General features: G+C 35.8%; 3 protein-coding genes, 2 long non-coding RNA genes and 1 pseudogene across 8 annotated transcripts; 3 read left to right on the top strand and 3 right to left on the bottom strand.

Annotated features, from left to right (window-relative positions):
• Nucleotides 1–1,856: 1,856 nt before the first annotated feature.
• Nucleotides 1,857–2,923, top strand: LOC112776801 (uncharacterized). Its single transcript, XR_003190187.3, has 3 exons — nt 1,857–2,119; nt 2,237–2,330; nt 2,434–2,923. It is a non-coding gene; the product is annotated as an uncharacterized lncRNA (long non-coding RNA).
• Nucleotides 2,924–3,049: 126 nt separating this feature from the next.
• LOC112776802 (uncharacterized) lies at nt 3,050–4,445 on the bottom strand. The gene is made up of 2 exons (XR_011877574.1): nt 4,231–4,445; nt 3,050–4,105 (listed from the first exon to the last, which is right to left on the bottom strand). It is a non-coding gene; the product is annotated as an uncharacterized lncRNA (long non-coding RNA).
• Nucleotides 4,446–4,949: 504 nt separating this feature from the next.
• LOC112776799 (uncharacterized) lies at nt 4,950–9,285 on the top strand. Of its 4 annotated transcripts, none has more exons than XM_025821047.3 (7): nt 4,950–5,357; nt 6,263–6,635; nt 6,754–6,989; nt 7,449–7,664; nt 7,768–7,860; nt 7,982–8,064; nt 8,773–9,285. In XM_025821047.3, the coding sequence occupies exons 2-6, from the start codon at nt 6,263–6,265 to the stop codon at nt 7,997–7,999; spliced, it is 936 nt and encodes a 311-aa protein (XP_025676832.1). In that variant the 5' UTR covers nt 4,950–5,357; the 3' UTR covers nt 8,000–8,064; nt 8,773–9,285. The 4 variants fall into 4 exon arrangements, with proteins under 4 accessions (XP_025676832.1, XP_025676833.1, XP_072083722.1 ...); XM_025821048.3 differs by having other exon boundaries at nt 4,955–5,357; nt 7,982–8,079; XM_072227621.1 differs by having other exon boundaries at nt 4,970–5,357; nt 7,952–8,079.
• Nucleotides 9,286–36,988: 27,703 nt separating this feature from the next.
• On the bottom strand, nt 36,989–37,903 carry LOC112776798 (probable histone H2B.3). The gene has a single exon (XM_025821046.3). The coding sequence runs from the start codon at nt 37,533–37,535 to the stop codon at nt 37,125–37,127; it is 411 nt and encodes a 136-aa protein (XP_025676831.1). The 5' UTR covers nt 37,536–37,903; the 3' UTR covers nt 36,989–37,124.
• Nucleotides 37,904–39,138: 1,235 nt separating this feature from the next.
• Nucleotides 39,139–42,744, top strand: LOC112776797 (uncharacterized). Its single transcript, XM_025821045.3, has 4 exons — nt 39,139–39,671; nt 40,431–41,657; nt 41,738–41,814; nt 42,121–42,744. The coding sequence occupies exons 1-4, from the start codon at nt 39,240–39,242 to the stop codon at nt 42,401–42,403; spliced, it is 2,019 nt and encodes a 672-aa protein (XP_025676830.1). The 5' UTR covers nt 39,139–39,239; the 3' UTR covers nt 42,404–42,744.
• Nucleotides 42,745–43,687: 943 nt separating this feature from the next.
• On the bottom strand, nt 43,688–46,308 carry LOC112776796 (uncharacterized; annotated as a pseudogene).
• Nucleotides 46,309–72,089: the final 25,781 nt, after the last annotated feature.

Below are 72,089 nucleotides of genomic sequence, written 5' to 3'. Positions count from 1 at the left end.
ACGTGCAGAGCCTGAGTTCTAAATTTATCCCGTGAGCCAATTCGGTATAGATAGTACTGAACTTGAAATACCTTTTTGTGTGCACAGTGAGTTCAGAGCCATCACATAGAGAAAATTGCGAAGTAAAACAAGGTCCCAGTCTCACGTAGATAATGTTGTGCACAGAGAATTTTTGAACTGGCTCAGGCATACGGTAATCTTAATATCTCCTGGATCCTACTACCATGTTATGCTTTCTTGCCTCTAATTGTTCAATGCCAGGTCACATTTGGAAGCGCCAATCATTCGAACGAGTTGCAATGGCTTGCTTGCGGTTCGAATGCTCAGGCCAAACGCTATGAGGCGTACAACATCAATGGATTTAAATTTAGGACCATGTCGAGGGAGGAAGGAATGAAAACACAGAACAGCGGGGTTTATGTCACTTCGGATACTAGAAGTTATGCAAGTAAACGGGATGCCAATGTTGCTGTTGGCGGTGTCTCGTATTACGGGAGATTAGTAGACATCATCGAGCTAAATTACAGTGGTCAATTCAATGTAGTCTTGTTCAAGTGTCTTTGGGCGGATACCACGTCGGGGAGAGGTATCCGACAGGATGTTTTCGGCCACACCTGTGTCAATTTTGTGACACCGATTCACACCGGTGATCGAGAAGACGATGAGCCATACATCTTGGCAACTGAGGCGCGTCTTGTATTCTACGTGGAGGATGAGGTGGAGAGCGGATGGAGTGTAGTAGTCCATGTGAAACCAAGGGATTTGTTTGACATGGGCGAGGACTATGAACATTGCGAGGTCGACCTTCATCCACAACCCTGTATGACTAGCTTGCCTGAATTTGATGTCGAAGGCCTGCGGTTGACAAGAGATGGTGATTTAGAGGAATCCATTACCGACGGGGTTGAAGACTGTGATGAGGCAGCCGATTCCTAAGAGATTGGATTGTATTTAATGGATTCTATGTTTGTCATATCGTTGGACAATAGGTCGAATTGATTGAGACTTCTTAGATTTTTTAAAACTTATCCTCTCATGTAAACTTATGCTGTCCTTGGACGGTCTTTCTATCTCTGTTGACTTTCAGGGAAATTGGAGAGCAGAGAAGATGATAGATGCGTCTCCTTTTTCTCTTCGTTGGAGGTTGCAACCTCGTTTGCAAGGCAGCTGTGGTTCAGAGAGTCCCCTATACAATCATGGTTGGATGCCTTCTCTGGACAAAGTCACCTCTTTCGAGCCATTCGTTATGCCCCAGGATCAATGATGAGGGTTTGTTTGCTGCTACCCAATTTTATTTTGTAAATACTTTTCTTATTTGTGAGGGAAACCCATATATACATGTTTATGTGTAAATGCTAGGAATTGCTTCATTGGGACCGACAGTACCGAGCCAAATATGGGTTTGAGTTTATAACAAGTACGGACTCGTGGGAGTCGCAGAAAATACTTGATGAGGTGAAGGTAAAGTAGTGGTGTTCTTCCAGGGCTATTTATCTAACGTATATAATATTTCTCTATCTAGATATCTAAACTATTTTATTTGCTTTCTAAGATTATAATTAAATTCTGTTCATTAAGCCGAATCACTATTGAGGCTAGGGAGTTTAATTGTAATTTGTATAGCAAGTTAAACATGATGAGATATGTGGTCTAGAAGAGCCTTATTAGCATATAATATAGACCCTTTAATTTTGTCGTACTCAAGCATATAATATTGATCCTTTTGTGGTTTCTAATTGCCATGTTTCTAATCTATGCGGGTGTAATAAATTAAAGGAAAATTTGATACCTGCTGAAGGTAATGTCATGATGAAACATTTTATATATATATATAATGGGAAATTCTCAACCCTGTCATGAAGCTGAATTCTGGGATTACGTAGGCTTATTATCCTTATCCTATTTAATAGTAATGTCTCTTATAAAATACAAATGGTTGAGTTTTCTAGAAGGGCTCGAATGCATGCAATTAACCTTTTGCTTCTTTATACAAGTATATACATATATATGTCAATGGAAATTGCTGAAGGTGGGCGTTCTTTTAATTGTTCTTCGTACACTGAACTCTGTGCATGAGGCAAATTTTTTAATTCTAACTTAAGTAGGAGCGACCCCAAAGGTTCCAATTTTTGATGCTGTTATTTGTGTACTCCTTTTTGGATGCCATATCTTTTATGCCTTCTTGAATCTGTTTACAAAAAGTGTTTCTACATTATTTGGGTGGTGTGTTGTGCAGGTACGCTATGAAAATACTCTTGTTGTTGAACTGGATATTGCAGCACGAGAGGAATTCAAACTCATAGAACATGGACTTGAACGACTATGGGAACGTAATATTATCAACTTCTTGAAGTTCTTTGAATTAGAATAATTATGTTCATACACTAAGTCCTAACATTTTGCGCTTATATTTGGCCATGACGTACCTGTCAGGATTATCTCGATCCCAGGTTTAGGAGGCACCCGAAGAAACGGGGGAGGTGGTACCGGATTCAGTGGAGAAAGAGGCTGTTGTCTCCTCCGAAAGCTCTAAAGAGGCTGATTCTGCTGGACAAAAGGCCTCGATGCTATCATATAACCTCAATAAAATGCCGGACGAGAATGAATATCCATATGGTGGAATGTCCCCTGATAAGAAGAATGCGTGGCACCTAGCTATGTGGGCGACACGATACCTGAACCCTTGAAGATATTGCAATAGTTCTAAAAATTTGGGGTTGGATTTATAGGCTGCCCAAGACTTCTGTGTTGAAGTTGTCGTGACTTAATGGAACTCTTTAAATTGCTTATAGGGATTGTTAGTATGCTGCATGTTGAATGCCCTTGGTCTACTGTTTTACCCATTTATGCAGTTCTTTAACTTGACTGTTTCAAGTTGTTGATTAATATAAATTTTTTGGACAATTAGTGACCTATTTTGCTATGATTCATGCCCTGGTCCGCATAGAGTATACAACCCTGTTGAATGCTACAAAAGCTACAAATGCTACAAATCCTTTGCAAAACAATACAATAGTAACCAACTTTTACTGAAAATGCAGCATAACTATTTGACAAAAGTCCTCAATGAGGAATAGATTAAGGGGGATAAAAATGTGATTTTTTAATGTTGTTTTTGGGGGGTGTCAAAACCAATGGTGTTGGAGCATACTAGATTGGGCTAATCTTGATTTTGAAATCTTGAAAAAAAATAAATACTGGCACTTCTCACGGAAGTAGCAGTTTTGGAAGAGGAGATTGTTAGCCTTGAAAAGCAGGTTGTGCATTTTAGGCAAGACTTGTGATTTTTTAGTTTTTAAAAATGATATTTGGTTGTTCACTTCCATCCAGGCAACTCCCATTGCTTCAGTTATAGTCCACCTCTTAACACGCTCCATATCACTAAGACCTCTTCCAGCACCAATCTTTGAAAATCGTTGAAGATCACGAGCTGCTGCTAAAGCAGCAGCTTTTGCTGCAGCTTTGTCCTTGGGTAATGGAGGAGTTTTAGTAGGTGCTTCTAAAGGTTTTTGAAAGCTTAAAAATGTAGTAAGCTTAGCCTATTGTTTCCGTTCCATCAATGAGGTGTCACGCCTAAGTTGGGTATTTCTTACAGGGGCACGACTTTCACCACCTGAAGTACCAGCTGCTGCCATAGCCAATGCCATTGCTGCAGGTGGAGATGCAAAAGCAGCAGCCCAGGCTGGAGACATCATTGCCAGAGCAGCCTGAAAGAAATGTTAGATGCATTGCAGTAAAATCATACAAATGAATTGAAGATCAACCCCATATAGAATCTCATTGTAGCAGATAACTTGGACTATTTTTAAATTTGATCATTTCAATCCTTTAATTCATATTGGTTGAATACTTTTCTCCTCTAATTTATTTTCAATGAGTGCTTGTGCTGGCATAATACACATTAAAGTACCTCGACTGGAAGGACATTAGCAGCTAGTGCAGGATCATCTACGGTAAGAGGATTCAGACCATCAGTAGTTGCGAGTTCATGAGTTCCAGCCAAGATGGGGCGCCACTTCCTCAAGACCGCAACAAATGGAGGTAAAATAGCCTCAAGGTACTGTTTACGGAGAGGCTTTTGGTCTATGCTAACAGCATGGTACACCTGATCAGATGTTGTACTATGGTAACTACATGGTTGTGCACAAAATACAAAAAACGACACATACTTTGATAACAGCCTAACATATTAAGCAAGAAAGAAAATGTTAAAGGCTGAAAAATACTAACCTCAGAATAAAGTAAACAGCATGCTACCAACACTCTTTGTCTTTTAAAAATGATATTTGGTAGAAGTGAAAACTTTTTTACATTTTCTTTAATCCAAATCACTTTACTTCAAAACCAGTTAACAGAATTAATTCTACAAAGGAAGAACCAAGCTAATTTGCTTAGGTTTGTGCACATATTTGTTGAATCTCACTTCGTACCGAAAAAGAGTTTAGTCCCTTATTTGCTTGCGAATATTGTGTTGACTTTGGCATATGATAGAGGATAGAAAAGAAAAAGAGAATCAGTCATGTACCAATTCTTCCAAAAGGATAGAAAAGGAAAAGTTTAGTCCCTTTTTATCTTTTATGTATTTCTTTTATTTATTATTATATAAAAATACTTTAGATTATGTAATTTATTTATTATATTTATTAATTTATTTTAAACACATATATCAGAAGTATTATATAAACAAATTTATATTATTTACGATATATGACTTATATCTTTTATAATTTGGAGAAAAATTAGAATTTTATGGAAAAAACTTTGATATAAATGATTTTCTTAAAATTAATTTTAGGTTAAAATAATATTAAAAAAACCTATATTTTTTTTAACTTTACATTTTAATATGATAATTTTAATGTTATGTTTTCGATCCCCTCTTTATAAGATTTCTGGATCTGCCACTTATTATTGTTGTTGTTGTTGTTGTTGTTGTTGTTGTTGTTTTTTTTTTTTTTTTTTTTTTTTTTTTTTTTTTCAAAGCTAATGAATTAGTAATAAACTTAGTTTTTAGTCAATTTTTAATATTTCAGTTTCCTCCCAATATAATCATTCCCGCGTCTCAATATCTTTTTAGTTCGCCAATAGTTACTCAGAGAAACAAAATTTGGATCTGATTCAACCTAATTTCAAAATCTCCAGCTGCTGCGACCCACCTCTTCTCCCCACTCCTTAAACACTATATAACACACACAGCCCTAGCACACTAATCTGGCCTCTCTTCGTTGTCGCCGGGGGAAACTGCTCGTCTGTATCCTTGATCTTCAGCTTCCAGAACCTGCCGGTCACGTCGCTCTCATTATCAATTTGGTAGTCGTGGTTTTGGTCTTGTTGTTAGGCCCGCCCTCTCTGTTCTGGTAACAACATCTATTTCTTCCAATAACATTTGCCATGTTCTAATGTGCATGCAGTAGGTTTTCTGGTCGACATTGATGAATTCGGTTCTCATAAGTGTATTTTAAATCTGAACCCCCTTTATTTTACTGATGCTTTCATGAGTAGTGCTAGTGTTTATGAGTTTTTCTTTTGCATTTTTCCATCTGTGTGTTGATATTGAGATGGCTTTTCCTTAGTCTGTCATATTCTCTTAGTATATGCTTGGGGGTTCGATGTAATTGGAAAGAAAGAATGAAGGGTAGGGATTTGGGGGGCTTAAGAACACACAGATACGGTTCGGGATTTTGTTATTAACCAACTATTGTATACAGAAAATGATAATCGAATTCTAACATTTTTTTAGATAAATTAAAGAACTAATTATTAAACTAGCCAAACTTAATCACCTATAATAATGAAATTATCATGACTTCATAATGAAAAATGCTGAAACAAGGTTCCTTATTATTACATAAAGAGAAAGAGCACTCACTAAGCACTAACGGCTGTGATCCTTCCACGTGCAGTTGCTATATTCATATCATGGTAACCTCATAGTTATTTAGTTAGCACAGTAGGCGTGTTATGATTTGTAACCTTCCCCTTGTGAACACATTACTTGATTTGGTTATTCTTGTTCATTTGGTGTTATAACTTTTGTTGGCCTTAAAGATTCATGGTTTACTTTTGTAATGATGAATCTAATTTATAAAGAACAGGTAGAGTATTCTAGCTTATAACCATGTCTTGTGCTGAGTAACTCCTGGCATTGCTTACAAGTTAATATTTTGGCTTCTAGTATACATAAACAAAATTTACCCGCATTATATGTTGCTGGAGTTAATGTCATGATTTTTTGCTTGCATCATGTCACTATGAATTTAAGATGGCTAGGAAAGGCTGGTTTACCAAAAAGGCTAAATCAGGACCAGCATGCCAGCAGTCTCAAAAGGCACCGGCTTCGGCTCCGTCTCCGACTTCGGCTCTGCACCAAGATGAATCTGAAATTCCCCAAGCAAGCTATGGTGGTGTCCATACAACTGTACGCCTGTTCCGTCCACCACGCAGTGAACCAAGGCCTGCTCCACAGACGCGCACTTATAGCAGTCAAAACTCGGAGCTGGGATCCGACCAATTGGATACCAATGCTCATGAAGTGGATTCTATTGACCAAGAAGTTGACGACCGCTCTGTTGCTTCTAGAGCTCAGAGTCGCAAAGGACGGAAGACCACAGAGTATTGGACGGTTAAGACCATCGGTAACTTTCTATTAGATTTACCGTCTTCAATTTACTCTTTAGTATGTGTTACTTTAGATTTCTTCGTGCAAACGGTCTACAACGGAGACATATATAAAGGTTTATAATTGGCTTGTAGATTCCGATGGCACAATCAAGGCGGCTAACATTAGTGTGAGGGAGGCTATAGAACGGCCCAATGGTAGAAGGATCGTGCTTAGGTTCAACAATGAAAAGCAGCCAGTTGGAGATGAAGCTGGCCTGTTGAGTGGCGTTCTTGGCATGCTTGGATCTGACTACGGTAAATTCCCTATCTGCGAGGAAAGTTGGCGTCACGTTACCACTAAAGAAAAAGTTTATTTCGAATGTGTCAAGGTAAGAGTTTATATCCGATCTAAGTTACATCTGCTTATTCATGATTAGAATTGATTATTTTAGGAATAGTAATTTATTCTTAAATTAAAAGTAACTTAAATACAACACAAAGTGTTTGTATATAAAGTGTTCATAAATGCACCGATTTTATTCACAAACTTCTGTGTACTCTTAATATATGAGTTTACATTTTTTCTTTTTAATTTGTTGGCCTTTGGATTTCTGTTAGTAGCAGTATACAATTTTCAATCCCTTTGTGCATTTTTTTTAATCAATATTATATTTGAGTCAATAGACATCTTTTACTCCATTTTTTGGGTTCTGGTCGGTTGGTGCAGCTTCTTCGATTTATTCTTTATTGCTAAAAGATGTTTTTGTAATAGATGGCTACCTTTTACCTGCTCCTTGACTAGCGAGTATTACAGCAAATAATTTTAACGAATCGGGTTACTTATGCAGCAAATCTTTGAGTTTGATGAAGATAGTGACGGAGTTATAAAAAAATATATTTTGAAAAGTATGGGGAAGTCCTGGAAAGATACAAGGCTAAGGTTGTATGATGATTACTACGAGCCAACACTGTCGACTGAAGAAAATATCGAGAACCGTCCGCCAGGAATTGATCGAGATCACTGGCGATGGTACCTTGATTATCGCGCCAAACCTGAGACGAAGGTAAAAATAGTATTTATATTGGAGTAATATAGTACAATCCCCTTTGCATTGTGTCTTTTTTAAAACAGCTTCTAACAACCGTTTATCTCTTATGGACCAATAGGAGAAGTGCAGGAAAAATGCATTAAATCGATCAAAACAGCTGTATACACACACTGGCGGTTCAAAAAGCCTGGCTCGGTGGAGGGAAAAAGAGGTAGTGTACTTTTTTATTCACTCTTTAGTATTGTACTGCTCTGCATAATCCCCATTTAATTTTTTATTCTCCCTGATTGCGTGGTCTTCAGTGATGGATTAAACTTTCTTATTTCAATCAGAACAAGAAGGAAGGATAGTCAGTAGAGGAGAGCTGTGGATCAAGGTTCACAAAAAAAGGGATGGCTCTTATATTAATGATGAGGTGAGAGAAATTGGTGTAAGTACAACTTAGTATGATTAGTCATTACATTTATGATATATAATGCATCCATAGTTCATTGCTGCTTCTTAGTTGCCTATTCCTTGTGTGCTGCGCTGAAAATAGGTTGTGGGTTTCTTTTCATTCAATGTTTACAAATAAGTTTTTGGGTCCAACGCTTATACCATGAAGTAAACTTGGTTTAGGAGAATTTATATATGTAACAGCTCTAATTCTTTGTTTCAAAATATATATGTAACACATGATTGGGAGAATTTATCAAAATTACATGCTGTAACTAGTATTGAATTATTTCTCTGCCCATTTTATTTATTTATGTATTAATACATTTATTTAAATGAGCGATATTCTGAGAGCGTGTAATATGCATAAGTTTAGTAATAGAGAGAGAACAGTAGAAGGTTGGAATCTAAGTTTAGTAATAGAGGAAGAACAGTATAAGTCTTGGAATCCAGGGAGATCTGAATAGTGAAATCTATAGCGTACTTGGGTGTCTTGTGGTTCCTCAAATTGATTTTGTAACAGAACTGGAATCCAATCCATTCAAAAATATTCCCTGCTCTCACTTCAGATGTATATCCCTATACATGCTTATGCTTATCGTGTGCCTCAAATATATTGTCTCAGTTTAAGTTTTAATTAAGTTGAATGTACTTGAATCGGATCTATATTGTTGTTTTATGTCTGTAGGAAAGACTTCTGGAGATTGAGCAAGAAGATGAGTCTTCTAGAGTCTTGTCTCAAAATGATTCCCTTGCTCAGGTTTTTGGAAGAGAGAAACCGGGTAGAGTGCGTGGAGTGGATCTTGAACCGACTCCTAGTCAACTCTTTGGTACAAATTTGCGGCCATCAGTAAACCGAGTCCTAGAAGAGGAGACGCAAAAGAAGCTGAATGAACTACAGACAGAACTGGAAGCCGAGAAGTTGAAAAGGAAGGCGATGGAAGATGAAGCAGCAGCAGACAAGAAAAGGATAAAGGTAATAGAGAGTGCTTTGATTTATCTTTTTCAACGGCAGGGTGAGGAGCTGCCACCAGAGATTGCTGCAGGGATGTGTTAAGTGGTTTTGATGCAGTAGAAAATAGTAGTTTAGGATTGAAATTGTTTTGGATGGATGCATACTTTTTTTGAAGTAGACTATGCAACTCTTAGCAAGAGATTTATTTTGTTGATATTTTGATAAATACATTTTGGTTTTTGGATATTTTTCTGGTTTTGTCACATGTTTAGATTCTATCTGTCAATACAGTCACTCCTAAAATAATTAGAAATCCAGGGAACCAAATTTATTATAATATTTAAGTAAATTTTACGTGATTTCATAAATAAAAACCCAAATTCTGCGTTTTTTTTTAAATTTTTTTCTTAACTTGGCGGCGGTTTTTAAAACGCCAGAAAGACTAAAAAAATATGGCACTTGTATGGTGGATTGCGGCGGTTCGCAACCGCCTATAAACATGGAGACAAACCGGACCTATACTGCGGCGGTTGTACGATAGCCGCAAAATACATTCAAATCAGAGGAAACTGAATTGATTCGCGGCGGTTTTTAAACCGCTGATAAACAGAGTAGAGAATCGAATTACGTTAATTTTGCGGCGGTTATTTTAACAGATGCCACGAAATACGAATTTAGCGGCGGTTATACCAGCGGTTGCTGGAAACCGCCGCTGAACTCAGTCCCCGCGCTCATAACCAGGGCGGTCACCATAGCCGCCGGAAAACTATTTTGCGGCGGTTTAAAACCGCCGCTAAAAGGAGAAAAAAGCGCCGCTAACCTCCGCCTGTGCTGTAGTGAGTGGGTAAAATAAAACAATAATAAAATAATATTATAAAATCACTTTTTTAAAAAACTTAAACATCAAATAAAAAAAGATAACATGAATATTTATTTTTGTAATACTCTCTCTTAAATAAGAATTTTTTTTGGGATTATTTAATTTTTGCATAAATTTTTATTTGTTTTATATTATTTTTTATTTTTGAGATTCACCAAAAATTAAATTCTATTTTTTAGACATAAACTTTTAATATTATATTATAAAATTATTCTTTTTAAAAGTTTAAACTAATAAAAAAAATAATATAAATAATTATATTTCTGACAGAAAAATAAATCACAAAACTCAAAAGGCTAAAATAATATAATAAATAAAAAAAAGGTTTTAATAATGAAGACAATGCTGCGTTGATGAAGAGAATAAAAGAATCACTACTTTGTAGCAATATATATATAGTAACTTTAAAATATCAAAAAGTTAAAGTGATCTACTATGGGAAGGTGTATGTGAAAAACTACCCTTTCTTCTAAGTGAAGGACCAGCTTGAATATGAATATTGAATATATATATTGGGAAGTGCATGGTATGAGGGAAATCAGGACCTTGTCTTACTCTAATTGATGTTATTTTGGGGATTGGATTATCATCATTCATTTATGTGGACTCATCATTCATTGTGGTTTTCAGGAGAGTTGGGTTTTACTCTAAAAAATAAAAAAGAATGAAATTGGAAATATTTGGATAAAACTGAAAATAAATAGTAACGACCTAGCAAAGATAGATTATTATTTTAATCTAAAAAATATAATATCAATAATATGACAATCTACTTTTTTAGTTAAGCACTTTAAATTTAGATCCTAGTGTAATTAAGATTCCTCCTGAACATGTATGTGAGAGAGAAATTAAAGCTGAAATCAGTAAATGAATTTGATAAGAAATTAAAGGTGAAAACTTTAAAGCCTAGTAGTTAAATACTTAATTACTTACAACTTTTGGTACTACTATGTAGAGAGTAGTATTCCATAAAAACTATATATAAAGTTCGTGAGGGAAAGATAAAAAAAATAAAATATTTGTTTATAACTTTATATACAGTACGTATAAATTACCTCGCAAGTAAGCAAATTATAGCAACTAGCTAGCTTAGCTATTAGAGTAGCTAAAAAATAGATTTAATTATTTAGTTGATCTTTATCGTTTTATTAAATTTATAATTAATTTTTTATATATATTTTTAATTAAATTTTTATATTATTATTAATTTTATTAGTACAAAAAATTTAAAATTAATAGAATATAATTTAATATTTAATTAATTTTTTAGTCACTAAAAATATCTAATTAATTCTTTGATTAAATATTTTTTGAGAATAATATTTTATTAATTTTAACGTTTTTTATATGAAAATTACCTAATTAGTAATTACAAAATTAAAAGTAGTATAAAGATCCAATTGAAAAAAACATAAAAAATTTTATACCTAAAAAATACTACCACTATAAAAAATATGTTCTCTCACCAACTTTTTTTTCTAACCACGCTTAAAAAATGTGACCTAAAAGAGTCATCTATCACACTTTTGTGAGAATGGCATTTATTCTAAGTTTTGGCCACATTTTTGTTGTAAAATATAGCGATAGAGCACAATTGGTACACTTTTAAAATGTAACTAATATTTTATGTTTAGGCAACTCTTAAAAAATATGACCTATTTTTTTTACTATTTAGTCTTCCAATATAAATGCCGCCATAAAAAAATTTCTACTAAAATTAAAAAATTAAAAAATACTTATGCTAGTACCTTTGAACCCTTGTAATTTTTTTGCCATTATTTTTTAATTATTAATACAGTTTTTTTAATTTAGTAATTTAATAATATATTTTAACCTATATTTTTAAATATTAATAACCAATTAATGACAAAAAATAATAAATTTTGAAAGCTTTCTAACATTCTTCAAAACTAAAACAACAAGTACTTTGAAAAAAAAAAAAAACAAATACTCTCACGTCGTCTCAATAGCTCCTCTTACGCCCTCATTCTGAATCTGACACCTTCACCCATCCTCCAGCTTTGAGTCGTTGCGCCTCAGTCAGCCTTACGTTGTTGCTTTGCGTCTCCTTTGCCTCATCTCTGTCACATCTTCTTGCTTCATATATGGTGTCTATCATTGCTTTACGTCATTAATTGTCTAACTTTCTGCTTTTCTGCTACTTGCCATCCATCCTTCGCATTGTGTCTTGCTACTGCTGCTCGCTCTACGACTTTATATATTGAATCCCTATGGATTTTTTTTTTAATTTTTGGATTGGTGAATTTTATGGTTTTTATAATGAGAGCCACTTAGATAAAGACGTTTAAAACGTATTTTTTTAAAGATATTTTCTAGTAATTAAAATTTAACACATATAATAAATTAAATCATGTTATTTTTGTTAAAATTAGACCAGACAAATTAATATGAATATTTTAGTCATTTTCTATAATAAGGGTATTGTAGTCATTTTCTATAAAAATAGTAAATCAAATCTTGAACTGGTTTAAGATTTGATTCACTATTTTTTCGGTCAAATTAATTTGTCTGGCCTAATTTTGACAAAAATAACACGATTTAATCGATTATATGTGTTAAATTTTAATTAATAAAAAATATTTTAAAAAAAGACGTTTTAGACGTCTTTATCTGAGTGGCTCCCTTTTATAATTTGGTGTCTAATTTTTGTCTGATTTATGTTTTATGATAAATTTTAAATATTTAAAAATTATTTATTTTTATACTTTAAAATTAAATATTAATTTTTAAACTTTATTAATAAGTTAGACAACACTTTTAAGCACATCATAGCAATCACCTTCTTGATTTCTAATTTTTCAGGTTTAGGATTTATAATTTTTTTTAGCTTCACTGACTTGCTGCTCTCATCGCTCATTGCTATCACTGCTCGTCGCCGCTGCAACCCATATATTCCTTTTCTTTGGTTTATAACTTAGTTTATGCAAGCCACCGTCTTCCTATTCCTCCCTTTTTTCTCTATTTTTTTCTATTGTTTTAAGTTTCTTTCACTACAACAAAAACACCTATTCAGCTATATTTTTTAAGCTACATTTGAAAAGCATAGCCTATTCATACCGTGTTACCATTTTATAGAATAATAGGAAACACAATTATTGCATCACTTGAAATTGTTTCCTTAGATATTATAAAGATCAATTATAAAGTGTAGCCTTATCTTAATATCTATGGATACACTTTTCTCACAAAAATGGACGCTTTTCAAGAGCACTCTAATGGTTAGGTTTTGGGTACGCTTTATAAGCATTTCCTAATATATGCGGCTATAACACTTGGGAAATTTTTTCCCTTTTCACACCTGCGCCCTCCTTCTCTTTTTGCAGAAAGCTAAAAGAGAGTTCTTTTCTCTCTTCCTCAACCTCCTCCATACCTTCATCTTCTCCTTACACCACATCCTCACACAGCTTTGTTACGCCACACCACCACCGCGGCTCTGTTACGATGACCGCCTTTGTAGCTCTGCTATTTTGCAACGACGCCGCAGCTCTCCTACGTCGCACCACCGCCTCACCGTGCTCTTCTGCTTCTTTGTTCGCCGCTGCTTTCTTGTGGTCCGTGTCTCCTTTAATTTGCTACTCGTGCCACCTATGCTCCATCCATCCCTGCTCGATTCGCTTTCCTTCATCACAATAGGTAGGCTTTTAGTTTTTTTTTCCTGATTTAGACAATTAGGGTTCCTAATCCCCACTCCCTGATCAGTAGTGTGTGTTAAATTTAATTAGGCTTCTATATCATAATTTCATATTTAGTTAGGGTTTTTCTACGTTTGGTTCAATTTCTGTCGTGTTGTCTGTGTTAGAAGCTTTCTCGTGCAGAATCGCATATGAGCATTACTTGTTATTATTAGTGTTGAATTCTGATTTTGTTCTTTGTTCAATTTGTGATGAATTGACTTTGTGGTTTTGTGAGAAGGTGTCCTACGGTTTAGGATTTTGATTTTATAGTTTTTAAGTTAGAGGTTTTAGCTTCTGAATGTGTATTATTTCTAATTTTTAGGGTTATAAATTCTGTTTTGGATTTTGATTCGCCAAAAATAGATTAAGCCAGGGGATTCCATGGATCGCAGCAAGGTCTTTGTCAACTCCTTGCAGGTTCTCTCTCATTCTCCTTCTCACTGTTTCATTCTCGGCTCAGATTTGCGTTTATTTTTCATTGTGTTGACCTTTTGACTTTCGGTTACTCTCTGGTTTGATAGCAAAAATAAATTCTATTTTGCAGATAAAATGCGGTGAGAAAATTGCATCGTTTCTTAAGCTATTCACTTGCACTGCTAATTACAGTTATTGACTTAAATTTGACATCTCAATTATATATGTTTTTGAAGAGTTTTGTTATTGTAAATTGTCATTACGTATGTGAAAAATATGACGGGTAGAAGTTGCATTAAAATCTGGGATGGAAGTAAGAAACAATGGTGTTGAGTTCGAAAGGGGAATCTCATCATGTTTCTGGAAATTTGAGATATCTTAATTGATTATAATTGAGGTTAATTTTGACTTATAGTAGATCCAAATTATACTAATTTGTGGCATTAAGTAAGTTGAAACTCCGGATGATATAATTTTTTTGTCGATTTTTACAGTATTATTGTACCTATATATGACTCTTTCGCTTTTTATTCTTTTTGGTTTGTTGATTTTAAGGTTCGGTTCCTTATCTACCTGCTAAAATTTTGGCATTTGCAGTGGCAAGCTAGATACAGAAGGGGGAAGCATTTGTCAATTATTAGTTTATTACATGGTTACTTAATTATTACATTAGATGCCATTAATTGTTGAACATTTCTTAGAAATTAGAACCCAATAAATGTTGCTTCGACGACAGCCAATATTTGTTGGTCTTAACTGATCATTGAATACCATATTAGCAAGATATAACGGGTATTTTACCTCCTTTATGAATTTGACTTCTGAAAGTTCCTGGACTTGCTCTTCTCTAACCTCTGCCCTTTCGGGGATAAGTTTTCGTTGTTTTTGCTGGATAGGTCGTGATCCTGGGTAAACAGCAAACTTGTGGCTCATGAGGTCAGGACGGATTTCGGGGTATGTTAGAGGCTTTCGAGGCAAAGAGGTCGGATTTATTCCGTAGGAGCTTAATGAGTTCTTCTTTTAACTGCTTCTCTAGATTAGCCCTTATGTTTGTTGTCTTCCCGACCTCATCCCCAATCTGGACCTCCTCAATCTTTCCTTCATGTTGGGGTCTTAGTTCCTCCCGAACTTGGATACCTCCGAGTTCTATGGTGTTGACCTCTTTTTCTTTCGTATACCTTCGTAGGTTCAGGATTTCATTATAGCACCTTCTTTTCGGTTTCTGGCCTCCCTTCATAGTGGCTATTCCCTCAGAAGTAGAAAATTTCATGTAAAGGTAAGGGATAAAGACTACTACAGTAAGTCGGTTTAGTGTTGTCCGACCTAGCAGGGCATTGTAAGTTGATGCTACGTCAACCACTATGTAGTCTATACTCAAAGTCCTTGATTTTGTACCCTTCCCGAAGGTGGTATAGAGAGAAAAAAACCCTAGAGGTTGGATAGGAGTATCTCCCAAACCGAAGAGGGTATTTGGGTATGCTTTCAACTCCTTTTTCTCTAAGCCCAACTTATCAAAAACTGTTTTGAACAAGATGTCATCTGAGCTTCCTTGGTCTACCAAGGTTCTATGGAGGTTTACATTGGCAAGTATCATTATGATCACGACAGGGTCGTCATGTCCAGCTGCTACCCTTTGGGTATCTTCTTTTATGAAGGTGATGGCAGGCAGATTGAGCATTTTAGCCTTCTCGCTAACCTGGTAAACTTTTTTCAAATGTCTCTTGCGGGAGATTTTGTTACTCCTCCTCCTGTAAATCCTCCAGCAATCATGTGGATGTGTCTCTTAGGGGTTCGTGGTGGCCGATCTCATCGAACCCTATCTTCTTCATCTCTTTTTCTCTTGCCCTGATCATCTGATCTTTTTGCTAAATACCTATCCAATTGACCTTCCCTAGCCAATTTTTCGATCACATTTTTGAAGTCATAGCAATCATTGATGAAATGGCCATAGATTTTATGGTATTCGTAGTATTCTGACCGACTTTTATCTTTTTTGTTTTTGATCGGTCTGGGAGGTGAAATCTTTTCTGTGTGGCAAATCTATCTGTAGACGTCAACAAGGAAAAATCACAATGGGTATAGTTGTCATATCTTCGATTTTTGTCCGAGTTGTATTCTTATTTTTTCTTTGATTCTTTCTCTTTGTCTCAAGCTTGATATTGATTGTGTTGTATTGGGGTAGGTTCTCTTAACCGAGCAGTTTCTTCCATGTTAATGTACTTTTCGACTCGCTCTTGCACCTCATATAAAGAGGTCGGGTGCCTATTTGGTATGGATTGGGAGAAGGGACATTCTCTGAGGCTATTAACTAGTCCCATGATGACTGCTTTGACAGGTGGGTTTTAAATCTTCAAGCACGTCTTGTTGAATTTTTCCATACAAGCCTGTAGAGATTTCCTGACTTCTTGCTTTACTCCCAAGAGGCTTGGCTCATGCTTGATCTTATCCTTTTAGATGGAAAATTGGGTAAGAAAACTTCTCGTCAAATTGTCGAAGCAAGTGACTGATTTAGGTGGTAAACTGTCAAACCATTTTATTGCCGACTTTATTAACGTAGTCAGAAAAGCTTTACAGCGAGTTGCTTCTGATGCGTCTGCCAAATACATGCGACTTTAGAAATTGCTCAGATGATGTCTCAGATCGGTCGTTCCATCATAAAGGTCTATGTATGGGGTTTTAAATTTTTTAGAAACTCTAGCCCGCATGATTTCTTCTATGAATAGATCTTTTTCCGCCAGAGGCGTTTCTTCTCAATCAGCTTGGGCTCTCCTACCCTTGAAGTCAGATTCTAATTTCAAGAGTTTTTCTTGTAATTCAGTTCACTGTCATACCTCCCTTCTCAAGACTCTTTCGAATTCTCGTTGTCGCTCTAACTCCTGCTCGAGTTGCTCCAACCGACCTTGGTGTCCGTGGATGAGCCCCATAATTTCCGTAGGATCTCTTGGCTCGGATCTTTCGGATCGATGAATTTTTGAGCTTATCTTGTGTCCTTCCAGGTTTGATTGGTGTGTGTCTCTTGCAGCACCTTTACCTTTATCAGCTTGGGGAGTTATAACTAACGCTCGCTCATTATTGTATTATTCTTCTTCTCAGGCTTCAAAATCGGAAGCCATGTGTCCATCTTCTGGAATGTCATCCGCAATCGTACGGTCTTGATTACCAGGTCCCTGGCAATGGCACCAATGTTCTAAGGCTTACCTAGAACCAGGGTGGTTTGGACCTGAATGTGAGGTCCAGACGCCTTTGGGTGAAAGATCCAACATCTACTCCTGCAGAGAGGTGGGAGGTGGTACCTGCAAGGGACTCCGATGCTTAAGTTAGCAAGAGTTTTAGGCACGTTTTTAGTTGATTGGAGTTCGAAGAATACCTGGGAGTGTCAGGGCATTTATAAATATAAGTGTAAAGTGAATAACCGTCTTTTAAGTAGTCCCACTTTTTATGGCGGATTGGTTACTCCCTTTTGGTAGGGAGATTGTTGAGATCTCCTTTCTAGATGAAAAGGAGAGATAGTAAGAGTCGGTTACTTATTTAGATAAGTAGGGCTGAACTCAGGTCGTTGTATCCGACCTCTATAAAGTCAGGTAGGAGTCGGTCTGGTTAATCCCTGTTGATTGGGCTTTATTCATTTTGTGCCTGACTAAGTAGTGGGCCAATGTATGAATAGTACCATTTAATCAAATTGATTGATACTATCAAGAACAACAAATCACAACAAAAATAATTTATCAAATTAACAAGTTAAAATGTCAAGAATAGCACAACAACCTAACAATCACAAAGTCAAGAACAATACCACCACAATAATTTATCAAATTAACAAGTTAATAAGATCAAGAACATATCAAAACCAATTAATAATCAAAACAAGAACATAACATAACACATTAATTATCAAAACAAGTTAATACAGTAAACCAAAAACAAAACAAAGCAAAAATTGGAAGTTTGGAACAACAACCTAATAATTAAAACAACAACAAACTAAAATAATAACTGAAAATTAACAGAAGAGGGAGAGCAAGCTAGAGCTTTATAACTTGACGGAGATGGCTGAACGAAAGGCTGAGCAGCGACTGGAAGTCAATGGCTGGAGCGCGGTAGAAGCACGGAAAAATTGCAGCAAAAGCACGGCGAAACAGAGGGGAAGATCGACAAAACAGACGTGAAAGTGTGGCAAACAGAGGTGTTGGGATGACGATGGAGAAGCGCGGCCGGCGATGGTGGCGGGACTAGTTGAAGAACAACGACAAGATGGAAGAACAAGGAGGGTGTGCACGGCGGAGATGGAGCAGAGAAGGGTCGGAGGGCGGCAGAACAAAGCTGGCGTGACAGAATAGCAGCTACGCGATGAATGAAGGACACGAGACGATTTGTAGACAGCGGCTTTGAGCAATAGCAGAGACGACCAAAGCAGGGAAGTGGCTTCATGCAGTTGCGACGACGATAGTGACACGATGGTGGCTAGACGGAGCAAGTGAGGGAGGAGCTCAAAGGAAGAGATGTTGCTGTCTGGTACTCTAGTAGTAAATGAGTGAGTGAGTGAGTGAGGAGATTACGGTCACTGAATTACTGTTTTCTACTTTTTTTTTAATTAATGAACGAAACGTTGCTTTTTTGTTCAAAATGAGAAAACCGGCCAGATTTCAATTTGATTTGATCGAATAATTTCTGACTAGTTCGGCAGTTCAATCACAACTTTTGAAATAGATGATTATATCTTTTGTCTAAACTGCTTTTTTTGTCGATTTATAATTTGATCGATTTGATTGACCGATTTTCAGAAGCTTGGTAATTACACATCTAATTCATAGTCTTGTTTTTTTAAGCTTGACAAAAGCTAGATATTCTTGCAGTATATATTTGTTTAGAATTTTAGTGAAACAAAAATGTTTGATTAGTGGGCCAATTAATTGATGGATTAAAACTTTGTTTTGAGGACTCATAATTTATAGGCATTAAAATCAATCATTGCAAGCTATAGTAGGAGACAAATTAAATCATGCAGATTAGTACTAATCTTAATATATATTATATATGGTTAAGCTAGTAACTCCTAACTTCAGGATATTTGTAGGAGTAAGAAAACCTTTTTTTTTTTGGATAGAGATGGTAGAAGTATTAAGAATTTTTTTTTTTTTAAATAGTATTCTGTTCTATTTTTTCTGTGTTCTTAATGTTGTTTTGATTAATGATCAGGGATTTGAACTACATGCATGTATCATTCATAACCCTTTTTTTTCCTTCTTTTTTTCTTTTTTTATTATTTGTCTCTGGCTTTAGGATCCTAATAATCGGAAAATATTTAAATTTTTGGTTATAAATTTTTTAGAATTATTTATTTATATATTAGTCTTACTATTTTGATTTTTTTTTCTTTGCCTCAAGCCCTAATACTTCATGCACGTAAAAATAAAAATGAGCACATCTTGATTAACAAATTAAAGGAAATCATAAAAATTCTAAACGAAATTAGCAAAATATTGAGAATATATATCCCTTTTTATTTAACAATAATTTTGAGAGCATCCAATATTGTTATTGTTGTTGTTGCGTTGTTATTATTATTTGTTGAACGAAAGTTCCATTGTTATTATTCTTACAAGAAAAGTATAATAACAAGGATTATATTATTCGTGAAATGGATTTTTCCCAATTAAGAATAAGGGAAATTCGACATCATAATATTGATTGATTAATTATTTCTCAAATCATGCATATCTATCAAACGTGTTATTGTGTGCTTAAGCTAGCTAGCTAACAATTGATAGCGAACATTTCCTCCTTCTAATATAAAATCAAGGTGAACATAATTTTTTATTTTTTATTACTACCATATATATAATTGAATAATAATAAGTACGCTATGTATACAGTCCATATACAAGAAATTAAATTAATTTTCATTCAAAAAGAACATATCTCTTTGATAATAGTGTTCTTCGTGTGGAAATGCAATAAATATATAGGTTCAATAGTTCAAAAGTTTACCTAAAATTCAACTTAGATTGAAGTGAATATAATATATTTATATATAAAATGTATATTTTTTAAAAAATACTTTGTGATTTATTATTTTAAATTGATTAACTAATTAAAAAATCGTATTAGTTAACCTCTTTTTTTATATATTTTTAACTAGTTCACAGGTAAACGATTTTTACCTTGAATTGAACTGATCTAATGACTTATTCTCAGTTAATCAAATTTAACTGGTCGAATTAGTTTGATGTTTAGAACCATATGCTGACAGTGTTAATTATTTAGACGATCTTCCAATAAATTAGATTCATAGATTTTGATGATTTTTAAATAGTTAATTTAAAAATTAATTATTTTTATTGACATAATAATAAATAATTAAATGTCTATATAAAACTCTTCTATACATGAAATTAGCTTCATTTGTTATGTTAACAAAAAAAATTGTTAATTATTATTTACTTCTTTGAAACTTACTTTTATCTTCAGTAATCCGATTCTAATTTTTGTGGAAAGGATTCAACGAACGAAGGCTTTTATTAAAACATGCTGACATGAAACAAGTAAACAAGCAAAACATATTTTCTTAATATATATTAAAGCATATAACTATATGTACTTAGAATATATAAGTGCAAGCCACCACCACTTCAATAATAACTTGCATTATTTAAACGGAAAATGATAACCACATTTGGTCTTAAATCTCTATTGGTCATGCAATGCAAAAAAGATATACATAACATCTAATCACCAATTCACCAAATTTTACATAAAAAGGAAAAAAGAGGAACACATGGCAACAACTAATTAAAATATGATAATATAATAATAAGTTAAACACAAGCTTACATTTAGTAAATTCTAGAGAATAGCTAGCTAGCTAGGGTTGCCACATGGAATCCATTAGTGAGCAAGATATGGGGATTAGGTATACATGAAGAAGTGGGAATTATTGGGAAAACTTTTTTAAGTAGTACATGTTTCCATTATTAGTTTATGTGTTCCAATTGCATGTAGACAAGGCCATATTTTGGGATGTGAAAATTGAATGCATGTATGGGTTTATGTTACTGTTAGGTAATCCATCATGCACAAATTTTTATCTTCTTCCAACTTGTCCCCTTTGCTATTATATTTTGTATCCGCAAAACTCCATCCCCAAGAAGCCATATAACACATCATTTCATGTTCCCTACTTTGATTTCGATTTTTGGACTCACCCCAATCAAGATTATCATCATTATTGCACAAAATTATATCAACTACGTTAAGATTGGGTTCATCAAGAGTTGTATTCCATGTGTGGCGCTGAATTGATGTGTCCAATTTTGTAGATGCATGCATGTTCTTTGTTTCAAATTTCTAGGGTTTTACGTTGGATTGGGGAGGGGTCCTATTTGGTGGCACTTATAATGATTAATATGTATTATACCACTCTTCCACCTTAATCCATGACAATAATAAAGACGTCTCACGGTCCACAAATTCAGCCCAACAGAATACACTAAATTCAATTATATTTTTAGTCTTTATCTTATCTTATAGTTATCTTTATCTTTATCTCTATCTTATCTTTATTTACTTTTATCTTTCATATGCCAATGCTCTATATATACTTAGTTTTACCTTTATAGTTTACAATTCAATTCAATCAATAAACAATCAATAAAATTTCTTCATCTTTTTCTTTCATAATTATATTATCTTTGCGTACTCTTTTCTTTTTATTAATGTGTAGAGAAATTCTTGGGCCAATTTTTATTATTTTTTTATTATTTGACTAATATAAATACTAAATTATATTTAACGAATAAATTTTATTAATTTATATGTATAAATTTTAAAAAATATAGTTATAAACTGCATTAATTTATGTGTGTAAAATTTTGGTAAAATATAAGTACAAATTATATATGTTTTTTATGTGTAAAATGTATGTAAATATGGGTACTAATTATTACTGATCAAGTGCTAGTAAAAAATAATAATATTTATTGGTCATATAATATTACTCATATATGTATATTCTCTATCAATTTTTATTTGTAGAATATGGTATAAATCACATTAAAAATGTTATATCCACACTAAACTTCAGTTACTAAATTATTTATTATGTATTTATGTATAAATATATGTATAATTTAATTTATTTTTAATATATTTTATATTTTATTGTATACTATTTTATATTAGTGATTAATTTTACTGTACATCTTTAAAATTATATTGATGATTTATATCCATGTATGTGTGAAACTTTATAAAATGTCAAAAATTTGATATCTTGATGATCAGCTGCCAAAAATTGTTAGATCTTTAACTAAATTTTTTGCTATAATTTTACAATTGTTATGTGTTTATTAAGATAACGTTAGGACTAAATTACACCCTCTATATTGTTAAGTACACAACTTGTTTTAATTAAAAATAAAATAAATCATTGTATTTAAAGATCAAGAGGAATAAACAAAGTAAAAATTTCAATCTCAAATGCAATGTATAAAAAATAATTATGGTAAGTGTACGTTAAAATTAACTAAAATTAATTATTAGTGTATAATATATATTAAAATATAAAATATATATTAAAAATAAATTAAATTATATATATTATATACAAATAAATAATAATTAATTTGATAGTTAATGTTTTATGTATAAATAATATATGAGAAAATATTCAGTTTGGTTTTTAAAGTTAGTTACACTCGAGTTTCAATTTAGTCTTTAAAATTTTAATTGTCTTAATTTAGTCTCTAAACTTTTAAAATTTTAATCATGTTAGTCTCTATGGTAGTTTTCGTTACAGAAACAATTAAAAAATTTAAAAACTAAATTAAGATAATTAAAATTTCAAAGACTAAATTGAAGTTCGAGTGTAACCTCAGAAGTTAAACTGAATATTTTCTCTATTTTTATATAAAAAAATTGTTACACCCAATTCTTAGATTAAGCTTAAAAACCACCACAAGTTAAAAAATACGTTGCAGAAACCAATCTGAATTCTCGTTGTTGGATTTCTATATTTACAATAAATGCAAGACATGAAATATGTTAAATCTAATCCGTAAGGTGTCACCTCATAATTAAATAAATAAAACATACAGTTTACCATAATCTTCTTCTGTGAGCATGTAATAATTTCTCCAACAATATGATCTTGTGAACAAGCAATAACAATGTTAAGAAGAAACCAATCGTGTTATATATGTTTGGGTCCATATATACATATAGTTAGTCACTTGGATTATGCCATCATTTTTTCATTTTTGGATTTTTTTCCAACCCTACCAAGCCAACATATTAATTGACTAAAATCCATTGAAATAAGACAAACAAAAAAGTCAAACCCAATTATTTTTGCATCACATATATATATATATATATATAAATAAAGGGGCTTTAATTTTGCTGTTTCACTTTTCAACACTACAATTTTCTTTTCTTAAGAAAAAAGAAAATACTATTTTTTATGATATTGGGAATACGATAAAAATGAGAAATATCAATAACTTAAAAAGTTGAGGTGCAAATATATATATATAAATGGAATATATGTTGTGGTAAAATAGGTGGTTTTTTTTTATCTATTTTACTTTCTTTGTCTATTTCAAACAATTATGTGTCACAAAATAATAGTTTAATATGGCACACATATATAAATATGATTTTATGGAAATTGTTCTATGTGTATTTTATTGACAAGAGAAAGAAGTAGGATCAATTACGTTTTTTATTTTTAATATGAAGATTAGATAAGTGTAATACATCGAAATAAGAGTTTGAGCGTATAATGTATATATATGAGATTGATAACGGTATATACATAAATCGTTATACACGATTTAAATCAAATTGTGAATCACGATAAGAGTGAAGAGAGAGAAGAAAAAAAGAGAAATCAAGAATCATCATATCATTGATCAATGGTTGGGAATTGACGAGTTGTTGAAGAAAATGAGAATACCTATTTTTTCGTATCAGTGATTCCAAAACAATCGTTATTTCCATTTTTATTGAGTAAAAAATTTTATCCTCTGTCGAATCATTACTCACGTGTTAAGTGTATTTTTTGTTATTAACTCAAATTATTAGTGACGATTTTATTTGACATTAATCTGTTCCACATCAGTGCATTACACTAAATTTGTATAATATCATCGTTTTACACCTTTCATTTTATAATATCTAAAAAAAATATCCTCAAATAATGGGCCAATAAATTTATTTTTCCTTCTTTTTATTCTAGAAGTACCCAAATATTGTCCCAAAGAGAGAGGAAAAAAATTGAGTAAATGGTTAAATTTGTCTTTGAAGGATCACTTATTTTAAAATTTGGTCTTCGAAAGGTTTTTTAATCAAATTCATTCTTCAAAGATTTTAAGTTAATCACATTAGTCCATTCGTCACTAATAACGTCAAAATTTGCTAATGTGGGACGTTTAGTAACATCGCATTAGCCATAATACACACTTGGCAGTCCTAATTGGCTGCTAACATGATAAATTTATGCATTTAGATCAAATCAATCTAAAATTAAGGGAGACCTTGAGGCATTGAAATTTCTCTATTTGAAGTTGATTTGATTTAATTTCATAAACTTATCATATTAGTAACCAATTAGGACTGTTATGTGTGTAATATGGTGATACTTAACGTATGATATTAGCAAACTTTGACGCTATGAGCAACGAAAGTGAAAAAATAACTAATGTAACCAACTTAAAATTTTTAAAGGACGAATTTGATTAATAAATCTTTCGATGGTCAATTTAAAAAACAGGTGACCTTATTGTTAGAGACGAATTTGACTATTTACTAAAAAATAACTTATAATTTATTAGAATATAAAGGAGAAAGGATTCATATGACAATTTCAAATTGAATACCAACCACAGTATTAGGTATCGATTTTCTCTATTTAAATTTTTTAATATTTTAGATATGTTAATATGATATATTAAATTTAACTTATGAGTATATTTATATTGATAATTATATTAAAACAGAGGTAGTATGAAAAAAACTCATGAAAGTAAATACTACTAGAGATTATTCGCAATGAGAAGGTATATAGGAACACGTCCTCACGAATAAATGAGGATGGGGATGGGGGTAGAGATACCCGCTCCCATAAAAATCCTGTCCTGCTAAATTTCTGTAAAAATACCCTCACATATTAAAGTGAATTATGTTATTTATATGCTGAAAAATATTTTTATTTTTTTTAATGTGTAGGTTAGATTGTATTAAATTGTGCTTGAATTGTGTTACATTATATTAGTTTTTAACTTTTTATCAAATTATATTAGATTATATTATAGTTTTGTATTAATATTTTTTAAAGATAATATCCACAGATATTCGCTGGCATTTGTCTTTTCTGCAGAGATAATTAAATAGAAATTTGCCGCGACAAAAATAGAGCAGGTACGAAAGGTATTTTCTTAGATGGGATGGAGGGGAGATTTCATCCACGAGTAGCTATTATTATTCTTAGGTAATAGAAAATGAACCGAATTGTTAGAAATGAATCACTTCAAAATACTTAGATTCAAGACAGTACACCAAAAAAATTGATAAAATGATTGTACAGATATGTATTATTAATTAAAACTTGTTATAAGATATAAAAATCTTTGTTCATCTTAATAATTATACTTTGTTGGACCAAACTTATTTTTCAATAAGACAATATTTATGATTTTGGATTAAAGAAAATGTAGTTAGTTATGATATTTCTCTTACCTCCTTCTTCTATATCTGCCATGGTGATTTTTTCACTCTTTTTAGAAAAAACAACTATTTGTACCCATGAATTTTAGGAATGTTGACAAAAGTACCAATTAAATAAGAAAGCTAATGTTATATCCATGAAAGATGAATTTCGTATGACAAAAGTATCCAAACTCTAATTTTTTGTTTTTTTAATAAAATTCTCAAATTATCCCACCTTTTATCTTCCACCTCAACTCCATCACCATCTCTTCCTTTCCAAATTCCAAATTTTCAAAACCCTCACTACCACCACTACCTCCTCTGACTACCACTGCCTGCCCTCCCCTCTCCATTGCCACCGCTCACCATTCATCTTCTTGTTCATCATCATCATCATCATGCCTTTTACAATGAAAATTCAACTAATTGATTCTAATGTTTGTGAAGAGACGAGGAGGCTGGAGTTGGTGAAGCCGATGGCCAAGTGGCGGTTGAAGCACCTCTTCGAGCACCAATTCCCCTGTGTTCTAAGGAGTTCAATGGCGGTGCCGGTGGAGAAGATTGTCGGCGATGTTGTGCATTTCGACAAGGACGTATCTGGGGCTGATTTAGAATCGAACTGTGTGTGTCTGGCAAGAATGGTGCAGAATTTCATGGAAGATAATCACGATAATAAGCACCCAGTTTTCGTTAAGTGTTTTTGTAACCGCTTCAACAACAATTGTGAAGACAACTCCGACATTAGATCAGATGTTGCTTTCGGAGAAACTAACCAGCCTTCCTCCAGAGAAACTAACACCGTTTTTTCATATTGTGCAATGAGTATTATGATGACGGCGAGTGGTGGCAATGGAGAGGGAGATGGGAGGCAGTTGAAGATGATGATGGAATTGAGGTTGAAGATAAATGGTGTGATAATTTAGGAATTTTATTAAAAAGTCAATAAAAAATTAGAATTTAGCTATGAACCACAGACACTTCATTGAGTTGTCGTGTCTGCTTGTCGGACACATTTCAGACACGACGCACATAGACACATGTTCGACACGCGTGTCTCCCGTGTCCACATGTATTCTGTCTAAAAAAACAAAAAAGAATTCCAGACATGCAGGACACGGCCTAAAATTGAACTTTAGTGATTTTTACAAAAGTGAAATACTGAAACGGTAAAAATCCCCAATCCTTAACTTTTTTCCCTTCCACCGTCCCACCCTCTTTGGCTCCACACCCACTCACCCTCTTTTCGTCACTGCCAGTCTGCCACTACCTCCGCTTGTCGCCGTCGTACGAGTGTTAGTCGTTAATCTCCACACCTTCGGTCGTTGTCGCCACTTCCGCCGTGCTCGTCGTCGTTGCTCCCTGCCTACCCATGCTCGCTGCCTATTCATTGCCTCTCTGGTCGTCGTCTGCCTACTCTATTTCAAGTAAGAAAGAATGTTTCTCCATCATTCAATTTTTGGTTTTGTATGCTTCTCTTTGGTTCTGTTTTACTATGCGCTTCTCTTTGTTAATAATTATAGAATTACTGTATTGATCATCTTATCTTACATATTATTGTCATGCTTTGATTTCTCTTTTCAAATGAAACCAAACCCTTGTCTTCTCCTTATTGATATATGTATCAATTCGTTAGCTATATATATGTTAATTAGTGGTTGATTATGCTTGACGGGTTGTATCAATTCGCTAGCTATACATATATTAATTACTAAAAAGAAAATCCAGCCTTATGTTCTTTAATAGTTTTTTTTTATATAAGCTTCGGCTTGATGATTATATATATATATTATAATGGATTATGTATCAATTTTTGAGTAGATCTCTATGATCATCAATTCTAATATTTCAAATTTGACTAGTGATTACATTGTTTAGTGGTTGTTGTTTTGTATTAAAGAAATTAGATTATGCAAAAATAATTTTTGTTTTTAAATATTGTAGGATTTTGAATGATAAGTTATAGAGAGTGTTCAAAATGATTTTGAAAAAAGTGTAGACAAGCCCTTATGGAAATTTATAATAAAGAAAGATAAAATTGAAGGTGGTAAAAATCTTGAGTTTCAATATAAATTTTGCAAGGTCTTGTTAAGTGATTCTTACATTAGAGTCTCGAGTCAGAGCACATTTATTGAAGATTTCAGGAGAAGGAATTAGATTTTGTACAAAAGTTACATCAACAAAGCTTGAAGAACTTAAGAAACTTGATAATAAAAGTACATTATTGCACGAAAGTAAAAAGTCTAAGTTAATTCCTCTTCCACCCTTATCTAATGTAAGTGAACTTGATTCAAGAAAAGAATAGCTTCTGAGCCTTTAGTGAATGCTTTTAATGTAAATGCAAGGGAGACTTTAGATTTACATATTGCTAGAATATTTTTTTCATGAAGATTATCTTTCCATCTAGCAAAAAATTCTTATTTTGTCAAAACTTTTTCGTGTGCTGTCAATAATTATATTAATGGTTATATTCTTCTTGGGTACAATAAATTAAGGATAATTTTGCTTGAGAAAGAAAAACAACATATGAAAAGAATGTTGAAGCCTATCAAAAATTCATGGAGTGGAAAGGGAGTCAACATTGTAAGTGATGGATGGAGTGATCTCCAAAGGAGGCCTCTTCTTAATTTTATAGCCATGACTAAAAGTGGGCATATGCTTTTGAAAGTTGTAGATTGTTCAGATGAGATCAAGGACAAAGATTTTGTTGCAAAGCAAATAAGAAATGTGATAAGAGAATTTGGTCTCTCAAATATAGTACAAATTGTGACTGACAATGCGCTAGTTTGTAAAGTAGCTAATTTTATTTATTAAAGCTGAATTTTCATCTATTTATTGGACTCCCTATATTGTTCATACTCTCAACCTTGTTTTAAAGGATATTTGTGTAGCTAAGAATACCTAGATGAATAATTTTGTTTATGAAGAATGCAAATGGATTACTCAAATTGCTGAATATGCCACTTTATAAAAAAACCTTCATTGTTAATCATCATATGAGGTTATCTATTTTCAATGAATTTAATTTATTGAAGTTACTTAGGTAGCATTTGTTTTGAGGTACTAAGACGGAGACTGGAGGATTGGGACTCAATATCATATTTGTTGGCCCAGAGACTGCTACTAAAATTTTAGTCTTCGTCTCTAAAATTTCAGCATTTTAGTTACTTCTAAAAAGTGGGGACACAGAAGGCTGAAATTTTTGGGGACCAAAACTGAAATCTAACTAACATTTTCTTACCAAAATATCCTCATTCTAATTAATTAATTTTAAATTTACCCTTTGTGCAAATCAAATTAAGGCTTCTTTACAGTTTCTCTTCTCAATCGTGCATCTTCCATTCGCTAGGACACCACTGTTGCATCGTTGCCTCGTAGCCACCGTGAGGTAGTGAGTCGTCGTCGCACGTTCACCTTGGTAGGAACTGTGTTCTTAGCTTCTCATCTTTTCATCTTCAACTATGCAGGACAAGCGTCGAAGACCCTAGCTACAGCCTCTGCATCATTGGTGCCAGGTCTGCCACGTCGTCCTCGCCGGCCTAGCCATCGCAAGGAATATGAGTCTCCGTCGCACATTCATCTTTGTAGCCACTATGTTCTCATATTTTTATCTTCTACGCATAACCAACAAGACCCCAGCTGCAGCATTCGTCGTATTGCCGCCGTAATTAGGTCAACCACCACCTTGTCGTCGTCGTAGCTTCTATGACCTAGGTTAGTTGGTTCGATCAAAATTTGTGTCCTAAATCTACTTGTTTTTATTTATTTCATAAGCCAAATTTTTGTCCTAATTTGCTTTATTTTTATCCTAATTATTAGGTTGATAGTGTTGACAATTTGATAATATTTTGTGGTTACCTTCTATTTATTTTCAGTGGTGAGAATTAGATGCAAAATGGATAGTCTTGAAATTATTCATGAAATGTGTTTAGGCTTAATATGTTTGATTTGAGGTACTAATTTGAATGAAGTCAAGTGAAGTACTAGATTTGTGTTGAAACTAAGTTGATATTGGCATCGAATTTGTGTTTTAATACCTTAATTTGTGTTTGAAAGACTTGTTATGATAGTAGTGTAAGACTTATTAATGGTATTGTAAGACTTGTGAATTGAAACATGGTTATTGTAATTGACATTTATTTGGTATTTATAAGAATTATTATTGATGGTTATTGTTGATGGTTGTGATAGTATTGGATTGTACATTTTCTTTATATTAAACTTCTTCTTAGGTGATAATGGACAAATGCATATGGTGTGATAAAGAAATTGAAGCATCTGTTGTCTTCATGGAGGAGTTCATTATTGATGGTCAGAAGGCTGATTGTAGTCATTTCAAACTTGAAACTTTTGAAAAACTAGCTTTGAAGATGCTGAAGGCCTTCCCAACTAGTACCCTAACTGTCAAACATTGCAAGAATAAGCATAAGGGCTGAAGGAGAAGTATATGTACGCCTCTGAGATACTTACATGCAGTGGATTTGGCTAGAATTCTGAAAAATGATGTGTAAAAATTGATAGCAAATATGTCCTTGATGCGTGGATAAAGGTCGTGTGTGAATTTAACTCAAGTTGAATGATTTGTCACTGTAGAGTGTATACTGACTATAACTTTTTTTTGTCGTAGGCACACCCGACTAAATTCTATACTCTTGGAAAGTTATTCCCTTTGTTTCACCGGCTGGAAGGTATATTCAAAAAGGACAAAGACATGAGGGCAGGTGCAGTTAGTAGTTTTGATGCAGAGGAACAAGTTAATGAAGAAATTGAAGACCAGACTCAAGGATTGGACGACTCTGACATGTCTTCAAATACAAACATCGACGGAGGGCAAGGAGGGCAAGGACAAGCTTCATACTCTGAATCTGGTGCAGGTAACACAAGACATTCTGGTAGGAAGAAGAAACAAACTGATGTTCTAGAGAGGATGGCTGAGCATATCTAGCAATCCAGCGCTGCCCAAGGAAACAATACCCAAGTAATTGCTGATGCTCTCGCCAATGTGAACGGGAAGTTTAAGATCAGTGAGAAGCTTGAACAGCTTGGGTTTAATGAGGATGAGGTGGTGCAAGTCGTATTGAAGTTTTCTAAAAATTTGCATCTATGTGCTCACTTCTGGGTCTTCACATATTCTCAAAAGAGTGCTCTTGTGCAATCCATTATCTTTTAAGATGAGTGGTTATTGTCTGAAGTTGTGATATGTTTATGAAACTTGTTATTTGGTTTAGTATAATATTTTAAAACTTAGTTATAACAATTTAGGATTAACAATGTTTTGGTATTAATTAGATAGTTAAAACAGTATTACTTTTCTTTTATATTAGCAATAAGAAGCTACGATGAAGATGTACTTTACTTCTCAAGTCATGCTCCACTGATTCTGTTTCTTAGCAATAAGAATTTACAATGATTTCTCAAGTCCTAATCCACTAATTTTATTTCTTAGCAATAAGAATTAATAATGATGATGTACTTTATTTCTCAAGTCCTGGATGATAAATATTTGCAAGTCTTACAAGGAATTATAAGCTAAAAAATAGAAGTGTGCAATTGCTGGAGCCAAAAGTTTTATTCATATATTAAGATATTTACAAGAGATTGACATATCAACAATTACATAGGGAGTAATTTAACATAATTTCTCCTTACACATATCTCATATGACTAATACAATACAATCCAAGTACTAGAATTTGAAAAAATCACTAGAATTAAAAACATATAAATCACAAAGACTAAATAAAAAAAATATGCTAATATTTTCAGCATCATAATATCACTCTCATTTGTTTGATCTTGAGTCTGGAAAGCAAAGAGACCAATTCCTAGGTTCTTTCCATACAATGATTAAAGGAATGTGGTCAACGAGTAGCTCACAATAAACAAACATTTCACTCAATCATTTGAATGATTAATAATGAATTTTAAAAAAGAATTTTATTTCCACTTTTCTGATGTGGTAAAAAAGACTACATTTTTAAGAGAATAAAAAGAAACATTTTTCACTTTGTGTTCTACTAGTATTTCAACTGCTTCAGCTAAGGTAGCATCTGATTTTATCTCAATTTTTGAAAACATCAAAAAGTAAAAAATTCACTCTCAATTTATTCTAACTAAACTACTAAGTAGAGATAAGCATCAACATCTTGGATGATCAAAATAATGAAAAAAATATCACACAACTCTCATTCCAAACTTTATCTCTGGACTTCTTGGACTATCTTACATTGTAGCAGCCATAACCAATACTCAGTTTCTAACTCTCTTTTTCTTTCTGTTTCTGTAATTATAATTTTCAATGCTGACAAGCTTAGGATCTATAATCAATTTCACTTTACTCATTCCAGTGCAACAAAATAACTGAATTCAAAAGATTATAAATTTTACTGACACTTCACTATGCACTGTCCTATACCTTACATCACAATACTTTGAGCCTTTGTTTGGTGAGGGAAAATCAGTATGAGGGCAAATTCTAACTAATTACTTAAAATTAGAATAATTATAAACAAATGCTGAGTTAATACTCAAAATGACCCCTGAAATTTGACCCCTGACTTAATTTAGCCCCCAAAGTTTCAATTGACTCTAATTGTATCCTGAAATTTTGACTCACGCCTCAAGTTGGCCCTTCCATTATTTTCCGTCACCGGAAAGCTGACCTGGCAATTTTGGTTGACACCTGGCAGCAAAGCAGTTAGATGAAGTCGCAAAATATTTGAAGGCATCAATTTAACCCCTAAAATGTCAAATAAAACCTAGTAGCCCAATTTTTTCAAATCGCAAGAGTCTCTCGAAGATAACCAAATAATATCAATCAATTGGATCCAAAAAAATAGTTAACCGTGTATGATAAACGGTTACAAACTAGTCAACAGTTCATCAAATATTAGAAACCAATCACTACCTGTTCTTGATTTTCTGACTGTGAGTAAGTGGGTTGGGTGAGTATAATCTCTGAAGCTTATGCATCATCAACAACAAAATGTGGTGCTAATGGAGCATTTTCAGACACCTCACCAAATCTCACATGTATTTTCATAGATCAATGCAATTTCATAAATAATTGTAATTTCTCAAAGATATACAAAAGTTGTTCGGTTGTTCTATACCACATCTCATAAATGTCACTGCATAGATTATTGTATCTATTAGATTTAAAATGATCAAAAGGTAACAAGAACATATTGAATGACATATAGCATGAGTCTACCATTAAAATTATATAGTTTTCCAATGAAAAATCAATTAAAAAGAACAAATAAACAAACTAACCAGAACTGTGCAGCTAGGATGTCAAATTAAAAGCTAATATTTTGCAACAAATAATAGAATCAGTTCTCAATTAAAATGGGATATGAAGAAGTAAGATTGTTATTTTAAAATGGAATATGAAGAATCAATGACTGCGTAACAAAAAATTAAAGGATTCAGTTGATCACAACCACATACATAAAAAAAATTAAACCCTAGCATACAAGAACTCTACCATCATCAACAACCGTAATCAACCAAAGTCCGCCAAAGTTTAACTGATGAAATAGAGCAAAAAAAATGAAGAACAAACCTCATGCAACATTTTACAGAAAACAGAGCATCATATGTTGAGAGCAACGATTTTGTTAGTAACCTGTTTTTGAAGAGATGGTGATTCTCAGGCAATTAGTCTTCACAATGGGGTCAAAATAAGTAAGAAAAGCTTCAAGCTTTAGTTACAACGACACCCATGGTTCTTCTCTAAGGGTACGTATACGAGGAAAGGAGGAAGAAGAAGGAGGGTCAGTTGGGGGTTTCATTTTTAAGTGGTTAACGTTTGGGTTTTGGTATTAACCCCTTTCTCATGTCAAACGACGTCGTTTCTAAACAATTTGGGCACCAAGGGTTAAACGACGTCGTTTTGATAATGCCAGGTGTCAACCAAATTTGTCAGGTCAGCTCTCCGGTAACGAAAAACGACGGAAGGGCCAAATACGGGTCAAAATTTCAGGGTACAATTAGAGTCAATTGAAATCTTGAAGGCTAAATTAAATCGGGGGGTCAAATTTCAGGGGCTGTTTTGAGTATTAACTCAACAAATGCTATATCAAATTATCACCTTTAATCTTCAAAAAAATTAATTAGCAAATAAGGAAAAATAACAAGGTTTTGTACTTACCTAAGTAGAACGGCGACGATAAAGAGAGAAAGAAGGAGAGCAGAGGCACAACTCCGAGGGAAAGAACAGAGCAGAATAGAGGTGGCGGTGGCGGTGGTAAGGCAGACGCAAAGGCGAGGAACGGCACAACAACCCGACCCCCATGAGTAACTGGCGGCATGATTGACAAGCATCAGAGACACTGCGGCGCACCTTGCTTGACAAGATCGTTGGCGCTGCTACCGGCGGCAAGATTGACCAGATGATTCCTTGACTTCTCGGTTAGAACTCAGGGAAAAGGGGATGAAAATTGAAACAAGATTTGGGTTATGGTTATATTTTAAATTTAGGGGTAATTTTGTAATTTTAAATATTTTATTCTCAATTTTTATCTTAAATCAAATAGGATATTGAGACATCCACTTTTACACCAAACATAATATTGGAATTTTCTAATCTCTGTCTCCCAGTCTTAATCTCTCAGTTTTACTCTCTCTTTCAAACACAAATTTTAATGTTGTTCCTACTCGATTTGCCTCCACTACTGTGATGCTCAAAAGATTTAAGTTGTTAAAATAAGGACTGCAAGAGATGGTTATAAGTGAAAAGTGGTCTTCATACAAGAAAGATAATATTGGCAAAGGTGAGTTTGTTACAGAAAAGATTTTGAGTGAAAATTGGTGGTAAAAAATTGATTATATTCTTGCTTTCACAAATTCTATTTATAATGTTTTAAGAAGTACATACACGGATGCACCTACTCTTCATTTGATTAATGAGATGTGGGATTCAATTATAAAAAATGTGAAAAGTGCTATATATCTCTATGAAAGAAAAGATGAACAAGAATCATCATTCTTCTATAATGTTGTGCACTCAATATTAGTTTAAAGATGGACAAAAAATAGTATACCCCTTCATTATTTAGCACATTCATTGAACCCAAGGTAACCTAACCCTTCACATTTATAATTTATAATTATAACTTTTATTTATAAAGATAATTAAATTATTACTAATTTCTTCTTAACCATTAATTATATAGGTATTATAGCCATCAATGGTTGAGAGAAGATCTTACATGAGTTTTTCCTCATCAAGATATTGAGATCACTAATGAGAGAGTTAAATGCTTGAAGATGTATTTTTCTAACGAAGAAGAGAGAAGAAAAGTAAACATTGAATTTGTAAGCTTTTCTGATGGTAGATGTGTCTTTGATGATTATGACTCCTTGAATGATAGAGGCATAGTTGATGCAAAATTTGGTGGCTAATTCATGATGGTAAAATAAAACTTCTTCAACCAATTGCTCTTAGGCTACTAGGGAACCATCTTCATCTTCTTGTTGTGAAAGGAATTGTTGCACTTATTCCTTTATCCATTCCTTAAAAAAAATAAATTGAAGTCTAAACGTGCAGAAAATTTAGTGTGTCCACACTAATATTTGTCTTCTTTCAAAAAAAAATTCACAATACAATAAAGGAGAAACTATGATGTAAGATATTGTCGAGATGTTTTTCACCAATTGAAGAAAATGGTGTCTTGAAGTTTCTCATCTTTCTCTTTTGATGCATTGATAGTGTAAGTGTGTGTTTAGATTGTGGTTTGTCAAACTGAAGTTTGAATAGAAGTGATTTTATAGAATTGATTTTGGGTAGAAGTAAATTTGTGTCAACATGATTTATGTTTGACAACTTTATACCAAAATTGATTTTGATAAAATAAATATTATTTGGATAATATTAGTTAAAATCACTTTTAGCTATATAAATAATTACTAAAAAGGGTATGACATTAAATTATAATGTTATTTTTTTATATATTTAATTTTTTTATATTTTTTATATATTTTAATATAGTATATTTTTAGTATTTTAATATTTTTTTATTATTATTATTATTTATGATTAATTTTTTTGTTTAATTTATTTTACCTAATGCACAAAAATTACCATTATAAAAATATATAATGTCAAATAAAAAATTAATAAAAAATATAAATAACAAATAATAGAAAAAAGAGTTCATGTAAAGAGAAATAATAAGAATTCTATAAATCATATAATAATATGTATAAAGGATAAAGTTGGTAACAGAAAAATAAATGTTAAATGTCAATGGCTAAAAGCCAATTAGTACAACGCAAAAGCTAAAAATGATTGCTTCTTGTAAACGTGGTTTTGTAACCAAAATCACTTCTGCGTTTATATAAAGAAAAATTTGCCAAACCAAAAATGGAAGCTTTCAAAAGATTGTAACGTACTTTTCCTCTTCTAAAGTGGTTGCCAAACACGCTCTAAAACATTTTGCACAATCATATCTGTTCCTTTAAATGATCATTCACAGAATCAATATAAAAAATAGTTATTTTTGCTAATACGATATTATATAATTAAATATATGTATAAAACTACTTTACACTTTAGTATATCAAAATTAAATTTTAAAAACAAAGGTATAATCTAGTTACTCGAAAATCTCATGTTAAGTAGAGTACAATGGTTCGCCATGAATAGGCCATTGGCCCAACAAATTATTTAACTGAGTTGCAACTATTAAACTTCAAAATATTATCTATCCAAAAATTGATTTTTCCTTTAATTTCAAAAACAAAAAAAATTAAATACAACCGGTTTCGCTTTGCCATAGAAACCAGCATTGGGCCAGACTCTTCCGACGCTGCTGTCAGCCATTAGCCCAAGATACAAGCCAACGTTTAATAAATAAAAATGTTACAAACAAGCAGAAATGTCTCCAAGAAATAAGAATGGCCCTTTTCAATTTAAGTCGTATTCCGTGACCCAAAAAAAATAAATTTAAGTCGCATAAGATTTTAAATAAGATTTAGCTAACTTATTAACACATATGTTTAGAATGATAACTTTAAATTTTGTTAATAAAAATATATAACAAATAAATTAAAAATCTAACTTTAATAAATTTTCTAATGAAAACCCTTCAATTGAAAATAACATTATGTGTACTACATAAGTGTCAATTAACATTTTAAATTCATCATAGACAGAACAAATGAACGAGCTAATTGAAGTTGTTACAAAAAAAAAAAAAAAAAAAAAAAAAAAAAAAACAGTGCAAAGTAAAGAATTAAAATTAAAAAAAAAATATAGGAAAAAATGAATAAGCTTAATATCCATTAATAAAAACCACCGTCTAACCAAACATAAGCCAAAACGACTTCACAAAATGCGTTTTCATCCCTTTACAACCCATCCAAACCCTAATCCAAATTTTTCTCCAAAATCAAGAACTTGTAAACTTAGTGACAGCTTTAGTCCCTTCCGAAACGGCATGCTTGGCAAGTTCACCGGGAAGCACGAGTCTCACAGCGGTTTGAATCTCCCTCGAAGTAATGGTTGGTTTCTTGTTATACCTCGCGAGTCTAGAAGATTCTTGAGCGAGCTTCTCGAAAATGTCGTTGATGAAACTGTTCATAATCCCCATGGCCTTGCTAGAGATTCCGATGTCAGGATGAACTTGCTTCAGAACCTTGAAAATGTAGATCTTGTAGGTCTCAACGCTCTTCGCCTTCTTCTTCTTCTTCTTATCGCCGGAGGACGCGTCCTTCGGGATCTTCTTCTCCGCCTTGGTTTTCTCCGCCGGTGCCTTCTCCGCTGGCTTCTTCTCCGCCGGTTTCTTTTCGCCCTTTGCCATGGCTGAAAATGAGAGTAACAATAACAAACTTTTGAGTGCGAAGGTATAGAGGGTGAATTTGTGCTTGCGTATAGTGAAATGAGGAAGAGGAGTAAGGTGCTTATATATGAGTCGATGGTGGAATGTGATTGGTTAGTTTGTGGTGTGCACGGATCGATGACGTGGGTAGTTAGCGATTTTGGAGGGAGATTTTTCGAAAGTCGAGTTCGGAGATTATTTTTTTCTTTCGTTTGCTTTATTTTTTTTTTGTTAATCACCAGACTCAACACACAACGGTAACACTAGCACAGAGTATTCTGAAAAAAAGGCTTGGGCTACTTTCAATATTTGGTCTCATAACTTTGGCTAATTTGGATTCCCTGTTTTTGGTTTACCATGGGCATTTAGCTCCTGTGAGAAGCCCATCTGTTTAAAATCTTAAAATGGCCTACAAAAAGTATGGTGAAATTAGTTTCCCGTCCAAAAAGAAAATGAAATCTCCTATCAAAGACATGCAGCAACCTATTGGCGAGCGGCAAACTCTTAAATGGAACTCAGTACTGCGATAGATTAGTTCTTGACTTGCCGAGTTGGAGAATACCGTGGAAAACCAAAAAAAAAAAAGATATGTAGTTTCCATGGATGATACAAAAGTATGAAGATGATCTAACGGCCATAGCATGAGATTTCCTAACCAAACAACAAAAATAATTAATAAACAATATTCTTAGAGAAAAGAAAGAAAACTATATAAAACAACCGAAAATTCGTAGGTCAGGAAGCAGAACCAGTTTCTTGCCGATTTCAAATTCTTGGCAATGCTACTTTCACATTTTTTTTTGCAATAAACACCATTTAATAAACAATCAAATTATTGGCAATGCTATTTCAACATCATTGTTTCCCCCATATTTTTACCTTTGCGTCAATTGATTAATAGAGAGTACCTATCAGAATACCTATCTTTATCGAAAATATTATTTTTTATATAACAATAAGATTGTAGAATAAGAAAACTTTGTTTTAAATTTTCATCCATTGTTTTTGTCAACAAAGTAACTATATATTTCATATCGTCATTTGATATGCAATTTTGACATTAATAATACTATGCTAGTGAAACTTGGAATTAGTTATTCCTAGTATTTGAAAAAGGTGAAGATGGTTTTCATGGTTGATAATAATATTAGATTGCGGGTTTTAAAGTTGATAATGATGATTTTGTATATCAAAAAAATAATTGACGATAGGAATAATTTAAAAATTTTAAATAATTTTTTAATAGAACCAATAAAAATTTAATAATTGAGTGTTTTTATTAAACAAAATTTATTTTTTATAAATATATGTTTAATTTAATTTTTCGTAGTTAATTTTGTAAGTATTTACATATTGAAAAAGTTTAAAAGCAGTACTTTTATTAAAATTTGACTAATACTTAACCATAAAAAAAATGAATAATTTTATACCATTGAATATCATCTCATACCATTAAAAATATTGATGATGACTAATTAATGACTAAACATTACAAATTTTGTTGGTCCTAACATTCCTTTATTTGATAATAAAAAATAATTATTTACTCAAAATTATTTAATTATGATTTTTGTTTGTATTTTCTTTTCATATTTCCCCCGCGTGGACAACACTTCCAAAATTCCCAAAACCTCTGCTCTCTCTGTCTCTCACTCAATCAGCCAAAGAAACTCCTTCTCATGAAGAATGGAAAACCCTAAGACCCTATACCTCTCCTTCTCTAAATCCAATTCCAACTTCAACCACAGTGACCTTCTCATTCTTTGCGAAATCCTCTTCAAAAATCTCGGCACCGCATTCCGAACTCTCTTCTCTGCCCTCCCTCTCTTCCATGACCGACACGCTGCCGGGTCAGATCCGAATCCGGATCAGAATTCACGGATTTGGCCGCTTGTTGAAGATGCTGCTATCCTTCTTCGCTGCTGCATGGTTTCTCTGACACTCCTTCACTCCGACCAGAAGTTCCTCGTCGACAAGACGCGTTTTCTCCACCGTGCACTCCACGCCTTCGTCTCCGTCCACGTCGCCAATTGCCGCCTGCGCTTCCGGAACTTCGTCTCAGGTGCTGACGTGGAACTATCCGATTCTTGCCGTCTGTTTCTGTGTGCGCTGCTAGAGGCAAGACTACTACCTGCAACTGCTTCTAGCTTCTGCTTTTGTGGCTATGTTCTCTGCCTGATTAATGTTTCTGATGTTTAATTTAGGATTGGTTATTAATTTAAATTGTTTTGTGGAGCTTGTGATTTTGTTTCTTACTTGAAAATTTGGGTGCATTGATTACACATTGCGTTCGAGAATATTAGCAATAGCCACGTTTTCTTTTGATAGCTTTAGTTGGTTGCATGGATTCAACTATACGGTTTCCACTGTAGTAAAAGCAATATTTTGTCCCTTAGAATAACTCAGAGGAAACCGAAAAGTTCTAGTGGCTTCTCTGAAGGTTTTATGAAGTTTTAGACTTTTGTTTTAATTGGACTAGCTGTTTTTGGTTCACTTTTCTTGTGGAAGGCCTATTATTTTCCTTTGACATTACCAAATCAGCATAGATAAGTGTCTACATCTTTTCTTCAGTGCAGTCTTCTCTATATATTGTCATTGGCGCTTATTTGTTCTGATGACCAGCCTCATGGTGTGGATGCGCAACAAGATTCAGCTTTGAAAATATTTTCTTTCAGTTTGTTTGAAGTTTTAGTTTCAATTTACTTACCATTAATTTTAGTTGTAGTTGCAAATGCAATATTCTTGTCACAGCTATCCAAGTTTTTGACGTTTGTAGTCATATTTTCTATATATATTAGCTGTTTTATTAACTTCCAAACACAAACATATATAGAAATGTTATGATTCATGTCCAACTAAACTTGAAAGTTATTTCAGGTTTTTGCAGATGAGCTTCTAAGACATCAAACTTTAAGAAGCTATCTCATGCTTGTCGATTCAGTATCTTCCATGGGTGAAAAGCTTTTTGTGCACAATTCCATGCATCATGATTTTGCAAGTGTTCTGTTGGTGATAGCTGTCCATTTTAATCTGTCAGTTTCTAATGAGAATGCTTTTGAGAATTTTGTCAGTAGATTATTTTTGCATTGTGACAAGGATTCTCGATTTCCTGGACTTAGCCCTGCACCTGCCATATCATTGCTTATGGACCCTACTATGCCTTCTGCACCAAAGATGTTCCAGGCACATGTAATCTCCTTGGTTTCTGAAGCCATTGATGCTGGCTTAGATTCCACTAGTTTGGCTCCTAATATTAACTGGTACTTAATTGGATTCCAAAAAGCTGTTGTTTTGTACTCTATGCACATTACTCATTTGCAAATTGATAATTTTTACTCCAAATCGAAATGTGGCTATGATTTCTCCCAGCATAAGAAGCGTCATCCAACATTTCAATCTTCTATTCTGCAAGTCACAAATAGCAAATTAAACCAAGTCTTATTGCTGTCAGATAATTCATGCAAAATATCCTCAAAAACAAAAGCCAACATTTTGGCCGATTGCATTGCTTTTATGAAAGGGAAGCAGTGCATATTTGCTGATTCATGCAGGGGCATGGCTGACTCAATTTTGGAAGGCCTAATTCATCGAGCTTTCTCCCAATATCCTTCTAGAGATGGTTTTTGTGTAAAGGAAAATACCAGTGCCAGAGATATATGTCTTCTTGCATCCATATTGAAGTTCATGGGTGTTTCGTTGATGCAAGCGATTAAGTGTCTAATTAATAGTGGTGCTTCAGGTTGTTTGAAAACCATGGAAAATACCTCTCTACACGAGAAATATGGTTCATTGATCAGCCATGTTCGCCATTTTCAAGAAATAAAGTTTTGCTTACCCTTTCAAGCGTTTTTGTGTGATTTGATGAAAATGCAACAAACAACAAGTCACAGTGTCTCAAAATCGATGATTGTGCATTTCTCTGGCTTGCTATATATAAGTTTTAGTAGTGAGCTACATTTGTTGGCAAAGGGGTGTATATATGTAATTATGGCACTGATGTCTCTCATTGCTTTTGAAGAAGGGGATTTAGTTTCTTTAGATCCATTAAGGCATGGACGACTGAAATCTTGCTCCATTGTAGTCCAATCTAATAATACTGAAGAGGTGAAGTGTGCTTTCAGTTCTCTTGTTCTTGAATTAAGTTTGGTTTGTATGTTGTTCTTAAATCGTTGGTGAATTTGCAGGGGGTCGGATATGGAGATAAAGAATCTATCTACAAAGTTGTAGAGCAGTTCATTGGAATTCAAAAGGAAAATTTAAGGTACACATTGTTTCTAAATTGTAATCGAGTTTGGCCTTTTAGGTGTTGGCATTTGTCTTTGAAAAGAAAAAGGAAATGTCATGCAATTAGTCCGATGAATTATAATGTTGCTGAAATGAAAAGATAGAGAAAAAGTGCCTTCGAGTCAATACTGTTCAGTTTTAGTGCTATTGTTATTCTTTTGATGAGTTGTTGAGGTTTGAACCAGCTTCATAAATTGCTTGATGAAGTAATTACAGTTTTGTTTAAGTGAAAAGGTTCCTGCAGGATACCTGATAGTGTCCCTTCTGCCTTTATATTTTACAGATCAGGTTCTGCCACCTCCTACACCTGCAATGGGGAAGCTTTCTTTGATTGCATACTAGGAAACCCCAAAGAACTCGATGATTATGATGAACTTGTGGATTTTGTTGTCTGCACTACAGGAAAAGATTATTTCAGCTGGTTGAATAACCGCACACGATATCGGAAACAGAGACATGAGAAGATGATAGATCAAAGAAAGATTAAGAAGAAAGCAGTCATGAATGGAAAGTCTTGTAAGCGTCAGAAAATGGGTAGGTCTACCAAGCGTCAGATTTGGAAGTGATGTTTATATTTGATTGATGATTTCATGTAAAAATATGTTAATGTATATGCGATCTATTAATAGGAGAAAAAAAAAACTTGCCTTCAGATGTGAACTTTCATCCAATGTGCACATTAGTTTTGTTGTACGCAATTCGCATATAGGTTCACCTCAGAAAAAAGTGGCATAAATTCAAATTAGGTACTGTCTGCTCTAGCCCTAGGTTTGCCCCTAGGTATGGGCAAACGACATTTGTGTAAACTAGCAGCTAGATCAAGCTATTGGATTAACTTAAAGAAGGCGTTTATGATAATGATTTAGAGGATAACATTGATATAATTTAGATTTAATTATTCTGTTAATTTTTATAATTGTATTAAATTTATAATTAATTTTATTTTATTTTTTTATCAATTAGATTTTATATTACTTTTAATTTTGTAATTAATTTTTTTTAATTTAAAAATGTTAAAATTAATAAAATATTTTTAATTTATAAAAAAATAGTCAATTCTAATATTTTTTATATTGATAATGACATAATTATAAAATTAAAAATAATATAAGAACCTAGTTGAAAGAAAAAGTATAGAGATTTAATTATAAATTTAGTAAAACTATAGAGTAACAGTGTAGTTAAATCTATAATTTATTATGATTTATATTGTATTTGATTTTATTGTTCAATATAATATAATTTAATTCAATACAGTGCTAATCACGATTATTTGATGCAGTATCAGAATTGGTACTTGCTTTGACTAGGAACAATATTCTCTAATCTTGAACGAAACCCCTCCCTAAATTACAACTAGATAAGTTAGTACATGACCATCACTAGCAACAAACATTAGAACATGTAGTCAACAATCATCAGTTCATCACCATATTTTGTATTCTGTATAAATAAATAATACCGAACATAAGAACATTTATCCTAGTATATGATAGTTCATGGTTGTGGAGGAAATAATTGGGTAAAAAAATGTTTTTTTTTTCCCGGTGGTGGGGGGTAGTACAGCAGAAAGAATGAGCCAAGCTCACACTAGACAAAACCTTGTGTGTTGAACTTCACAGCGCAAATTTAAAGAAAACACTACATACTGATGGAAAAAAAATTATAACAACATCTTACCACAATAACCAGTAACGGAATAGTAATTCAATGTCAGAAGGAAAAATATCCAATTCTTTGTGTGATATATATATATATATATATATATATATATATATATATATATAGAGAGAGAGAGAGAGAGAGAGAGAGAGAGAGAGAGAGAAGAAATAAATTTAAAAAAAAAAAGAGAACTGAATGACCTTTCCTATAATAACATTGATAAAGAAAAAGCTAGTGGCAAAAATATTGCCCATAAACAGTGGCCATACACAAATATAATGAATGAAAATCAACCATTATAAATAACAGTTATTTATTTTGCAAATCATAAGAAATACAACTAAAAGAAAACTCAACAATTAGCAAAGAAATTAACAAGCCTTGAGCACTTGGCAGACACAGATACATCTAGATCACCTTTTGAATTTTTGTCTTATTTCTAAAGCAGAAGCTCCAAGATGAGTAATAGGCAGAATAGGTCACCCACCCACGGGTTTAAAAAGATTATCAAGTTGTTTGATTTCCATGCCTTATACCAGAGACTGTATGTCGTTGTCTCAACTGCACTAATTCACTTGCAGCCATAGACGGAGGTCTCTCATCTTCAACAGTTCTTTCATTTCGGAGGAATCTACCTCTGAGCAAAGACTGAAAACACCATCTCGTGTAAATAGTCAATTTACAACAGGAAGTATACAAAGAATTGAAATGCAACAGTCCAGATCAGATGTACCACACAACAGAAACAAATGTATGTAGATTATGCATATTAACACAAACACAAGATAAAATGAGTTTTATAGAGTTAAAATCCACACAATAATATAAGTTTTTATCTCCTTGAATTAAATCACAGTTCTTGTATGACTGACTTACATAATCAACTCGAGATTAATTGAGGACACCATGACTAAAAGAACCATGAATTGCAAAGGAATTCTGACAGGGTACCCAACAGACCTGAATGCGGTTGCGGTGAGCAAAATCAGATACAGCTCGGTGCTCCAACAATCCCTGCAGCTCTCTTTGCCTTTCCCTCTCTATATCCTCACAAACAAATCAACTAGAGCTTGTCTTCCACGCAGCCTCAACATGTCCCGCCGAACATGCTCTGGCTGGCCTTCATCGTGATCAGCAACCACATCGCGCGCTCGATCGACTTGAGCATCCCTCCGGCTCCCACGTGAGCCTCTCTGTTGGCTAGTCATTTGCACCCATTCCCTGACAATTCTTACCCTCTCACGCTCTGTTTCTCCAAGCCATTCTGCTCTACCATTATTGTTTCTCTGATTCACATTCGATGAATGATCACCAATACCGCTTTCCATCCATCCTCGAACAATCTGTCTAACTCTCTCCCTCTCGACTTCGCCAAGATCAGGAGATTGCTCCCTGCTAGACACAAGACGATCCCCACGTGCATTCCGCGATTCAATCCGATCATGCGACCAAGTACCAAAATCATTTTCGCTTTCACTCGCATCCCCCAAACTGCCTTGATTCTCACTGCCTCGACTATCAGACATGGTACTGGACCCATTGGTATTAGACTCAGAACCCCTCTGTTGCCTCAACCTTTCCCTCATCCTGTCACGAGCCCTGTTCAACAAATGCTCATCCTCCAATTCGCGCCACATCTGCAGAATAGCAGATGCCTGAGTGCTCGGTCTCTCCACGGCACCCTCCTGTCCAGAAGTTGGGGACTGTGATCCCCTCAAGAAAGAGGAGTCCAACATAGACACCGTGTGCAACCCAGCCAGCGCCATCAACTCAGACTCACGATTCCTCCTCTCAATAGTAGTTATCATCTCCTGCGCCTGCCGGGCAGCCCACCTACTCAAAATTCGCGAGTGGCGCCTCTGTGCAGCCGAGGACTCCGCCAAATCATCCCCTTCGAGATCAGACCTACGCCTCCTCCGAGCTAGCTGATCACCCTCATCTTCCTCATCCCCCTGAGCCTGGGAGGAACTACAGGAGGCAAATGACATACAATCATCCAACTGCCCACGCATAAAGTCCTCCAGTCCACGCTCGAACTCAGCATGAGCATCGGCAGACTCAGGCTTCTGCTGTAGCGGCTGAACATCTGTCATCCTCACAGAACCTCTGTAACTTCCTAACCACTGCTACACACTACTATATGTAGAACCAAACCCCAGCCTCTATCCCTCTCAATTATCAACCCCACCAAGCATAAATGAACACAAACAACTATTTCCTGAAAGCCTGTAAGAAATACAACCCAGTTGCTAAACCACCATCTCAATCTCCCGGAAACCAAAAAGAAAAACAAAAAAGAAAAAGAAAAACGGTGACCCCAATCTGAGAGTCACACCCATGGGTGGAAAATGGGGGGAACACAGAAAAGGGACTTCCCTAATCAAACCGAAATTCAAAGCCCCACACATGCCACCTGATAAACGATACGAGTCATAATCAAAACACACAAATAACAATAAACACAAAACCAGAAAAATAGCACAAAAAAAAAAACTCAAACTTTACGGCAATCAAACCGCGAATTGAATTATGAAAACAAAATTGGGATCAATGAGAAGGGGCAATTAGGGTACAGAATGGAAAAGCAGTAGAAGCAGAAGAAGGTATATGAATGAGGGGAGGGTAGGTGTTACCTGGGAGGGTGTTGCGCGATTGTGTGATCAAAAGAGGGGAAAAAAGAAACCCTAGAATTGCGTGAGAATGTAAAAGAAATTAGAGAAAATAAGATTGAAATAGAGAAAATAAGACTGAAATCTGATTCTTAGTTGCTGTTTCTTTTATTTTGAGTTAGTGTTGATGGTGGTATGATGGCAGAGTTTGGATTAATGGTGTAATTTTTGTTTCTGAATTTTCTGATTTTTTCTATTTTTGAATTATAAAAAATTATTTTAAAAGATTTTTTTGTTTTATACTTTTGTTGTTGATTGATGAGGATTGTTGATTACTTGCAACAACTTAGGGGAGAATAGTGTTGTTGGCTTGTTGCTGCCTCTGTGTTAAGTGTTATCTGTTAAGTGTGTTAAGTTTTTTGTTTTTATAACTTTTATGAAATTGGAATAATTGTTGATGGTTGATTTCAGGAAATCTGGCATAAAATTTTATGGTGTTTTACTGCTCTCTTGAATTTTGGAAAATTTTGATGATAGTTGTTGGTGTTATGTTAAATTTTCTAAAATAATTTTATTGATGATTGATGATATTTTTTAAAATATTTGAAATTATATATTTAAATTTTAATAATTTTATTTAATATTTAATTAAACTGGTTGAACTCCGGTTGAACCCCAGTCGAACCATTAAATCAGTGAACCAGTCACTCTACCGGTTCAATGACCGGTCCGGTTTTTGCAACCTTGGGACAGCCAGAACAAATGTTAGAAAATTGATGGTTGACCTAAGTATGTCACCTAAGGGTAGTCAAGAGGGCTCAAATATCGATGATTCTAATGATGGGATGTTGCAAGCAGATTTTGAAAGCCATAAGGGTTCTGCGATCAGAGACTCAATGACAAATTCCTATCAAGTTAACCCTGTATCTAATAGTGAAGATGTAGAAGCTGAAACCATGGATATTCCGGATGAGGAGGAGGAAGAGATTAACTACTTCACAAACTCACAACTCGCATCAACACAGCCTGCTATTTCTCGACATACGATCATTTTGCTCACTTTTTCACATTGAATCTCGAGACAATGAATCAAGATTATTTGTTTGGTCAAAAAGACTTTGAGGATGATCCTACCAACGAGTTTGAGATTGGGCAACTTTTTAAAAACAAGGAGGAAGTTATTATAGTAGTTAAGACATATTGCATTAGGAAGGTCGTAGAGTATAAGATATTAGAGAGTGACCAATTGAAATATGATGTATAGTGCACTCATTTTGGGTTAGGTTATCAATAGAGCATACGCATTTCTTAACGCTGAAAGCAGAAAAAATAGGAGGTGAGGACATACAATAGTCTTCATTCTTAGGGGTGGCAACATGCATCTTATCTGTGGGTACCCAACCCGGTCGGGTAGGGTTGCCAACCTGATTCATTGCGGTAGAGTTGAATACGGAGCGGGTTTGAGTCCGAGTCGAGTAGGGTACGAGTTGAGTCTCACTTAGTGCAAAAGGTATTTACTACTGAGTCAAGATCATCAATTGATAATTTAACATTTTTGTTTATATAAAAACCAATTCTATTTTAGTATATATAAATATAACATTATATCACAACCCTACACTCAGATCACATATTTACAATCCTTCAAACTTCTCAAGAACCCTAATATCTAATTCTCTTATCTCAAATCTCAATCTCTCTGCAACTCTGTGTCTGCCCCCACTCTCCTTATCAGCGCTGCTTGCTAATATCTTTGACATTCGTATCCAACCCTTCAAAGAATTGCGAGAGATATCTATCCCCGTGTCTACTATTGCTTCTGAGTCTTCTATCAGCACAAGTGGTCGAGTAATTACTCCTTATTGTGATAGTCTTCATGAAGATACCATGGAAGTTCTTATACGTAATCAAAACTGGTTGTGGGAAACATATCGAGAAAGAAATTATTTATGATTCGAATTTTCTATTTGTTTATGTTAATGCTAAATTTTTATATAGATTGATTAATAAATAATATATTTGATTTTTAGGTAAAAAATCTTATTATAAAATTACAAATGATGATGATAATAATGTTGTATCTGAAGTCGTAGATTAGTGATGATGTTATTATAGCAAATGGAATGCTCATGGACTTACAATGATTTTATTTGTGTTTATGTTATTAGTTTAAGCAAAAACTTTCATGTAGAATTGAACATTTGATAGTTATGTTGTTTATGGGATGATTGTATTGTTTGTATTAAATTTTTAATTTTTATGTTCATTAGGTTATATAATAATATTGCATATTTGTGAAAATTCGCAGATAGGGTTAGGATTGAGTTGCTCTCAAGTCTCAATCCGCGAGTAAGGTTAGGATTGGATCTAAACCCTACCCGCCTACTCTACCCATTGCCACCCTTAATCATTCTTGCATGTAAACATCAATAGGCCAAGACCATAAAAGATTGGACTCAAAGATGATAACTCAACACATTCACAATGATCAAAGCATATCTAATAATTGATATGAGAGTTTTGCTAGGATCCATTAAGAATCACTTGGTTACAAAATATCGTACATAAAGGTTTGGCTTACAAAAGAGAGTCATTGTTGGGATATATGGAGATTAGAAGGAATCATACAACAAGCTTCCTAGGTAGTTATTCGTAATGCAGATGTACTTACCCAGTAAAATTCATTACGTTTTATTTAGTTACGTATACTTAATTAAATATTGATATGTTCTAACAACTATGATAATTTAGGTCATTGGGTGCAACTTGTAATATAGCCTTAGCGTGATGATGTTGACATTGCCATGTTTCATTGGGAGTTATGGACATTTTCTCCTTATGTGGAGACTTTCAAGCATTGCAAATCACTTATATCTATTGATGACACTACTTGTATAACAAATATGGAGGCACTCTATTTATGGCTATCGTCCAAGATGACAATTCAAATATATTGCCTATTGTATTTGCCGTGGTTAAGAGAGACACAAAGGAGACTTGATCAAATTTATGTCTTATCTCAGGTAGCATGTCACACCTCAGCCAAGTCTATTGGTGATTTTGGACTGGCACAAGTTGATTGATGCTGGATTGAACACTGATGGAAGTGGTTGAAAACCACCACGTGCCTTCCAAGCCTTTTGTACAAGACATATTGTGATCAATTTCATGGCGCACTTCAAGAAAAAGGACTTGAAAAATTTTAACTATAATTTAAAATAATACTTACATTATAAATAAATATCGTTGAGGACCCATCTCCACTGCTAAAGCCTAGTCTTCTCTCTGTCATTGAGTAGCTCCAAACCCACCCACCTACGATATCATGAGTTGTTAGAAATCACACAACTATAAACATTAACTTAAAAAATAATAAAACCAATAAAAAAAGGTATCAATACCTCTCAACTAAAGAAAAATCGGCGCTGGTCAAATTTGTCGGATCGACACATGGGTATATGATGATATGCCCAAGAGAGAAGTAAACCACTGCATCTACCTAAGTTCTATTGCCTATAATTAGTGGCACGACACATCTGATGGCACAACCACGCCAGCACAATTGAACACCAAAACAACCTCCCACATTTATTAAGATCCTCCAACAGAAGGCAACCACCTCCTGTGAACACGTGAGTTAGATGCATCCGGAAATAAAATGCCTCTAATAATTTGCATGATTTATCCTCTGGTGCACTGTATCAGGTGCTCTTTTGACAACTCTGCTTCCAATTCTCGACATACAATATTTCAAAATCGCGAGAGGTTGACAATCCACTTGTTCTGTTCCTGTTTGTCATTGGGCCAGGTACAACTCTTAGTAGCTGATGGCAAAAGTCCTCAATAGAATGTCCCTCGTAGAACTGCTCTCATCTACCGATGCAGCCGCGTACATGATCTCCATTAATATTAAACCCCAACTGATATGTCACGTCCAGCAGGGTAATGATCAACTCTCCACAGGACAGGTAAAAAGTATGGGACTCAGAGCACCATCTCTTGATCAAAGCAAAAACTAATGCCAGTCATGGTAATTCAGCACGTCTGAGGTGTGTCCTAATGTCTTCGCTCGACGATGTCCGTAAATTTCTTCTCATCCATAAGACCCGAATACCTTAACATAAAAGTGATACTTATATAAAATTGAGGCTCCAACTAATAATACAAATTTTAAACACATAAAAGACATAAGTTAGATGTTATACCAGTTGCTAAAATTTATACATAGTATCTTCGTCGTCTAACAAGTTTTGTGTCATCAAACTACACTAAAATAAAATAAAATAAACTAAAATTAAATTAAATAAATAAAATAAAATAATTTAAAATAAACTAATTTTTTATTAATAATAACAACAATTAAAGTACAATAATTTAACAAATTAACCAAACATAAACTTCAACACAAAATAAGATAAAGTTATCATAACATATTAAACATAAATTAAAAATATTATGTAAAATAATTATAACAAAGAAACAGAGAGAGATGGGGAGAGATAAAGAGAGAGAAGGAAAGAAGAAAGAAGCAGGAAAAAAACGCGACAACCACACTACTTCTACAACACCATTACCAATACTGCCATCAACACAAGACATATACACTGACGCGGGAGCAAGTAGTGTTAGTAGGTTAATTGTATTAGTTAATTGTAATAAGGGAATACAAATCCCATATTGTTTAGAATAGTGAACTTTGTGTTATGTATTAGTCACACATCGTCTAAGTTATGAAAGCTTTTTCTTCTCCCACTAGTATAAATAACTCAAGTACCTTTTATTTATGAAATGGAGTTGAAGTTGATTTGAGTATGAAATAAGCTGTGTGCTTATTTTTTTCTAGGCCCTTTGAGAATAAAAGGCGCATCCTTGGCTTAACCAACTAAGGTGGGTTTATGGCTATTTTTACCATAGTGGGGTTGCTAACCTCGCCAAGATTAGTGACCCAAGCGACGTCCCAGTGTCATATACATAGAGAGAGAAAGAGAGAGAAAAAAGAAGTAGAATGGAAAAAGAATAGAGAAGGCAAAACACGTCGCTGACGAAAGAGAGAGTCGCTACGCCACCAACTCTGGAAGTGAAACCAAAGAAAGACGAGCGAGAAAGAGAGGAAAACAGAGAAAAAGAACGAAGAAGATAAAGGAAAAGAGGGTGCGATGATGAGGAACTTCTTGTCCACTAGGTTTACATCTCTGGCATCATTCTCCCACTACGCGTGCGTTCTGCCTTTGTCACTAGAGCAGTCAACGACGAGACAAGACAAAGAAAAAATGAGTAGATCTAGCGGCAATAAGGCTGGCAACGAGAAAGAATAAGAGAGGAGTTGAGATAAGGGGTAGATCTGAGTAAGCTAAGTGAGATTAAGATGACAAAAATGGTGAGAAACTAAGAATGAAGGAGGTGAAGGGGATGACTGATTTTGATTTTAATTTTGATTCATATTTTTATTATGGAAATGATTGATTCTATTCATGAGTAAAAACAAAAAAAAAGAAGTTGAAAATAACATAATAGAGATAAAGATAATTAAATTTTTTTTTTTAAATTATTAGAGTCAATTTTAGTTTTAACAATTGATTAATTTTGTCAAATGATATTTATTTTTTATAAATACAGCATTAGTTTAAATTTTTATAATTAGTTTTATCAATAGTCAAATCTTATATAATAAAAAATGGCTATTTACTTGATAATCTTATATAATAAATTCTTTTTCCATGTTATTGCTTTGAGTATTGATCAACACTTTTCAGTATGTTATTCAGTATTTTAGCACCTTTTGTCTCCAAATTTCAATAGTGTTTGCACATGGTAACCTTTTCATATGACCAAATCAATCTAGTTTGGAGAAATTAAATTAAGTATATTATATCAAAACAATGGAGAAATTTTATCCCAAAAATAAAAATGATAGAAAATGGATGCAGACGTCGTCGAATGTCTAATTTTATCGCTACATGCAACTTTTATAAGTCAATATTATATTATATTATATTATATTATATTATATATATATATATATATATATATATATATATATATATATATATGTGCCTTTTTCAGTGTGATTTAAAATTTCATGTTGTGCCAAAAATATTATGTCATATCAACTGTTTTCATAATTTTAATTTTAATTAATATGAATAAACCATACATATCTTTTCTTGTAATTTTTAAAAATATTTTACATTTTACTCAGTTATATATTTCCCTATAACAACTTAAAATCCTTTTCTACTTCATATGTTTCTTATGACAAGTTCAATCGTATGGATATGTAAAATACAGGATTTCCAATCCTAGCAAGAAAAGGGGGGAAACGGATCGGATTTTGCGGTTTTTTCTTCTACAGTACCTCGCCGTGACATGAGCGTGAAAGGGATAATCTGTTTTTTTTATAACTTCTAAGGGCTAAAATGATTTATTTTGGCTTTTTGGCCCCATATTGTAGGATGGATCTTGAAAGATATGAAAGATCTCCCCCCAAGCCGTACATACGATTTAGCATTTTCAATTTTTAAAATTAAGTTTTAAAATATGAATAAACATATAGTTACTTTAAAATATTTTATTTAATTTTTATGCTTAATTTTTTAACAATTTTTTATTTATATCTATCAGTAAAACCCTATTATAAAAGCTCAAAAACTGTGCAACTCTGTCATAACACAAATCATATTTTACATTATCATGCATGGTGTTTGTTGGATGAACGACAGTGGGTAAAATAAAAATAATATTATGAAATCACTTTTTCTAAAACTTAAACATCAAATAAAAGAAAGTAACATCAATATTTATATTTCTAATACTCTCTCAAATAAAATTTTTTTTAGGTTTATTTAATTTTTGCATAAATTTTTATTTATTTTATACTATTTTTTTATTTTTAGAATTCACCAAGATTCAAATTCTATTTTTTAGACATAAAATTTTGATACTTGTTACGGCCTGGCCCAAAACTGGCGCGGGTCAGCCCGACCCGAGTCCACGCCGGCCCAATGGTGCGTCCTCCATCCGACCCGGACACGCGTCCCGTACGGCTCGCTCACAGCCGTGGGACAACACCTTTGGGGACGTGGGCCTGCTCATCCGAAGGGCCCACCACTGACATGTATATAAGGGGGAGACTGGCTCTCCTCCCAAGGTACGTCCCATTCACACATCATTCCCTCTCCGCCTGCACATATTCTGACAAGGGCGTCGGAGTGTCTTTGCAGGTGGCACCCCCCTTCTCCATCAGAAGTGCTCGGGACCTCGCTCGCCCGGAACCAGGAGGCCACGACCAGGCGAGCCTTTCCACCCTCCGAAGTATTGACCTCAGGGTCCTGATCCAAACCGTCCGGTACCCGACTTATCGAACATTGGCGCCGTCTGTGGGGACGGACGTTCATGGATTTCGTACTGGTCCAGACTGGGACTGGTTCCGAGGTAGCGCCTCCCATACTCGGGGGAGGCGCCATCGCGACGGAATCCCGGCAGCAGCAACGGTCGCCCACGAGGGATGCGACGCAGACTCACGAGAGACGCCCCTTCGGGGGGACGGGTGACAACCACGCCAGGATAATGCAAGAACTACGCCACAGAATGCAAGACTTAGAGCGCAGACTAGCAGAAAGAGAGCGCGACCAACGCTCCCCAGAGCGGAGCCCCACCCGTTCCCGTTCAAGAAGCCGCTCGAGGCGCACGCCGAGCCCCCATTGCGAGTCGGAGAGCACTGAGGAACGGATACGCCCCAGAAGAAGAAGTCGCGACCCCATTATCTACGCCCGACACGAAAGGCGGCGCGCGTCGAACAGAGGCAACGAGGAACGTCACCGCGAGAACAATGAGTCGAGAAGAACTGCCCGAGGACCCGTCATAATAGGAGCGACCCCTTTCCACCGCTCTGTACTCGAGGTCCGCTTACCAAAACATTTCGACAAACCGACAGACATGAAGTATGACGGAACACAAGACCCCCTGGAACACTTGACGGCCTTCGAGGCCAGGATGAACCTAGAAGGGGTGGGAGACGAGGTCAGATGTCGCGCTTTCCCGGTCACCTTAGCGGGCCCGGCAATACGGTGGTTTAACAACCTCCCGCAAGGCTCGGTGACCCAATTTACCGACATCAGCCGCGCCTTCTTGGCTCAGTTCACAACTAGGATTGTCAAAGCCAAACACCCAATCAATTTGCTGGGGGTGACACAGAGAACCGGAGAGCCGACCAGGAAGTACCTGGACCGTTTTAATGACGAGTGCTTGGAAATTGACGGTCTGACGGACTCAGTGGCAAGTTTGTGCTTAACGAACGGGCTGTCGAATGAGGATTTCAGGAAACACCTCACCACGAAGCCCGTCTGGACGATGCAAGAGATCCAGTGCGTGGCCAAAGAATACATTAATGACGAGGAAGTCAGCCGGGTCGTGGCTGCCAATAAACGGCAGCCCGCCTACAACCAATCCCGGCACTTCGAAGCCAGAGAAAGACCAAAGGAACACGCCAAGGACGGCGGTCCGAGCAAACCATCCAAACCGTTCCCCCGAGTGGGGAGGTTCACCAACTACACCCCCCTTACGGCATCAATCACTGAAGTTTACCAACAGATAGCAGAAAAGGGGATACTGTCGAAGCCCCGACCACTGAAGGACAGGACGGGAGGAAACAAGAACCTCTACTGCGAGTACCACAAGGGTTACGGGCACAAGACCCAAGACTGCTTTGACCTAAAGGATGCCCTCGAGCAAGCTATCAGGGACGGCAAGCTCGCCGACTTCTCCCACCTTATAAGGGAACCAAGGAGACGCAACCGGGACAACGACAGCGAGGACAGATCCCGACCGACAAGACGACGACAGGAGCCAGAGGGTGACGACCACGGTCTCACGGTGGTAAACGTGGTGACGGCCAGGAATACCGCCCCGAGGTCGAAATCGGCGCAGAAGAAAGATACCAAGGTCCTAGCGATCTCCACCCCACCTGGTAGAGGTCTTAAAGGTCTCCCACCTATCTCTTTCGGCCCGGAGGACCAATGGTTCGACGAATCGCCGGAAAGTCCGCCCATGGTCATCACGGCTAGGGTCGGAACTGGCCTCGTCAAACGAATCCTGGTAGACACGGGGGCAGACTCAAACATCATGTTCCGAAACGTTTTCGATGCCCTGGGATTGAGAGATTCCGACCTGGCGACCCACCAGCACGGTGTGGTAGGGTTAGGAGACCACTTCATAAAGCCAGACGGAATCATCACACTCCCGACCTCTGTGGGACAAGGGCAAAGACGAAGGACAATCATGGCAGACTTTGTAATATTACGAGATTCAACGGCCTATAACATCATCCTGGGGAGAAAGACCATTAACGACCTGGGGGCAGCTATCAGTACGAAACTACTAGTGATGAAGTTCATCGCCGATGACGGATCCGTGGGATCCCTCCGGGGCGACTTGGAAACGGCAGTCGCTTGCGACCACGCCAGCCTCTCTCTCAGAAAAAAACCAAAGGAGGCGTCAGGGGTTTTCCTGGCCGACCTGGACGCCAGGGTAGACGACAAACCCAGACCAGAGCCAGAAGGAGACTTGGAGAAGTTCAGAGTCGGCGAGGAGCACGACAAGTTCACATTCATAAACAGGAACCTCCCGCATGAAATAAAGGAGCCTTTGATGGAGTTGATCAGGGCTAACGCCGACCTCTTTGCCTGGACACCTGCCGACATGCCAGGGATAGACCCCCAGCTCATGTCGCATCACCTGGCCGTAAAAGCAGGAGCCAAACCAGTGGCACAGAGAAGGAGGAAAATGTCGCAGGAAAGGGCAGACGAAGTAGCCAAGCAAACGGCCAGCCTCTTAGAAGCGGGATTCATCCGGGAATTGGATTACTCGACTTGGTTGTCGAATGTGGTTCTGGTTAAAAAACACAACGGGAGGTGGAGAATGTGCGTAGACTATTCTGACCTCAACAAGGCTTGTCCCAAGGACTGCTACCCCTTACCTAATATTGATACGCTCGTCGACGCAGCGGCAGGGTACAGATATCTGAGTTTCATGGACGCCTATTCAGGGTACAATCAGATTCTGATGCATCGACCCGATGAGGAAAAAACGGTGTTCATAACGCCAGGGGGCATCTATTGTTACAAAGTAATGCCATTTGGCCTAAAAAACGCAGGAGCCACATACCAAAGGTTGATGAATAAGATATTCAGTGAACTCCTGGGCAAAACGGTGGAAGTCTATGTAGATGACATACTCGCAAAGACCGCCCGACCCGACGATCTCCTGAGTGACCTTAACGACGTTTTCTCGTCCCTACGACAACACGGCATGAGGCTTAATCCACTCAAATGCGCGTTCGCAATGGAGGCAGGAAAGTTCCTAGGCTTCATGATCACTCAAAGAGGAGTGGAAGCCAATCCCGAAAAATGCCAAGCCATCCTTCAAATGAAGAGTCCGGGTTGCATCAAAGACGTCCAGAGACTTGCTGGGAGATTGACAGCTTTGTCCCGTTTCCTCGGCGCATCGGCGGCAAGGGCCATACCTTTCTTCAACTTAATGAGAAAGGGAATGGCGTTCGAATGGACACCAGCGTGCGAAGAGGCGTTCAACCACTTCAAGCAAATCTTGGCGGCACCACCAGTCCTCGGAAAACCCAGAGCCGGAGAACCGCTCTACCTCTATCTATCAGTAACCGAGGAAGCGCTCGCCGCGGTCCTCGTTACAGAAGAAGCGAGGACACAACAACCCGTCTACTTCGTGAGCAGGGCACTCCAGGGACTAGAGCTGAGGTACAGCAAACTGGAGAGACTGGCGCTGGCGCTCCTAGTATCCTCCCGAAGGTTAAGACAATACTTCCAAAGTCACCGTATAGTTGTGAGGACAGATCAGGCGATTCGGCAAGTACTGCAGAAACCTGATTTGGCTGGAAGGATGATGACCTGGGCCATCGAGCTCTCGCAATATGACCTACAGTATCATCCTCGACACGCGATCAAGGCCCAGGCAATGGCTGACTTCTTGGTGGAGGTAACGGGCGATCCTCCCGAGGAAACGGGCACACGGTGGAGGCTTCATGTGGACGGAGCCTCCAACCAAACGTCCGGAGGAGCAGGGGTCATCTTGGAAAGTCCAGCAGGGGTCATCTATGAGCAATCGACCAAGTTCGAGTTCCCAGTATCGAACAACCAAGCAGAATATGAGGCTCTCCTAAGCGGACTAATGCTGGCTCGGGAAGTCGGTGCGACGAGGGTCGAAGTATGCAGCGACTCCCAAGTCGTCACCTCGCAGGTAAACGGAAGCTACCAAGCCCGAGACCCCCTCCTCCAAAAGTACTTGGAAAAGGTTAAGCAAGTGACAAGCCAGTTCCAGGAGGTCATTATCCAGCACGTTCCAAGAGAAAAGAACACACGAGCAGACCTTTTGTCGAAGCTAGCGAGCACAAAGCCAGGATCGGGTAACCGGTCGCTCATCCAGGGCATGGTGAAGGAACCAACGGTCGCCCTCCACCTGACGGAGGCGAGCCCCTCATGGCTGGACCCCATTACCAACTTCCTGGAACTCGGCAAGTTACCTGAAGATGAGAAGGCGGCCAAAGCTTTAAGAAGGGAGGCGGCCAGATACGCAATCATACAGGGACAACTATTCAAAAAGGGACTCAGCTAGCCCCTATTGAAGTGTTTGCACCCCGATCAAACGGACTATGTGCTTAGAGAAGTCCACGAAGGGTGTTGCGGACATCACATCGGGGGCAAAGCCCTAGCAAGGAAGCTCGTCCGAGCAGGATACTACTGGCCAACAATGATGAAGGACTCGAAGGAATTTGTCACAAAATGCACAAAGTGTCAACAAAACGCCAACTTCCACAAGGCACCGGCCTCCGAGCTAAGCTCGCTAACGACTACACGTCCTTTCTCACAATGGGGAGTCGATCTCCTGGGACCCTTCCCGGTCGGCCCAGGACAAGTCAAATACCTCATTGTAGCCATTGACTACTACACCAAATGGGTAGAGGCTGATCCACTAGCCACCATATCGTCCTCCAACTGCCGGAAGTTCATGTGGAGGCAGGTGATAACCCGTTTCGGCATCCCTGAGGTCGTTATCTCGGACAATGGGACTCAGTTCACCGACAAGAAGTTCATGGAATTCCTCTCTGGCCTAGGGATTAAGCAAAAGTTCTCCTCAGTAGAACACCCCCAAACAAACGGGCAGGTAGAGGCCGCAAACAAAGTCATCCTTCTTGGTCTAAAGAAGCGCCTAGACAGTAAAAAAGGAAACTGGGCCGACGAACTCCCCTCTGTCTTATGGTCCTACCGGACAACCGAGCAAAGCGCCACGGGGGAAACCCCCTTTCGCCTAACCTATGGGGTCGACGCGGTAATACCAGTTGAAATCGGCGAACCAAGCCCCCGACTACTCCTCGCGGGCATGAGCGAAGCGGTTGAGAAAGACCTGATCGAAGAAACACGGGAGATGGCTCACCTAACAGAAACGGCGCTGAAACAAAGAATAGCCCTGCGTTACAACGCAAAAGTCCGCAAACGAGACTTCGAAGAAGGGGACCTCGTCCTGCGACGCAACGACATCGGCGTCCCGACCCCAGGAGAAGGCAAGCTGGCGGTAAATTGGGAAGGACCCTACAGGGTAAGGGAAGTACTCGACAAGGGCGCTTACAAACTTGAAAAACTGGATGGCAAGGAAATACCCAGAACATGGAACGTAAGTAACCTAAAGAGGTTCTACTCCTGACCCACCGGCTCATCGACCAGGGAACCTAGCCAGATAGTTAGTATTCGCCCCATCCCCATGTTAATTCAACTTGTTTACTTTGTCAAAATACTTACCCAACTAACGAGCAATTTTCACTTGTTCAAATTTTTTATTTGTTTGTTAAAACTCTTACTTGATATCTCTGTTCCTCGTGACCAAATCTAAAACGGCACCCCGGGACTGATCACCCCGGGAGCCAGACGGCTCATATGCCTCAACCAATTCGACGACTACGCGACCGAATCGGTCCGAACCGCTACCAAATGCGAAAACGGCAAGACGGGCACAAGACATAAGCCCGCCCAGAATAAACGGTAACACGAAAACGACAACACGACAAAATAATGAAACAAGCAAAAAATCATAGCAACCAAACGACGATAACTTACAAAGCGTCAAAATACGCAACGGACAAGTAAAATTGTTCAAGGCAAACAAAACGACAAAGCACCAACAGGTTGTTCAACAAATACATTACAAAATATCCTAAGTTACGAGACTTCACTTCTTCGGCATATCAACAATTTTTCCGTCTTGGATAGTTTTGAAAACACCAATTGACGACGTCTCGAAATCAGGAGCAGCAATCTTCAGCTGAGCTTTCAAGGCGTCCTCGGTCATCAAGATGGCATTCTTCCCTTGTTCCTTGGCCACCTTAAGCTTCTTCTTAAGCTCAACGGCCTCTGCCTTGGCGGCCTTCGCTTCTGAGATAGCCTGCTCCCGTTCCCTCTCCAACGCGACAACCCGACCCTGAGCGGCGTTCAGTTGACCCTCCAATGTCATCTCACGCTCAAGAAGCCGGGCCACGGTCTCGTCGGACGCCTTCAACCTCTCCGCAACAAACGAGGACTTCTCCTCAGCAGCATTAAGCTTCCCCCCCATCTCGGACAGCTGACCCTGGAGGAGTTCAACTTGAGCCTTAAAATCATTGTTCGCCTTAACAGAAGACTCAAGCTTCCTCCGCAGCGCCTCCATACCGGATAACTTAAACTCGGCCTTCCGAGCTATCACGGCCCCACGAAGCAAGGTGCGATACATCCACCTCGCCTGCCCGGACAGCTCGGTTGCATGAAAGTGCTCTTCTGTCCCCGGTATCAGTTGGGAATCAATGAACTTAGAAGCATCAAAATTCCTCTCCATTACGGTAAGGACCCCTTCCGGGCTAGAAGACATCTTTCGCTTCCTAGGAGTGTGGATAAGCTCCACGTCGCTATCCGGTTGAGGGGTGTGAGTCGCCTGCCCGTCAGCAGGTCCCTCCTCATGAAAAGGGGAAGCCTGACCCCCCGAGCCCTGCTTTCCCGACGCTTCGGTATCATGAGCAGGGGAAGCTTGGCCCGTCTTTTCCCCTGATGGGCCCTCCGACTTGCCGGCGTCCTTCTCTCCGGCATTCTCATCATCACTAGCATCAAAAAAGGTCTTCATCAGGTTCTCAAGACCAGTCACGGAAGCAGACATTTCCACTGCAATAAACAACAAGAACGTTAGCCGTCAAACCGACAAACATAAAAAGCAAGAAACATATGCAAACAAGAAAAGGAACTCACGAATATAGCTCCGGCCGGCCTCCCGTTCACCCATGAGAAGGTGGGGGTTCACGGGATTCTTTTCAAAAATAGCAAGAAGAACGTCCGCTATTTGTTTATCTACAGCCGACAACCTCTTGTACGACACTTTCACAAAAGGATTCGACCCCGCGCCAAAGCTCCAGTAAGTCTGGATAAGGCGCTCTCCCTCTAACGACAACCAGAAGGGATGGCGACCCTTGACAGGGCGAACCTTGAAATACTTATCTTTGAAACCATGGTAGGAATCCTCAAAAAGGCTAAAAATCTTCCTACCCTGGGCAGCACGGAAAGAAAGAAACCCTTTTCTTGCTTTCCCCTGCTTGGAGGGGTTGGTAAGGTTGAAATAAAAGAGAAAAACGTCCACCGACGCCGGTAGCTCCAAGTACTCGCAGACCATCTCGAAACAGCGGATCGAAGCCCAGCTGTTCGGATGAAGCTGAGACGGACAGACGGATATCCGGTTCAGCAGCGCCATTTGAAAATCGGAGAACGGTATCCGAACACCGACTTGTGTGAACATGGACTTGTAAAACCAAATCCAATCGGGGACACGAGGAGAATGAAAGTTGAGCTCATAAATACGCTCACAAGGAAGCGGGACAATGGCCTCGTAGTTGGCCTCCTCGTCAGTACCCCCACACAGGTAACCGGCTTGCCGGAACTCCGTCAATTCCTCCAAGTCCATCTGGTTGGGTGAACTCCTTATATCGTCTGTCACCCAAGCATACGGGTCGTAAGCCGCAGCGGATCCGGAAGACCGGGAGACAACACGAGGCATACCTACAGCGGGGTACCACTCCGTTAGTCTATGAGGTCGGGAGCCCGAAAAAACTCAGAAACTACGCCTTTTCAACTCAAATCATGACCAGATACGACTAAAAACTACGCCTACCTCACAAACCACCCAAAAAAGCCTATCCTGGAATGGTACCCCTCTCCTAACCCACCTATCCCAACACTAGAAAACACTCTTAACAAAAATAAAACCAGCCATGCAGTAGATGCAAACAACAAATTACACAATAACAGAGCATAACACAGACACCAGAAGGGAGAAATCAGAAGATTACCTGGAACGATGAAAGAAATCTGGGCTGGAAGTTGAAGCAGGAAGAAGTTCGCGCAGGAAACTTTGGATGTTAGGGAGAGAAGAAGTTGGAAATGATAAGAGTGGGGAGTGGATAGGGAGAAAATTGTTTAAAAACCACCCCCAAAAGCGCGAAAGGAAGCAGGGGCAAGATAGTCTTTGCGCACGGATTTTTTCAAATCATTATGAGCATTAAATGCCCAGCGCGGAGAACGAAACGGCAAACAGATACCACAGCAGATCAAGAGACACGCGCACAAGGGACGCGTCCCTCCCACGATCAGCCGACCCAACGACAACGCAAATTGCGCAAATTGCGCCAATTCCAATTTTAATTTACCAGCTACTTGTTTCATGGCTTTAATTTGAGCCGCAGATCCAACTCTGGAAACCGAAATACCCACATTAATCGCAGGTCTGATTCCAGCATTGAATAGATCGGCGGATAAGAATATTTGGCCATCTGTAATAGAAATCACATTTGTAGGAATATAAGCCGAAACATCTCCCGATTGGGTCTCAACTATTGGCAAAGCAGTCATACTTCCTTCACCTAACTGAGAACTTGATTTAGCGGCTCTTTCCAAAAGACGTGAATGCAAATAAAAAACATCTCCCGGATAAGCTTCGCGACCTGGCGGTCGTCTTAATAGAAGAGACATTTGGCGATAAGCCTGGGCTTGTTTGGAGGGATCGTCATAAATAATTAAAGTGTGGCGTTCGCGGTACATAAAAAATTCAGCCAGAGCTGCTCCCGTATACGGAGCGAGATATTGTAATGTAGCTGGAGAATCCGCAGTTTCAGCTACTATAATAGTGTATTCCATTGCTCCCCTTTCTTGTAAAGTGGTCACCACTTGAGCCACAGAGGATGCTTTTTGACCAATAGCTACATAAACACATATTACATTTTGTCCTTGTTGATTGAGAATCGTATCTGTAGCTACTGCTGTCTTACCTGTTTGTCTGTCCCCAATAATTAATTCTCGCTGACCACGCCCTATAGGGATCATTGAATCAATAGCAATAAGTCCTGTTTGAAGAGGCTCATATACGGAACGTCTCGAAATAATGCCGGGAGCTGGAGATTCGATTAATCGAGATTCGGAAGATGAAATTTCTCCTCGACCGTCAATTGGTTTAGCCAAGGCATTTATAACACGACCCAAATAAGCCTCACTTACTGGTATCTGAGCAATTCTTCCTGTTGCTTTTACCGAGCTTCCCTCTTGTATCATCAAACCATCACCCATTAATACAACACCAACATTATTTGATTCCAAATTTAAAGCAATCCCTATGGTACCCTCCTCAAATTCCACTAACTCCCCCGCCATTACTTCATCAAGACCATAAATACGAGCAATACCGTCACCTACTTGAAGTACAGTACCAGTATTTACAATCTTTACCTCGGTATTATATTGTTCAATACGTTCGCGGATAATTTTACTAATTTCATCTGCACGAATGGTTACCATGAGTATTTCTTAATTTAATTCTAGAAGAGAAAAATGATGCATGTACTCTAAATTTACTAAAGAAGAAGGACTAATGCGTTATTTTATATCTTTCATTTCCCCAAACATGCCAATATTAGCACTGATGGTACGTAAATGTAACTCGTTGTTCAAGCAACTATTCAGCGTTCCCAGAGCTCCTTGTAAGGCTTGTTGGAAAACCCGTTGTCGGACTTGATTAATCGTTCTTTGTTGTTCAAAACGAATAGTTTCATTTTTGTAATTTTCTAATTGTTCCAAAGTCGTATAAATTGACTTAATTAAATTCAATTTTTCTCGTTCTATTTCAGAATAACCATTCACTCGAAACTGATCTGCTTCCGTTTCAACTTTCCTTAAACGGGCCCGGGCTTTTTCTAGCTGTTCAAGAGCTCCTTCCCGCAGTTCTTCTGAATTTCGAATAGTCTTCAAGATTCTCTGTTTTCGATTATCTAATAAATCACTTAATGAAAGTAGATTCTCTTTCCATTCATTTGAAAACGTCTATGATCTCTTCCCAAACCAAACATGAATCTTTCAATTCATTTGGCTCTCACACTCAATTACTTATAGGACAATTCTTCCTATCTTTTTTAATGAGCCTATCCTCTCTTATTTTTTTTGTATTCAAATATTTATTTGAAAGATATTGAAATTGATAACTAACACAACACCGGAATTTTTGGAGGACTCTTCCGATCAAACAAATATTTGTCAGCAAAGTTGTTTTTTTTCTTCAAATCCAAAGAATTCTTATTATTTTATACGTAGGTCATCGATTTCGCATTGTATAAATTGTATAAAAAAAAGAGGGGGGGTGAGAAAAAGATTCACTTTTTGCCCATTTTTTCGAATTTTTCGCCGTAAAGGAAATTCAAGCTATTTTATCGACATGAGTGTTTTAAATCGAAAAAGATTCCAACTATCTTTTTTTTTCAAACCATTTTTTTATATTAACATGGTGGTAGAAAGAATACTATACTGCGTCTAGATTTAAAACTGCCTATGCCTAGCTTTGCTTTAACCATGGTAATGGTCCAAAATTGTTAGTTCATAGAGAATCAAAGTGGATTTAACAATGAATCACGAAATGCTATGGTTCTTAAAATTTTTTTCTTAATTTATTAAAACTAGAATTTTTTTCAGAAGTAATTCGTGGGATCATGCACTTTTTCCTATTTATATATATAAAGAAAAAAGTGCAGTTGGTTCGATCCAACCTATTCTTGAAATAAACAACTCGCACACACTCCCTTTCCAAAAAAAACCAATACACCGAGCACTACACTTAGATTTATTGGATTTGTTGCTAAAATATCGGTATTAAACCCGAAACTTCCGGCGGATGGCCAGTAACTCAAACAAAGGAAAGAATCGGTTACATTTTTCATATGATCTCATCTCCTCTTCTATTATGGATAGACTAATTTTCTTTCTATGATTCCGAATTTGTTTTATTTAGAATTTTTTAATAATATTTATATATTAGTGGTCGATCAATTGGATTACAAAATTTCCCATAAAAATCATATTTTTTAGCTAGTTTTTTTTTTCAATTGCAAAATCTCTAGTTGTTTTATTTTAATAAATAAACACTTTCTAAAAGATTTCCTAATAATAATAAAAAGGGTGGCATTGTGCTAAAAAGGGAAGGAATAAGGCAAGCAGTATGTTAATTTCTCAACTTTACCTTAAAAGAGTCCTTCCCCTGCGCTGCGTTCTTGGACAAACGAAAAAAGAATTTTTGAGGTGAAATCAAAATAATATAATTCTAAAAAGCAAGAGCAGCAAATTAAGTACACGTAAAAAGAGATATGTATTTGTATTTTTCTATTTTTTTAGAGTTAAACAAAGGGATTCGCAAATAAAAGTGCTAATGCTACAACCAGCCCATAAATTGTTAACGCTTCCATAAACGCTAGACTAAGCAATAAAGTACCCCGTATTTTTCCCTCTGCCTCTGGTTGTCGCGCAATCCCTTCTACTGCTTGCCCTGCAGCAGTGCCTTGGCCAACCCCAGGTCCAATAGAAGCAAGCCCTACAGCCAACCCAGCAGCAACAACGGAAGCAGCAGCAATCAGTGGATTCATGATAAGTTCCTCTCATCCAAAAAAGGGGAAATGGTTAATGATACAAGCAACCAATTTTGACTTGAATTTTTCAATTAATAATAAAGATTTATTCAGTCGAAATGATTGAGGAAAAAAATGAAGAAAAAAATAAAGAAAGAATATTTATTGAACTGTTGGAACTACTTCGATATTTCTCTATTTTTCTATTCCCATAGTTTTTGTAAATCCATACAACTTTTGTTCTTATCTTCCCTTAAAATAAAATTTTGGAACCATTCTTTTCTTTTAGAGTTTTCTTGATTCAATTTTGTTAGTCATTCATCAAGATTCAATTCATATTTACAGATGAATATAGAAGGGCTTCGTTTTTTTGAATCTCTATCGAAATTGACAGTAGCAGGACAAATTTGGATAACTATATTTATAGTTGGTTTCTAGATAATTCGTTAACATCCAATATCTAGTATCACATATACATGTATTTCTTCTATACCGTAAACCAATTGTTCGTGTATTCAATTGGATTCGAGAAGCATTCTTTGAAACCTTTCAAAAGACTTAAAAAAAAAAAGAAAGAGTTGCCCTTTAGCTATTATATTATAATTTTATTATATACACCCCGGCTTGACTCCTCTTTCAAATCTTAGTCTTAGGTTTTTGCTAGCCCTTTTCTTCTTTTTGATTATATCCTCGTTTATATCCATATGGTATAATCAATCTAAAAAAATTCGTTCGACCGAAGAACTGAATCTTTGCAACGAAATATTGAAATTGGAGTGATCTAAATGGAATTTTTATTTATTGTTGAATTGAATATGAATGAAATACAAATACGTTCTAGTTTTATGTAATATCCATTTTAATCACATGTCGTAAACGGAAATATCCTACAAAGTTCAAAGTTAAAGTTCTTAATATTTACATTTACAACATTAATAGACTCTAATCAAATAATATTCAAATTAGATCTATATTATAATGTAAAAAAAATATTTATGTTATAGATTTAATGAACAAAATAAAATACAACAAAAACAATACCAAAAAGTTATTGAAAAAAATTGAAAACAAAGATTCTTTTTAGTTTAGTAAAAAAAAAATAGGAAAAAGATTCATTATTTAAAAGATGTTTTTCCTATTTTTTTTTATAGCTCTCAAGTAATCTTTTCTATTTTTTTACCAAATCATATATTTATTTATACTTTGATTGCATTTAATTTAACCCCGTATTTATGAATATTCAATTAATAGAATCAGAATTCAAAACTTATTTGTTTCTCTTTTATGTATTTTTGTTACCTAAGTATATTATCTTTAGCCGCACATATATTGTGGCGAGTCAAACTAAACTAGAAACTAAAAAAAAAGACTATTTCCTAAATTTGTTAAGTTAATGATGGCCTTCCATGGATTCACCTATATAAGCCGCAGCTAAAGTAGCAAAAATAAGGGCTTGAATACCGCTTGTAAATAATCCAAGGAACATGACAGGTATAGGAACTACTAAGGGTACTAAAGAAACAAGAACAACAACTACTAATTCATCAGCTAATATATTTCCGAAAAGTCGAAAGCTAAGCGACAGGGGTTTTGTGAAATCTTCTAAGATGTTAATTGGTAGAAGGATTGGAGTTGGTTGGATGTATTTACCAAAATAAGCTAATCCCTTTTTCGAAAGACCCGCATAGAAATATGCTACTGATGTAAGTAAAGCTAATGCAACAGTAGTATTTATATCATTTGTGGGTGCAGCTAACTCCCCATGAGGTAACTGTATTATTTTCCAAGGCAAAAGAGCCCCCGACCAATTTGAAACAAAAATAAATAAGAACATAGTTCCAACAAAGGGAACCCACGGACCATATTCTTCCCCAATCTGAGTTTTGCTTACATCTCGAATGAATTCGAGGACATATTCAAAGAAATTCTGACCAAAAGTGGGAATGGTTTGCGGATTTCTAACAACTAAAATGGCTGAAACCAATAAGATAGCAATTACGACCCAAGAAGTTATAAGTACTTGGGCATGCACTTGGAACCCCCCTAATTGCCAATAGAGATGTTGACCTACTTCCACGGAAGATATCTCATATAATCTTTTTAATGTGTTGATGGAACATAATAGAATATTCATATTGCCCTCAAAATAAATAGAACTTGAAAGGAATTATTTTGATTCAACCATCTATTTTTTCAATTGTCTGTTAAATCTTTTATTTTGAATATCGACTAATCACTTAATATTTCTGGGTTTTTTGTTTTTTGCGCGATTTAGTAAATTAGTTATAGTAACCGATTCTATAAATCTATGAAGTTATCAATGGAATAATTTATTTTATTATTAATTAAGAATTTCGTATATAGCTAGAACGACCTTCACAAATTGCAAATACTAATTTGTTAAGAATTAACCGAATTGAAGCTATAGCATCATCATTAGCTGGAATCGAAATATCCGCGAGATCGGGGTCACAATTTGTATCGATTAAACAAATCGTTGGAATTCCCAAAGTGATACATTCTCTAAGAGCGGTATACTCCTCTTGCTGATCAACGATTATGACAATATCGGGTAAGCCAGTCATATATTTAATGCCACCCAGATAGGTTTCCAAGTGCGATAACTGTCTCTTCAAAATAGCAGTATCTTTTTTTGGCAAACTATGGATTCTGCCCGTTTTTTGTTCTGTTCTCAAGGACCTGAACTTATGAAGTCTCGTTTCTGTAGTATACCAATTGGTTAACATACCGCCGAGCCATTTTTTATTAACATAATGACACCGAGCTCTTGTTGCAGCCCGTGCTATTAAATCCGCAGCTTTATTTTTTGTGCCAACAATTAAAAATTGTTTCCCCTTACTTGCTGCATCAAAAACCAAATCACAAGCTTCTGATAAAAAGCGAGCAGTTCTTGTAAGATTTAGAATATGAATACCCTTACGTTTTGTGGATATATAAGGTGCCATTCTGGGATTCCATTTTCTAGTACCATGGCCAAAATGAACTCCCGCTTCCATCATCTCTTCCAACGTTATGTTCCAGTATCTTTTTGTCATTGATCCCCACAAAAAAAGAGACAGGGTATCCTGAAATAAGAAAAGTTTTGTTCCGATGGAACCTTCTCTTTTATCGAAGATTGGCTCTTGATACATGGTCAGGCCATTCAATTTTTTTTACTTTTTTCTTTATTCTCTTTCAAAAATGTAATCAAACGCCTTTATTTAAATTTAAGAATTATAAATTCGAAAAAATAGGCTTTTAGCAATTATCAAATCTTCGGAAATGATTGCTGCAACGTATCACATAAATTCTTGAAATTAAAAAACAAATTCTCTATGGTGGAACAGGATATCTTTTATTTTTTCCTCGAGTAAATTCTTTTTTTTCGGAGCAATCTTAATAAGTTGTCTTTGCTTTGAAGGCTGTGTTACCCTTTTGAATCCGGTACCAACGGGTATCATTCCCCCCAAAACAACGTTCTCTTTCAGACCTTTCAACCAATCGATACGATCTCGGAGAGCAGCTTTTGCTAAAACTCTAGTAGTTTCTTGAAAACTCGCTTCGGATATGAAACTTTGGGTATTCAAAGATGTTTTTGTTATTCCCAATAATAGAGCTCGGTAACAAATTACTTCTTCTAAGGCACGTCCCGCTCGTTCAGCTCGAAACAATCCAATTAGCTCGCTGGGTGAAAAAACATTAGACATTCCATCTTCTGAAACCAATACTTTTGATGTTATTTGGCGTACGATAATCTCAATATGTCTATTATGTATATGCACTCCTTGGGATCGATAAACCCTTTGGATTTTATTAACCAAAGAAATTCGACTTTGGACAATAGTTAGCTCAGTACAAAGAAAGAATCCCCAAGGAATGCCGAGAATTTTGGTTATATGTTCGTTCCAAGCGTCAACCCTCTTCCCTAGGTTAATGGATATTGAATCAATCGAACGAACTTCTAATACCTGTTCCACTTTTGGAAGACCTTGGGTTATATCACCTGATCTCGATTTTTCATATATAAATGTTACTAATATATCTCCTTCAAAAAAGATTTCTCCAAAATGTCCATGAACTGTTGCTCCTGGAGTCGCCAAATAGGTATTAGCCGATCTTATTAATATGGAATCCATTTTAACAATTAAAACTTGTCCCGAATGTAAACGTCACGCGCCACCAATGACCTCCACGGCCATCGCTGACGCGTCGGGGGCACTGTTACGGCCTGGCCCAAAACTCGCGCGGGTCAGCCCGACCCGAGTCCACGCCGGCCCAATGGTGCGTCCTCCACCCGACCCGGACACGCGTCCCGTACGGCTCGCTCACAGCCGTGGGACAACACCTTTGGGGACGTGGGCCTGCTCATCCGAAGGGCCCACCACTGACATGTATATAAGGGGGAGACTGGCTCTCCCCCAAGGTACGTCCCATTCACACATCATTCCCTCTCCGCCTGCACATATTCTGACAAGGGCGTCGGAGTGTCTTTGCAGGTGGCACCCCCTTCTCCATCAGAAGTGCTCGGGACCTCGCTCGCCCGGAACCAGGAGGCCACGACCAGGCGAGCCTTTCCACCCTCCGAAGTATTGACCTCAGGGTCCTGATCCAAACCGTCCGGTACCCGACTTATCGAACATTATATTATAAAATTATTCTTTTAAAAATTTAAACTAATAAAAAAATAATATAAATAATTATATTTCTGACAGAAAAATAAATCACAAAACTCAAAAGGCTAAAATAATATAATAAATAAAAGAAAAAGGTTTTAATAATGAAGACAATGCTGTGTTGAGGAAGAGAATAAAAGAATCACTACTTTGTAGCAATATATAGTAACTTTAAAATATCAAAAAGTCAAAGTGATCTACTATGGGAAGGTGTATGTGAAAAACTACTCTTTCTTCTAAGTGAAGGACCAGTATATAGATATATTGGGAAGTGCATGGTATGAGGGAAATCAGGACCTTGTCTTACTCTAATTGATGTTATTTTGGGGATTGGATTATCATCATTCATGTATGTTGCCCAACCTTTTTAATTAGGTTCCTAATTCATATTGAAATTTGGACTCTTAGGCTATAGTTCCTAGTCACAATAGTATTATTTTTCCTTTTCAATTTTATATAGGGTTACGGTGTTTATATATTTGAATCATTTCCTAGCACTTGATCTGTGATAATGGAGAGGATAAAAAAAACATTATCATTATATCAATAACGCTTTTTTAGCTATTGAATAAAATATTGGCGTATTAGTGTATGTGGACTCATCACTCATTGTGGTTTTCAGGAGAGTTGGGTTTTATTCTAAAAAATAAAAAAGAATGAAATTGGAAATATTTGGATAAAACTGAAAATAAATAGTAACGACCTAGCAAAGATAGATTATTATTTTAATAAAAAAATATAATATCAATAATATGACCATCTACTTTTTTAGTTAAGCACTTTAAATTTAGATCCTAGTGTAATTAAGATTCCTCCTGAACATGTATGCGAGAGAAATTAAAGCCTAGTAGTTAATTACTTAATTACTTGCAACTTTTGGTACTACTATGTACAGGGTAGTATTCCATAAAAACTATATATAAAGTTCGTGAGGGAAAGATAAAAAAAATAAAATATTTGTTTATAACTTTATATACAGTACGTATAAATTACCTAGCAAGTAAGCAAATTATAGCAACTAGCTAGCTTAGCTATTAGGGTAGCTAAAATTAGATTTAATTATTTGGTTGATCTTTATCGTTTTATTAAATTTATAATTAATTTTTTATATATTTTTTAATTAAATTTTTATATTATTATTAATTTTATTAGTACAAAAAATTTAAAATTAATAGAATATTTATTCACAAATTAAAGGTACCTAATTTAATATCTAATTAATTCTTTAGTCACAAAAAAATATCTAATTAATTCTTTGATTAAATATTTTTTGAGAATAATATTTCGTTAATTTTGACATTTTTTATATGAAAATTATCTAATTAGTAATTATAAAATTAAAAGTAGTATAAAGGCCTAATTGAAAAAAAAAATATGAAAAGTTTATATATCTAGTAAAACTGTAAAACTATAAGACCAACAAAATAATTATACCTAAAAAATACTACCATTATAAAAAATATGGTCTCTCACCAACTTTTTTTCTAACCACGTTTAAAAAACGTGGCCTAAAAGAATCATCTATCACACTTTTGTGAGGATAGCATTTATTCTGAGTTTTAACCACATTTTATTACGCTTGTAAAATATAGTGATAGAGTGTAATTGGTACACTTTTAAAGTGTAACTAGTATTTTATGTTTAAACAACTCTTAAAAAACATGACCTACTTTTTTTACTATTTAGTCTTCCAATATAAATGTCGCCATAAAAAATTTTCTACTAAAATAAAAAATTTAAAAATACTTATGCTAGTACCCTTTGAACCCTTATAATTTTTTTGCCATTTTTTAATTATTAATACAATTTTTTAGTTTAATAATTTAATAATATATTTTAATCTATATTTTTAAGTATTAATAACTAATTAATGACAAAAAATAATAAATTTTGAAAGCTCTCTAACATTCTTTAAAACTAAAACAACAAGTACTCTAGAAAAAAACAAATACTCTCACGTCTCAATAGCTCCCCTTATGCTCTCACTCTGAATCTGCCACCTTCACCCGTCCTCCAGCTTTGAGTCATTGTGCCTCAGTCAGCCTCGTGCTGTTGCTTTGCATCTCCTCCGCCTCACCTCCGTCACATCTTCCTGCTTCATGTCTGGTGTCTGCCATTGCTTTACATCATTAATTGCTTAACTTTCTGCTTTTCTGCTACTTGTCATCCATCCTTTGCATTGTGTCTTGCTATTGCTGCTCGCTCTACGATTCTATATTATTGAATCCAATAATGCCCTTTCTGTGGTTTTTCTGTTTTATTATTACTATTTATTATTATTATTATTATTTGTAGCTGTTTGTCATTATTAAAGATAAGTATCAAGGTGCATAATTGG

Source organism: Arachis hypogaea, chromosome 19, assembly GCF_003086295.3.
Source record: "Arachis hypogaea cultivar Tifrunner chromosome 19, arahy.Tifrunner.gnm2.J5K5, whole genome shotgun sequence".
Lineage (NCBI taxonomy): Eukaryota > Viridiplantae > Streptophyta > Magnoliopsida > Fabales > Fabaceae > Arachis > Arachis hypogaea.
This window is presented reverse-complemented; position numbering and strand designations above follow the sequence as displayed.

Excerpts from the sequence above, each read along its gene's own strand:
- LOC112776798 (XM_025821046.3), bottom strand. The coding sequence starts at position 37,535 with ATGGCAAAGGGCGAAAAGAAACCGGCGGAGAAGAAGCCAGCGGAGAAG.
- LOC112776799 (XM_025821047.3), top strand. The coding sequence starts at position 6,263 with ATGGCTAGGAAAGGCTGGTTTACCAAAAAGGCTAAATCAGGACCAGCA. Across the intron at positions 6,990-7,448 it reads TTTATTTCGAATGTGTCAAG|CAAATCTTTGAGTTTGATGA; the intron begins GTAAGAGTTTAT and ends TTACTTATGCAG. Across the intron at positions 7,665-7,767 it reads GCGCCAAACCTGAGACGAAG|GAGAAGTGCAGGAAAAATGC; the intron begins GTAAAAATAGTA and ends ATGGACCAATAG.
- LOC112776797 (XM_025821045.3), top strand. The coding sequence starts at position 39,240 with ATGGAAAACCCTAAGACCCTATACCTCTCCTTCTCTAAATCCAATTCC. Across the intron at positions 41,658-41,737 it reads AATCTAATAATACTGAAGAG|GGGGTCGGATATGGAGATAA; the intron begins GTGAAGTGTGCT and ends GTGAATTTGCAG. Across the intron at positions 41,815-42,120 it reads ATTCAAAAGGAAAATTTAAG|ATCAGGTTCTGCCACCTCCT; the intron begins GTACACATTGTT and ends TATATTTTACAG.